This window comes from Salvelinus namaycush, chromosome 40 (assembly GCF_016432855.1).
Source record: "Salvelinus namaycush isolate Seneca chromosome 40, SaNama_1.0, whole genome shotgun sequence".
Lineage (NCBI taxonomy): Eukaryota > Metazoa > Chordata > Actinopteri > Salmoniformes > Salmonidae > Salvelinus > Salvelinus namaycush.
In genome coordinates, this window is record NC_052346.1 from 3,127,797 (window position 1) to 3,188,744 (window position 60,948).

At 43.3% G+C, this 60,948-nt stretch overlaps 1 protein-coding gene across 6 annotated transcripts; it reads left to right on the forward strand.

The window, feature by feature from the left end:
• The first annotated feature begins 18,441 nt into the window (after positions 1-18,441).
• Positions 18,442-59,530, forward strand: LOC120033379 (sodium- and chloride-dependent GABA transporter 2-like). 6 transcript variants are annotated; one of them, XM_038979700.1, is made up of 15 exons: positions 18,442-18,562; positions 21,903-22,150; positions 24,733-24,867; positions 30,355-30,495; positions 34,759-34,846; positions 35,199-35,331; positions 43,315-43,449; positions 50,082-50,185; positions 51,216-51,340; positions 53,521-53,633; positions 53,830-53,967; positions 54,675-54,777; positions 57,927-58,027; positions 58,292-58,462; positions 58,820-59,530. In XM_038979700.1, exons 2-15 carry the CDS (start codon positions 21,934-21,936, stop codon positions 58,946-58,948), a joined length of 1,833 nt encoding a protein of 610 aa, XP_038835628.1. In that variant the 5' UTR covers positions 18,442-18,562; positions 21,903-21,933; the 3' UTR covers positions 58,949-59,530. The 6 variants fall into 6 exon arrangements, 5 of the variants coding, with proteins under 5 accessions (XP_038835628.1, XP_038835626.1, XP_038835625.1 ...); XM_038979698.1 differs by lacking the exon at positions 18,442-18,562 and adding an exon at positions 19,159-19,267; XM_038979697.1 differs by lacking the exon at positions 18,442-18,562 and adding an exon at positions 19,496-19,608.
• Positions 59,531-60,948: the final 1,418 nt, after the last annotated feature.

Consider the following 60,948-nt stretch of genomic DNA (forward strand, 5'->3'; position numbering starts at 1 on the left):
AATTCAACATGTAAAGTGTTAGTCCAAATTTTTCATGAGCTGAAATAAAAGATCTCAGAAATGTTTTATAATTACAAAGAGCTTATGTCTCTCAAAGTTGTTTATTTAATTTATTTAACCTTTATTTAACTAGGCAAGTCAGTTAAGAACAAATTCATATTTACAATGACGGCCTACCAAAAGGCCTCCTGTAGGGACGGGGGCTGAGATTAAAGATTGAAATTTTGTTTTATGGATATTCTTCTACATTCATTTCAAATTTCCACAAACTTCAAAGTGTTTCCTTTCAAATGGTGTCAAGCATATGCATATCCTTGCTTCAGGTCCTGAGCTACAGGCAGTTAGATTTGGGTATGTCATTTTAGGCGAAAATTGAAAAAAAGGAGCAGATCCTTAAGATTAAGTAAATTCTAGCAATTACGTTTACTTAAGTATATTTAGAACCAAATACTTTTAGACTTTTTCTCAAATAGTATTTTACTGGGTGACTTCACTTTTACTTGAGTAACTTTCTATTAGTGGTATCGATACTTTTACTCAAGTATGATAATTGGGTACTTTTTCCACCACTGCCAGGCGGTGTCTGAGGAAGGCCCAAAAATTGTCAAAGACTCCAGCCACCCAAGACATGGACTGTTCGCCATGCTCCTGTCTGGCAGGCGGTACCGGTGCATCAAGGCTCAGACCAACAGACTCCTAAACAGCTTCCATCTCCTGGCCATAAGACTTTTAAATGGCTAACAACTACTGCTCCCCCTCACACCTACACTGTAAAACCAAGTGCTTAGGATCTGAACACATAACTAAACACTTTTCTGTAACACTTTTTAAATGTGTCAAGGCATTTCGAATTTCAATGGAAACGCGTCATAATGTATAGACTGTAAACAACAGAACATGTTTATTTGCTGTAACACTTTTTAAACATATGAACACGTTTATTCTGCACAAGGCGTTTAAGTTTTAAACACAACACTGGGGGTGTCATTTTAACACTGTAGGGTGTAAAGCCATATTTGCATATTTCCCAGCATGCCTTTTGAGTGAATGTAAGAGATACACACCCATGACTGTGTTTATTAGTGATAGAGACATGGTTGTTGCATTCAATAACTTCTATTACTGAAGCCTTAAGTATCAAAAGTAAAGTATAAATAATTTCAAATTCCTTATATAAAGCAAACTAGACGGCACCATTGTCTTGTTTTTAAAATGTACGGATAGCCGGGGGTACACTCCAACATACGTAATTTGCAAACAATGCATTTGTGTTCAGTAAGTCTGCCAGACCAGAGGCAGTAGGGATGAACACGTGTTCTCTTGATAAGTGTGTGAATTGGACCATATTCCTGTCCTGCTAAGCACTCAACATGTAACGAGTACTTTTGGGTGTCAGGGAAATTGTATGGAGTAAAAAGTACATTATTTTCTTTAGGAATGTAGTGAAGTAAAAGTCAAAATGTTTCAGCCTCCTGAAGGAGAAAAGGCACTGCTATGCCTTCTTCACGACTGTGCAGGTGGGAGAGGACCATGTTAAGCCCTCAGTGATGTGGACACCGAGGAACTTTGTGTGTGGGTGCATGTGTGTGGGTGCTTGCGTGCATACCTGTGTATGTGTACATGCTTGTGTGCATTCCTGTATGTAAATGCATACATGTGTATGTGTGTGCGGGCATATGTGTGTGTCGGTTCGTAGCCTGGTCTCGTGGTTACACCGTTTAGACCTAGGCTCCAGGATCAGTGAGCAGTAGGAATCTGTGTTTGTTTGGCTTGTCTGAATCCGTCTCTTCCCAGCTCGGATCACTGGAGCATGGAATGGGAATTTGACCACCAGGTGGGTCTGTGGTCTGCACATGTTGCCCCATCCATGGTCTTCCTGATCACTAGCGTTCCTGAGAATCCTATAGTATTCCATATAATGGGAACTGGGAATGCTGACTCTTGTCCTCCTCCATCTTGCTTGTGCAGTATGTCAACACAAAGTGTTGATTCAACACAAACACACGTATGTACACACAGACACATGTACACTAACACACAAACACATACACAAATACACACTACACTCGTGTACACAGACGTACACACACATGTACACAGACACACATGTACACACTAAAACAAACACAGACACATACCTCCATCATCCATGTTGATATTTCTGTGTATGGCACCATTGGCCCCATTGACTGTGTCAGTATTTGCACTGTGTAATGTATGGTCTTGCTGAAAGCTGTGGCATAGTGTGCTACAGAAGAATGTGGAAGAGATGTTGACAGGACTGTACTCCTTGAGAAGAACCACGGTCTTACTTTGACTCTTAGAAGAGACTGGAACCTAAGAGATCAACACCCGTAACTCCTAACTTGAGATCAACACCTGTAACTCCTAAATTGAGTCCGACACTCATAACTCAGACTGTAAATCATGCTTTTAAGTCAATGGAAGATTTGCATGGACATTTGAATAATGCACACAGATTATTTTTGAAGTTAACATCTGGTCCTCTCTCTGTCCCTACCCTATGTACTTCCATAGAGAGAGAGTGCATCATTATTTCCTACTCACATGTCTCCAGCCTATAGGCCAGCCTGCTTAGTCTGGCCTCATTAAACTAGCTCCTAACCCCAATTAGCCCTCTTGGATGGAGGATGGTGTGTGGGAGTGGGTTTGTCCACTCTAATTCAAGGAGAGAGAGAGAGACCATTGTTTCAGAGGAACTCCAGACTGGGAGTAGTAGTCAGTCCCCCTCCTTCTCAGCCCAGAGCACATAAAATCCCCAGGAAGGATTATTAGCATTAAAGCGCCATTCACAATAAATACACCATTAAATGGCCTCCCTCGATCGCCTCAGGGGAGCCCTGCCCAACGGCAAACTTTTAGGGCAAAATGCTGCAAGGGAATATTAGATTAGTGCTTTCCCCCTGGTGTGTTTGACATGTAGGGCAGGGGGGTTGAGGGTAAGCCGTACTGGCCACATTCGAGAAGGAGGAAATGTGTGAAGGGGTCGGAGACAGGGGAGCAGTGGTGAGGGGAAGAGCACAGGCCCTGTATCCACAAAGCATCTCAGAAAAGGTCTTCGGAATCCTGTTTTAAGACTATAAACACTCCCAGCTCAAGAGTACGTTTTAGGGTGATGTTAAGACACTACCCAGACAAACTCATAAAATCAACTCATAAAAGTTTATCTCAGCTGGTAATCACAACAGTTTGAGATACCGCAAAGGAAAGATAGTGATGACGCTCATTGACATTGTTGCAAATTGAGGATGAACCAGCTAGCATCGTCAGCTGTGAACCCTGTAGCACGCTTCAAACAACCGCGGTGAATGTGACTTTTTTTTTACAATAATCATCATTATTTAGACACACTCGTATCGCCCGTTTTAACAACTCTAAATCGCTTTGACACAGTAGGCATCAAGTCACTTGCAGATAATGTTGCATACAACCTTGCATACAATGTTTGAAAGGCATAGCCGCGGGAAGTATGGGTGCTGTAGCATCACTTGAACAATCTGGAAAAAAGAAAATATATTGAAATATTTTATTGTTTCACAAAAGTAGTGCACTGGGCCTTTATTAGTCCTGTATCAGCGGACCGATATCGTGCAAAAAAAGTTTTTCCTGCCCCCACCCTGTCGGTAAAGAAATCGCATCAGCCCCACCCCCAAACATCTTCCTGCAGCTATGTTGAAAGGTCTATAATTTGAACACAATCAAAGTTAACATAAGCCCTAGATGCCTTTTAGTTGTCCAATTTATAGGCATCCCCAATTTAGACATCGTTTTTAACGACGTGATGTCGCGCTCCAAATGGATAACTTTAAATAACATGATAATTAAATCATCAAAATAAAAATGTGTTTTATTTATTAGCCTAGTGGTCATAAGTATTCATGCATATCATGTGAAATGGGCCTAATGTGCTTTTGTGAAGTCAAAAGCGCAAGAGATACTTTTGCATGTAGGTCTAGATTATTTATGGATTGATCATAGGCCTATAGAAATATCAAAACATTATTTGAACAACTCCAAAGCAATTGAATGTGGCGCAGGAACCCCTGACTTTCTGCATTATCAGGACACCTGCTGGTAACTTAACTGGTTAGGACAGCTCCTGAGCATAGCCGCGTGAAGTAGGGTTGCTGAGGGTGCTGCAGCACCCGCTGAAAAATCTAAATCAAAACAAAAGTAGTGTACTGGGCCTTTTCTAGTCCTGTATCAGCGGACCGATATAGTCATCTGTAGCGCGGTCCAAAAGAAAATCAGCATCGGCCATGATAACTTCAAGTTTAAATGGTTGGCTAAAAATAACTATCAATCTAAAAATTGTTAGCTGACAGGGCTAATTTAGTCCTGTCAGTGACTGACATAACAAGAGGAAAATTGTTGAATAATGGACAACCAAATATCAAAATTGAGTATTCTAGTATTTTTACTGTCAATAGTAAGTTGAGACCGCGACTGAGTTCCCCCACCAAAAATTCTAATTATGTCGCTTATGCCTGGAGCCGGCCCAGCCTGGTACTCTGCTAATGTCAGTAGTGTCTGGGTAGATCTTAGACCACCAGTACAGTGCCTTCGGAAAGTATTCAGACCCCTTCACTTTTTCCACATTTTGTTACGTTACAGCCTTATTCTAAAATGGATTAAATTAAACATTTTCCTCAGCAATCTACAAACAATACCCCATGAAGACAATGTGAAAACAGGTTTTTAGAAATTTCTGAAAATTTATTAAAAATGAAAAACAGATACCTTATATACATATGTATTCAGACCCTTTGCTAAGAGACTCGAAATTGAGCACAGGTGCATCCTGTTTCCATTGATCATCCTTGCGATGTTTCAACAACTTGATTGGAGTCCACCTGTGGTAAATTCAATTTATTAGATATTATTTGGAAAGGCACACACTTGTCTATTTAAGGTCCCACAGTTGACAGTGCATGTCAGAGCAAAAACCAAGCCATGAGGTCGAAGGTATTGTCCGTAAAGCTCTGAGAAATGATTCTGTCGAGTCACAGATCTGGGGAAGGGTACCAAAACAGTTCTGCAGCATTGAAGGTCCCCAAGAACACAGTGGACTCCATCATTCTTAAATGGAAGTTTGCAACCACCAAAACTCTTCCTAGAACTGGCCGTCCAGCCAAACTGAGCAATCAAGGGAGAAGGGCCTAGGTCAAGGAGGTGACCAAGAACCCGAAGGTCACTCTGACAGAGCTCCAGAGTTCCTCTGTGAAGATGTGAGAACCTTCCAGAAAGACGACCATCTTTGCAGCACTCCACCAATCAGGCCTTAATGGTAAAGTGGCCAGACAGAAGCCACTTCTCAGTAAAATGCACAACAGCCCGATGAAACCAAGATTGAACTCTTTGGCCTGAATGCCAAGTGTCACGTCTGGAGGAAACCTGGCACCACCCCTACCGTAAAGCATGGTGGTGGCAGCATCATGCTGTGGGGATGTTTTTCAGTGGCAGGGACTGGGAGACTAGTCAGGATCGAGGGAAAGATCAACGGAGCAAAGTACGGAGAGATCCTTGATGAAAACCTGCTCCAGGGGGAAGGTTCACCTTCCAACAGGACAACGACCCTAAGCACACAGCCATGACAGCGCAGGAGTGGCTTCGGGACAAGTCTCTGAATGTCCTTGAGTGGCCCAGCCAAGCTCAGATTTGAACCCGGTCGAACATCTTTAGAGAGACCTGAAAATAGCTGTGCAGCAACGCTCCCCATCCAACCGTACAGAGCTTGAGACGATCTGCAGAGAAGAATGGAAGAAACTCCCCAAATACAGGTGTGCCAAGCTTGTAGCGTCATACCCAAGAAGACTCGAGGCTATAATCGCTGCCAAAGATGCTTCAATAAATTAGCAAAAAATATGTGTTTGCACCGTCATTATGGGATATTGTGTGTAGATTGACGAGGGGGGAAAAACTATTTAATACATTTTAGTATAAGGCTGTAACATAAAATGTGGAAAAAGTCAAGAGGTTCCGTACGCACTGTATGTAGCAAACGTAACTTAAGTAGATACAGTGCCTCAGTGGGTTGGACAGAACATAATGCTAGCATCACATGTTGAATCGATACCAACAAAGAGCAAATACACTATGTCCAGCTGTGACAAACTGTATTCAGTATTTCTGTTGTTGTTATTATACTTTGTTTGTTTGCTTGAGACTGCCTGGAGTACCAGATGGGCAGGCGTTTGCACTTTTGGGACTATTCCATTGGTTCAACTCATCCAAGCAAACTCAATCAAGCACCGCTACAGTTCTCGCAAAGATTTCAGATCCATTTTTTCAGGTCTAGTATTAACACGAAAATCCCTCATACAGCTACCCCTAACAACCCCAAAATACCGCAACACCCCAATGGCTAGACCTCTGTGGTGATAGGGCTGAATCCAGGCGAGTGGTGTATAAGTGAGTGATGCTGGGGGTCTAGTAGTGTCAACCTGGGGAATGTGTGAACCAGTGCCCTGCCTGCCAGACAATCCGTTAAAGGCACCATGAAGCATGCCACTGGACACCGACGTCAGTTCAACGTCTAGTTTTGATTTACATTTGGTTGAGTTGTCAACTACTGTGAATTCAACATAAAATGAACAAATAAATTCATCATGCCATTGGATTTAGATTAAAAGTGTGAAAAAAAAGAGAACATTCCTTTGTTGATGACTTTTTGCAAATCCAATTAGTTTTCCACGTTGATTCAACGTCATCACATTAAATATATTGGTTGAAATGACTTGTAAACAACGTTGATTCAACCAGTTTATGCCCAGTGGGATGCTAGTAGAGGCCTACGATTGGGCCTGGGCTGAATTCTGCCACTAATTTACAGGAACTCTAGGTCTGTTCTGCACAGAACAATGGCCACTGTGTGAAAAGACTCTTACGCTGGTATTTGGTTTGTCCCAAGTAGCTGAATGGAGTCTGGAGTTGGGTTTGGAATGTGGATATGAAATAGTGTGTGGGGTGAGGTCGGTGTGTGTTTGTTGGGATTTCTGTGGGATTTCTGTCAAACAAAAATGTTTAACAGGTACACAACTATTAACATACTAACGATACATACTAACGATACATACTCCCTTCTTTCACTCACCAACGGAGTCTGAAGAGGATCTTGAATTGCCAACCTGTGTGTATGTGTGTGTTGTTTTTTAGACTTCCTTACTCTTGACCCTTAATGACCAGCCCAGTGCAGACCAGCCTGTGTAGGTCAGTAGTTAGCTTTGCTCTGGATGAATGGCATTACCACTGAGTCGTGTTATGGTGGTACGTGTTGTTGTGATTTGCGGGTTGACTCACAACCTGCAGAGCGGGCAGGTTTAGGGTCATTAAATATTGTGGGGATGAAGGGCGGGTGGGTTGAATAAATAGAAAACAATACCTTACAAAATCTTGAAAATAAGAATTTGTTCTTAACTGACTTGCAAAGTTAAATAAAGGTTAAATAAAAATAAATAAATGTATAATTCTTGTACAATTTATATCTATAGGCTACATTGAGGTTTTTATTTCATTATTTTAAGCTATCTGGCATTAGTGCGTAAGTCTAAGCTTCAGGGCCTAACTGTACTTGCACCAAATACCCTACACGGCAATCGCCAAATGCTTTGGGGAACAGGCAGAAAAATGTATCCATGGAGGCAAAAAGGACACTGTCAGAGTTGAATTCAATAAGAGAAACGCTGAGAAATGGAGTAGAATATAGAGAGATGGGAGGGCCTGAAAAGTAATATTTGGGAAAGATTTGGTGAAGAGGTAATAGAGGATGATAACAGTGCCTAATATGTTAATTTAGTTTATTAGGATCCCCATTAGCTACTGCACATGCAGCAGCTACTCTTTCTGGGTTCCACATAAAACGTACAAATACATGACAAAGTACAGAACAGTAATAGATAAGAACAACATAAGATATAACATTACATTCAAAAGTTGTACGTATATGGGAAAAACACACCAAGACACAACAAAAATACTATTGACACACTATTCATATATACATATTCATATTCTTATATCCAGCACAGTTAAATTTGATCTTTAGAAAGAGGAGAGGTTCTGCGATACAAGATGTTTTTTAAAGCTGAACTTGCTTTTTGCCTGAGTAACCTCTGGTGGCAGAGCATTCCACCATGCCATGACTGTATAAATAACTGAGAGACGCATTAAATCTGTTTTTGGTTTGGGTACCCTGAAGAAACCCATAGTGGTGTGTCTGGTGGGGTATGTAATGTATGTTTGAAGTGTATGCGAATAGATTATACATGTGGTTAGGCATTTTTAACACACAAATGTTTCTTAAAAAGACTAGAAGAGAAGTAGTGAATTTTTCCTCAACCATGAAAGACTATCGTGCATGTTGTTGATGTTAGGTCTGTGTGTGCAGTTAACGGTAAGGTGTGCTGCTCTGTTTTGAGCCAGCTGCAGCTTTGCTAGGTCTTTATTTGCTGCACCTGACCATATTACCGGACAGTAATCAAGATGAGACCATATCAAAGCCTGAACATTTAGTACAGTTGATTATTGTGTCAAAAATGCAGAAGATCTTTTTATAACAGACATACCTCTCCCCATCTTCACAACAACTTTTTCAAAATGACTTGACCATGATAACTGACCATCCAATCATAATCCTAGGAGTTCAGTTTCTTCAACTCATTCAATGGTCACACCCTTTATGCAAAACTTCCGGTTGAGGTTTCGGTCTAAGAGAATGCTTTGAACCAAATACAATGCTTTTGGTTTTAGATGTATTTAAGACCAGTTTATTGTTAATTACCCATTCTGACACTGGTGGTAACTCTTTTCTAAGACTCGGTGGCTGTAGGTGCTGATGTGTAGAGTGTGCAATCATCAGCATACATAGTGATTTTAGCTTCTTGTAAGACAAGGTGCAAATCATTTGTAAAAATAGAGAAGAGTAACGGCCCGAGGCAACTGCCCTGAGGGATCCCGCAGTGTACATATCTGATGGTAGAGAAGCTTCCATTGAAGAATCCTCTCTGAGTTCTATTGGATAAGTAACTCTCCAACCATGTGATGGCAGGTGATGTAAAGTCATAACAAGTGAGGGTTTTTTCAATAACAAATTATGATCAATAACATCAAAGACTGCACTGAAAAAAAGCTGATATTATTTCAACCACAGAAAATACAGTAATGACGAGAGAAAAGCTGCATCTATCTAATTATAGACAAGTTGACAAGGCGACCAAAATGTTGGAAATTATAGGCTATGTTTCTGCTTATCTAAAGTATTCAGACCCCTTGACTTTTTCCACATTGTGTTACATTACAGCCTTATTCTAAAATATATTATATTGTTGTTTTTGTCTCATCAATTTACACACGATTCCCCATAATGACAAAGCAAAACCAGGTCTTTAGAAATTTGGACAAATGTATAAAAAAAATTAGAACTCAAATATCACATTTACATAAGTATTCAGACCCTTTACTCGGTACTTACAGCTTTGAGTCTTCTTGGGAATGACACTGCACGCTTGGCACACTGGTATTTGGGGATTTTCTCCCATTCTTCTCTGCAGATCCTCTCAAGCTCTGTCAGGTTGGATGGGGAACGTTGCTGCACAGCTATTTTCAGATCTCTCCAGAGATGATCAGGTTCAAGTCCGGCTCTGGCTTGGCCACTCAAGGACATTCAAAGACTTGTCCCGAAGTCACTCCTGCATTGTCTTGGCTGAGTGCTTAGGGTCATTGTCCTGTTGGAAGGTGAATCGTCACCCCAGTCTGAGGTCCTGAGTGCTCTGGAACAGGTTTTCATCAAGGATCTCTCTGTACTTTGCTCTGTTGATCTTTCCCTTGATATTGACTAGTCTCCCAGTCCCTGCCCCTGAAAAACATCCCTACAGCATGATGCTGGCACCACCATGCTTCACCGTAGGGATGGTGCCAGGTTTCCTCCAGACGTGACGCTTGACGTTCAGGCAAAGAGTTCAATCTTGCTTTCATCAGACCAGAGAATATTGTTTATCATGGTCTGAGAGTCCTTTAGGTGCCTTTTGGCAAACTCCAAGCGGGCTGTCATGTGCCTTTTACTGAGGAGTGGCTTCCATCTGGCCACTCTACCATAAAGGCCTGATTGGGGGAGTAATGCTGTCACGCCCTGACCTTAGATATCTCTGTTTTTCTATATATTTTGGTTAGGTCAGGGTGTGACTAGGGTGGGTACGCTAGGTTTGTATGTCTAGGGTTTTTGTATGTCTAGGGGTGTTGTATGTCTAGGGGTTTTGTATGTCTATGTTGGCCTGATATGGTTCTCAATCAGAGACAGCTGTTTATCGTTGTCTCTGATTGGGGATCATATTTAGGTAGCCATTTACCTCGTTTGTGTTGTGGGATCTTGTCTACATTGAGTTGCCTGAGTGCACACCTGTAGCTTCACGTTTCGTTTGGTTGTTTGTTGTTTTGTTAGGTGAGTTTCAGTTGCTAAAAATTATGTGGAACTCTACACTCTACACACTACCACGCTGCCTTGGTCTCATCTTTATGACGAACGTGACAGAAGATCCCACCAACAAAGGACCAAGCAGCGTGCCCAGGAGGAAGAAGTATCCTGGACTTGGGAAGAAATCCTGGATCGAGCAGGACCCTGGACAAGTGCTGGGGAGTATCGTCGTCCGAAGGAGGAAATAAAGGCAGCGAAAGAGGAACGGCGACGATACGAGGGGACACGGCTAGCACGGAAACCCGAGAGGCAGCTCCAAAGATTTTTTGGGGGGGAGCACACGGGGAGATTGGAGGAGGTAGGGTTTAGACCTGAGCCAACAGTTCGGCGACGTTTCACAGTCCGGAACCTCCGACGACGGGCCACAGTCCGGAGCCTCCAGCGACGGTCGGCGGTCCGGGGCCTCCAGCGACGGTCGGCGGTCCGGGGCCTCCAGCGACGGTCGGCGGTCCGGGGCCTCCAGCGACGGTCGGCGGTCCGGGGCCTCCAGCGACGGTCGGCGGTCCGGGGCCTCCAGCGACGGTCGGCGGTCCGGGGCCTCCAGCGACGGTCGGCGGTCCGGGGCCTCCAGCGACGGTCGGCGGTCCGGAGCCTCCAGCGACGGTCGGCGGTCCGGAGCCTCCAGCGACGGTCGGCGGTCCGGAGCCTCCAGCGACGGTCGGCGGTCCGGAGCCTCCAGCGACGGTCGGCGGTCCGGAGCCTCCAGCGACGGTCGGCGGTTCGGGGCCTCCAGAGACGACCCACGGTCCGGGGCTTCCGGCGACGATCCACAGTCCGGGGCCTCCAGAGTCGACCCACGGTCCGTAGTTTCCAGAGCTGCGTCCAGAACCAGAGGGTAGATGCCCACCGGACCCTCCCATATAGGTTCAGGTTTGCGGCCGGGAGTCAGCACCTTTGGGGAGGGGTACTGTCAAGCCCTGACCTTAGATATCTCTGTTTTTCTATATATTTTGTTTAGGTCAGGGTGTGACCTATGTCTAGGGGTGTTGTATGTCTATGTTGGCCTGATATGGTTGAGCTGTTTATCGTTGTCTCTGATTGGGGATCATATTTAGGTAGCTATTTTCCTTGTTTGTGTTGTGGGATCTTGTTTACATTGAGTTGCCTGAGTGCACACCTGTAGCTTCACGTTTCGTTTGGTTGTTTGTTGTTTTGTTAGGTGAGTTTCAGTTGCTAAAAATTATGTGGAACTCTACACTCTACACACTACCACGCTGCCTTGGTCTCATCTTTATGACGAACGTGACAGAAGATCCCACCAACAAAGGACCAAGCAGCGTGCCCAGGAGGAAGAAGTATCCTGGACTTGGGAAGAAATCCTGGATCGAGCAGGACCCTGGACAAGTGCTGGGGAGTATCGTCGTCCGAAGGAGGAAATAAAGGCAGCGAAAGAGGAACGGCGACGATACGAGGGGACACGGCTAGCACGGAAACCCGAGAGGCAGCTCCAAAGATTTTTTTGGGGGGAGCACACGGGGAGATTGGAGGAGGTAGGGTTTAGACCTGAGCCAACAGTTCGGCGACGTTTCACAGTCCGGAACCTCCGACGACGGGCCACAGTCCGGAGCCTCCGGCGACGGTCGGCGGTCCGGAGCCTCCGGCGACGGTCGGCGGTCCGGGGCCTCCGGCGACGGTCGGCGGTCCGGGGCCTCCGGCGACGGTCGGCGGTCCGGGGCCTCCGGCGACGGTCGGCGGTCCGGGGCCTCCGGCGACGGTCGGCGGTCCGGGGCCTCCGGCGACGGTCGGCGGTCCGGGGCTTCCGGCGACGATCCGCGGTCCGGGGCCTCCGGCGACGATCCGCGGTCCGGGGCCTCCGGCGACGATCCGCGGTCCGGGGCCTCCGGCGACGATCCGCGGTCCGGGGCCTCCGGCGACGATCCGCGGTCCGGGGCCTCCGGCGACGATCCACGGTCCGGGGCCTCCAGAGTCGACCCACGGTCCGTAGTTTCCAGAGCTGCGTCCAGAACCAGAGGGTAGATGCCCACCGGACCCTCCCATATAGGTTCAGGTTTGCGGCCGGGAGTCCGCACCTTTGGGGAGGGGTACTGTCAAGCCCTGACCTTAGATATCTCTGTTTTTCTATATATTGTGTTTAGGTCAGGGTGTGACCTATGTCTAGGGGTGTTGTATGTCTATGTTGGCCTGATATGGTTGAGCTGTTTATCGTTGTCTCTGATTGGGGATCATATTTAGGTAGCTATTTTCCTTGTTTGTGTTGTGGGATCTTGTTTACATTGAGTTGCCTGAGTGCACACCTGTAGCTTCACGTTTCGTTTGGTTGTTTGTTGTTTTGTTAGGTGAGTTTCAGTTGATTAAAATTATGTGGAACTCTACACACGCTGCGCCTTGGTCTCATCTTTACTACGAACGTGACAAATGCCTAGAAGGTAGTCATTTTAGAAGGTTCTCCCATCTCCACAGATGAACTCTGGAGCTCTGTCAGAGTGATCATCGGGTTGTTGGTCACCTCCCTGACCAAGGCCCTTCTCCCCTGATTGCTCAGTTTAGAGTCTTGGTGGTTCCAAACTTCTTCCATTTAAGAATGATGGAGGCCACTGTGTTCTTGGGGACCTTCAATGCTGCAGACATTTTTTGGTACACTTCCCCAGATCTGTGACTCGACAAAATCCTGTCTCTGAGCTCTACGGACAATTCCTTCGACCTCATGGCTTGGCTTTTGCTCTGACATGCACTGTCAGCTGTGGGACCTTATATAGGCAGGCGTGTGCCATTCCAAATCATGTCCACAATTTACCACAAGTGGACTCCAATCAAGTTGTAGAAACATCTCAAGGATGATCAATGGAAACAGCATGCACCTGAGCTCAATTTCGAGTCTCATAGCAAAGGGTCTGAATACTTTTGTAAATAAGGTATTTCTGTTTTATATTTTTTATAAATTTGCTAAAATCCTGTTTTTGCTTTGTCATTATGGGGTACTGTGTATAGATTTACGAGGAAAATGGTTAATATTTTAGTCCTTAACGATTACAAGTATACCCATAACATGACGCAGCCCCCACCATGCTTGAAAATATGAAGATTGCTACTCAGTGATGTGTTGTGTTAGATTTGCCACAAACATAACGCTTTGTATTCAGGAAATAAAGTTAATTTCTTTGCCACATTTTTTGCAGTTTTACTTTAGTGCCTTGCAAACAGGATGCATGTTTTGGAATATTTTTATTCTGTACAAGCTTCCTTCTTTTCACTCTGTCATTTAGGTTAGTATTGTGGAGTAACTACAATGTTGTTGATCCAGCCTCTGTTTTCGCCTATCACAGCCATCAAACTGTAACTGTTTAAAAGTCCCTATTGGTCTCATAATGAAATCCCTGAGTGGTTTCCTTCCTCTTTGGCAACTGAGTTGTAGTGACTGGGTGTATTGATACACCATCCAAAGTGTAATTGCTCAAAGGGATAGTCAATGTCTGCTTTTTTACCTATCTACAAATAGGTGCCCTACTTTGCAAGGCATTGGAAAACCTCCCTGGTCTTTGTGGTTGAATCGGTGTTTGTAATTCACTGCTCGACTTAAGGAACTTACAGATATTTGTGTGTGTGGGATACAGAGATGAGGTAGTTGTTCAAGAATCATGTTAAACACTATTATTGCACACAGAGTGAGTCCATGCAATTTTCTTATGTGACTGTTAAGCACATTTTTACTCCTGAGCTTATTTAGGCTTGCCATAACAAAGGGGTTGAATATTTATTGACTCAAGACATTTCAGCTTTTCATTTTGAATGAATTTGTAAAAAAAAAATTTTTTACATAATTCCACTTTGACAATATGGGGTATTGTGTGTAGGCCAGTGACACAATATTTCAATTGAATCCATTTTAAATTCAGGCTGTAACGCAACAACATTTTGAAAAGTCAAGGGGTGTGAATACTTTCTGAAGGCACTGTACCGTCTTTCTTAGAAAATAGTTGTTTTTTTTATCAGAAAGTGCCTTCAGAAAGTATTCACACCCCTTGACTTGTTCCACATTTTGTTGTGTCACAGCTTGAATTTAAATTGATTCAATTGAGATTGGTTGGTCACTGGCCTACACACAATACCCAATAACGTCAAAGTGGAATTATGGTTTTCTAATTTGTTTCTAATTTTAATAAAAAATGAAAAGTGGAAATGTCTTGAGTCAATGAGTATTCAACCCCTTAAAAATATTCCAAAACATGCATCCTGGTTGCAACTAGATACTAAAGTAACATTGCAAAAAATTGTCAAAGCAATTTACTTTTTGTCCTGAATACAAGGTGTTATGTTTGGGGCAAATCCAATACAACACATTACTGACTACCACTCTGCATATTTTTCAAACATCATGTTATGGACATGCTTGTAATCGTTAAGAACTGGGGAGTTTCTCGGGATAAAAAGAAACGGAATGAAGCTAAGCATGGGCAAAATTCTAGTGGAAAACCTATTTCAGTTTGCTTTCCAACAGACGTTGGGAGATAAATTCACCTTTCTGCAGGACAATAACCTTAAACACAAGGCCAAATATACACTAGAGTTGCTTACCAAGAAGACAGTGAATGTTCCTCAGTGGCCAAGTTATGGCAAGACCTGAAATTTGTAGTCTAGCAATGATCAAACACAAATTTGAAAGAGCTTGAATAAAAAAAATATATAATAATGGCCAATTGTTACACAATCCAGGTGTGGAAAGCTCTTACAGGCTTACCCAGAAAGACTCACAGCTGTAATCGCTGCCAAAGGTGCTTCTACAAAGTATTGACTCAGGTGTGTGAATACCTATGTAAATGAGATATTTCTGTATTTAATTTTCTATACATTTGCAAACATTTCTAAAAACATGTAATCACTTTTGAATTCAGGCTGTAACACAACAAAACGTGGAATAAGTCAAGGGGTATGAAGAATTTCTGAAGGCACTGTACATATACCCAGCCAAGGCAAAGAACCTTGATGCATAGCCATGGGAACTAGAGGTGTTGAGGGTGCTGCAGCACCCGCTGAAAAGGTCAAATATATTAATTTTTAAAAGTATGTATATTTTTTCTCACAAAATTAGTGCACTGGACCTTTACTGGTACTGTATTAGGGGAACGATGTAGCACTTCAGCACCGCCGCATAATTTGGGCCGAAAGGTGGCTGTTATAATTGCTATTATTACCTACGTAATTAGAACAGTAAACAATACATTTTGCGTCATACCCATGGTCTATTGTCTCGTATACCACGACTTTCAGCCAATCAGCATCCAGAGCTTGAATGCCCCGGTTATAAATAAGCAATAAGGTACGAGGGGGTGTGGTATATGGCCAATATACCATGGCTAAGGGTTGTTCTTAACCACGACGCAACGTGGAGTGCCTGGATACAGCCCTTAGCCGTGGTATATTGGCCATATACCACAAACCCCGAGGTGCATTATTGCTATTATAAACTGTTTAGCAATGCAATTAGAACAGTAAAAATATTTTTATTGTCATTCCCATGGTATACGGTCTGATATACCACGGCTTTCAGCCACTCAACATTCAGGGCTCGAACCACCCGGTTTATGACATTTTATAAACTGGGTAGGTTGAGCCCTGAATGCTGATTGGCTGAAAGCCGTGGCATATCAGATCGTATCACGGGTATGACAAAACACGTTTTACTGCTCTAGTTGCAAGCGATAGAACCCTGTCTGGTTCTACAAGGATTTTTTTCTAAGAATGTAGTGTAAACTAACCTGGCCCAGCTCAACCTCAAGAATGTAATTTTCTGAATGGAGACTTGGAGCAGATTACGGGCGGGAGTCTTGGTTTTACGGTGCCTATAAAAAGCAGGCTGAATGAGCACAGACAATGACACAGCTTGTTACCTTGTTGAGAAATGGCAAAGACGCCATTTATAGAACGTCAGGCTCCACAATAGCCAAAACTAAGCGCAGCTTATTAAGAATTTCTCAATTTATAGTTAGTTTATAGCTAGCTTTATCTTCACAGATGGATGACTCTTTATTCTCAACCCATCCGATTGGAGATGTTGTTCCTCGCTCATCAATTTGGCTTCTCTCCTGTCCTATTATTTTGCGTTTTAATCATTTAATTTAAATTTGGGGCTCCCGAGTGGCGTCGTCCAGGTTAGGGTTGGGTTGGGGTAGGCCGTCATTGTAAATAATAATTTGTTCTTAACTGACTTGCCCAGTTAAATAAAAATAAATCAATAAATAGGAATGGAGACAGTTTTAGCACTGAGGCAAGCAATTAGCATCCGAGGCAAACTGAAAACTTGGGATGGTGAGACGACAACAGCTCAGAATGTTGAGGGTCCCATATGACAGATCCCTGTTGTAAACACCCAATGATCTAACCGAGTATTAAAGAGTAGATGACAGACTTGTACCAAGAAGCCGATGACGGATCAGAGTAGTGATGTGTTAATGACAGAATGATGGCGTAACACATCAAGACCCCAGTGTCTTGTCTGTGTGTGCATGCGTGGTTTACAACCAAGTCTACCCTCACAGTACAAGCAAGTCCACAGGCCTGCGCTTTGTAAGAGCAGGCAGATGGAATTTATGAAGCTATGTGTGCTTTTCCAAAACAAAACCAACTGACATGGAAATAACAACTGCAGTCGAAAGTGGAAGTGCATTTTGGTACATTTGGTTCTCACTCTCTCTTATGTTCTTTCAGTCCCAGGAGGAAGGAGGCCAGTGTTGACATTGGGGATGGCGGTAGCAGGAGGCCGTGGCAGCTAGGCCGCTAAGGTCACCTGTATGTAGCTGTGGCATGTTATGCTAGGTGCACTAGGGATGGAATGTAAGATCACACTGAAGCTAGTATACTGAACACCAGACATGACTCAGCTTAGAATCATCATCAGCCAAAAGCCCTTGACAAATTCAGTAGAGAATGTAAGAATGTAAACTTGGAAAGGCAGATATTTATGTTGTTAAAAACAAAGTTGTTTGTTCTACTCAAATGGGTAATGGGTGTCTCGGTAAGTCTTACACACGACTGGGGACACCTGGAGGAATGCCGTTGACACTAAAAATGTCGACGCACTAGCTAACCTACAACACTATAGTCTAGTCAGAACCTTATGTTCATTTCCTGTGCAGGTGCCCAAAGTGGCAAAAACAGGATAAAGCTACAGGTGGCAGTGACCTCACTTCCTTTTAGCCTTAACACTTCGTTCAGCTGTTGCACAACCTACATCCATCCACCAACAATCTTGTACTTTTTTGATGGCTTTTGGGTGGGCGATGATTTATTCTGAATTATTAGAAAGGTTGTCATATACGGTTACTTTAATATTGAATAAACACACTAGATTACATGTGGACTTTGAGTCAAGAAAATAAGTATTCCATTTAAGGTCTTCATCTTGGATGAATAAAATGGGTAGGCTATGCACTGGTCAATACATTTTAGAGCCTGCAAGGCTATAAGCTTTGCATGCTTGGGCAATGAGGAGGGAGCGCAAATACAGAAATGTTTGAAAGGCTTAGAGTTGAATCCACTCAGTGCACAGTTCTTCAGGCCTTTTCACACTGCATTGTTCTTAGCCCCTGGCTTGCCTTAGCCCTTGGCTAAGACTGACCCTGGGCTAGCTTAGCATGTGTTCACATAAGCAGGGCTAACTGAAACCGACTGTCACTTTTCCGGAGTAGAATATTCAAATTAGGGGACTGTGATTGGCTCACCCTGGGCTAAGGTTGGCGCTATCCTACATTTAATATGTGCAAGTGTAATCAGTCGCTTAGCCCTGGGCTAAAAGCTCTCTTAGTCCAGGGCTAAGGAGGGCTAAGCGCAGTGTGAACACTATTGACAATTGCATGACAACTAGAAAAAAGGGGAAAAATTTGAAAATAATATTTGGTAAGAATTTTTTTTCATTTGATTACTGGCCGAATACTTTTAACCACTAGGCTACCTGCCTCTCCCCTGTATTTTTTTCTTAAGTTAGGAAAACAATACCCTATACAAGTCCCTTCTTTCACGGAACAATGCCTCATTTGGATTACGAAGAGGATCGTGAATTGCAAGTACATATTAGGGGACTTAGAGAAGGCTGGAGACGAGAAGGACATTAAAGACGAGGTAGAGTCCCAGTTCCAACAGGGGTTTGGTTTTAGGGGGTTCCGTTTTACCAAGAGTAGAGTGATCATAATCTACTCTTGGCATTACAGTGGCTTTAAACAGGTTCATGCTTAGTCTTGTATCTATTGGGGGTATTATTAATTGTGTGTGTTAATGTCTACAATAATAGTATCGGACTAGCTGTGTATTCACTTATGGTCCATAGAAGATCACCTGTGCTGTCTACTGCAGTACGTTTGCAAGTCAACTGTACTTCAACTGTGGTTATGTTGCAGTTAGACTGCAATAATACTCTAGTCATATTATGTTACTGTAACTTCATAGCTACAAGATTTTTTCTTTTAGGGGAGAATTTAAAATGTCTGCTGTGCACCGTCATCGGGAATACAGCAGGCAAAAGAACCCCCAGCAAGACGCATTTTCCCCTGTGTAACACTCATGCCTTTCGCCTTGAAGGATTTCTAGCATTGGCGACTGTTCTTTGTAAGTGCTGTAGGACCCGCTACTAGTGAACGCCTTTCGGCTTCTAATGCTGCGTTCAAGTGCTAGTCGGAAACCTGAAAACTCAGAAAAACCCCGAATTGTTACTGGTTGAACGCGGCACGCGTATAACTACAACCAGTTAGCTAGTCGGACATTTAAGTGTTTCCTAGTTCCGAATAGCACGTGAACGCGGCAAATGTACAGGCTACTCTTCGGAATTAGGTAGGCTAAAATAACCGCGGTTGTTTTACATGAACACTTGCCGAAGGGGACTTTACATCTGTCGTAATCCTTGTGAAATGCTAAATGTTGTCCACGAAAAACGCATTGTTTTTAGGCTATTTGTGTGGTTTCATTTGCGCTGTTGTATGGTGTATGAAAGTTTTCGCTTACCGTACCAAATGAAACCTGATTTATAAATGATTAACGCAGTAATTCTAAAGTTCACCGTTTACATATGCTCACATAACTATTTGTGTTGCCCGTGAGGTGTGTTATGAAAGGCACAAGGAAGGCATGTTGTGGAGATCCGTCTCTATATTCATTGTAGGCTATCATACCAGGTACAGGCACGTTTTTTTTCACTAACTACTTTTGCACTTGATAGGAAAGCTAAGCAAATGTCATCATTGTGTATCGTTAATGGCCAAATGCGAACTGTTACAGATAATAATAGTGTAGCAACAGCGGCCACACTAGTCCAAAATCATTGCAAACTACGCCTCTAGCCTAATAGTGTAGCAACAGCGGCCACACTAGTCCAAAATCATTGCAAACTACGCCTCTAACCTAATAGTGTAGCTACAGCGGCTACACTGTAGCCCAAAAATAATTGCAAGCTACGCCTCTATAAAGGATGCAAAAATGGGACCTTTGTCTTCTGACTAGGCTATTACATATCCGTTGTAAACGGTGAAATTCCTCCTAGTGTTGAAAATGTGTCTTTGCTCTCTCTGTCCCTCAATCTATATGAATCCTGGAAAGGTTATATCAGAGACCGTAAAAAGCAGGGTTATGTAGGAGCACTTGACTTACATCACTATCTCACGAGACACAGGTAAAACCAAAGACTGTGGTAACAACATAGTAGTCACATGACAGTTTGAGTAACCCAGCTGACAATAGAAAGCAATAGTAAGGGTGTCTTTCCTAGGCACTAAGTCTAGGCAGTGGATCGAATCCCCGAGCTGACAAGCATTGTTACCAACTCCTCAGTAAGGAAAGTAGCTATTGGCTGCCCTAAAAGTCTCTAGAAGTCGCTAAATTACGTCATCGCCTAATTTGCATAACTGGCCATGTGCATGTAATTGTGATGGACGCTGTAGGAGAGGAATAACGTCGTGGGAGAGACAAAAAGTGAGTAAAAAACACCCTAAATATGTTTAGAACTACAAATTAACTTTCTTCTGTCGATTCTTGTTTTTTATAATGTCACAATTCCAACCCTCCTCCTTTATCTGGGCTTGGGACTGGTAAAAGTGACCCAAAAGAGAGACTCTGGCGGAGTTACTTAGTATTTTATTTTTTTGTATTTTGTTTTTTATATTTACATCCCGGGATCAGCCAGCGGCGGCTTCCCGCATGCGCGATTCATTTGCAGTCTGGACGTGGAGGGGTGAACATCTCCTGCTCTGACTGCAGCTGGGAGGGTCTGGTGCGCAAGGACTGGGCCGCCTGTGAGTGCTTTGGGACGGGGGTGACCCAGGCGCCCCGACCCAGGCGCGAACCAGGGACCCTCTGCACACATCAACAACAATCACCCACGAAGCGTCGTTACCCATCGCTCCACAAAAGCCGCGGCCCTTGCAGAGCAAGGGGAAACCCTACTTCAAGTCTCAGAGCAAGTGACGTAACCGATTGAAACGCTATTAGCGCGTACCCGCTAACTAGCTAGCCATTTCACATCTGTTACACTCACCCCCCTTTCGACCTCCTCCTTTTCCGCAGCAACCAGTGATCCCGGTCAACAGCATCAATGTAACAGTATAACTTTAGACCGTCCCCTCGCCCCGACACGGGCGCGAACCAGGGGCCCTCTACACACATCAACAACAGTCACCCACGAAGCGTTGTTACCCATCGCTCCACAAAAGCCGCGGCCCTTGCAGAGCAAGGGGAAACCCTGCTTCAAGTCTCAGAGCAAGTGACGTAACCGATTGAAACGCTATTAGCGCGTACCCGCTAACTAGCTAGCCATTTCAGGAATGGAGTTGGAATGGAGTTGCTCACGTTTACATACAAACAGACTGCAGAATTGATCCGTGGCACAGGAGCATATGTGGTGCCAGTCTACGACTTGTACTTGTATTTAAATCACAATTTACAGTTAGTTGACAGCCCCCGAAACACCAAACGCACATATACAAACACACACCTTCTAGACCTTGGTCCCAACTGGTACCATATTTCCTACATAGTGAGCTACTTTTGAATAGGGTGCCATTTGGAACGTAAACCTTGTGTAGCCTGAGGAAGTCAGATAGCAGACACACACCCGACACAGGGCTGGCCATGAGAAGGGAGGCACAGATAAGTTACGCAGGCAGGCCAACCGTCAGAGAAGCACCCTACTAAGGTTGGTCACTCCATCGCAGGCGGCAGAGATGTAAGCACGCATGTAAACCCTCGCTCTCTCTCCCATTCTGTAGCCACATTTTGTATTTTTCCTTTGTTTATCCCACCTATGGCTCCTCAATGGTCATTCATCTTCGCTGTTACAGAGATGCAAGCTCCCTGCCATCTCTCTCTCTCTCTCTCTCTCTCTCTCTCTCTCTCTCACTATCTCACTAACTCTAGCCTAATTCATATTTTTCCCATATGGCTGTCTTATTCTCATCCATCCCCTCTCTTTCTGTAGGAGTGTGTGTGTATCTCTACCGGATCCCGTCATGTCGACCCAGCCTGCTCCGGAGCAGGGAGCTGTGTTGCTGAACAGTGGCCTGCACATGAAGAGCAAGAAGGGGCTGGAGGCCGGGAAAGTGGAAGGCCTGCAGGCCCGGGGCCAGTGGGCCAGCAAGGCAGAGTTCCTGCTGGCTGTGGCGGGACAGATCATAGGCCTGGGCAACGTGTGGAGATTCCCCTACCTGTGCTACAAGAATGGAGGAGGTGAGAAACTTAAGTTTGAAGGAAAGACGCTACCACAGATGTCAGAGCTAACTGTACTCTTTTAATCATAACGTCAATGGAACAATACAGAAAGTGGGCGCCATAAAATAACCCTACGGTCAACCACTGTAAGAATAACATCTCACGTGACTTCCTACTGTATAGACATAACACTATGTAGGCCTTATCCTGGAACCCAGAATTAAATGTTATGGTACGAGTCTGTCACGAGACTAAAGTAGGCCTACATGATAAGTATGATAAGTACAGTATTCACCCACCTTGGATTTTTTCACATTATGTTGCGTTACAAAGGGGGATGGAAATAGATTTAATTGTGATTTATTTTTTGCAATTGAGCTACACAAAATATTCCACAATGTTAGTGAAAATAAAATTCCATTGATTTTTACAAATGAATACTAATTTATTAACTAAAATATAGTTGTTGCCTAAGTATTCACCCTCTTTTGTTATAGGCAAGCCTTAATCAGTTCAGGAGTAGAATTTGGCTTAAGAAATCACATAAGTTACATGGACTCACTCTGTGTGAAATAATAGGTGTTGACATTATGTTTTTATAACTACCCCTTCCTCTTTCTCCCATGTATACAACACATGTAAGGTCCCTCAGTCAAGTATTGCATTTCAAGCACAGATTGAACTACAAAGAGCTGGGAGCTTTTTGAATGGTTTATAAAGAATGGTAGTGATTGGTAGATGGGTATCAATAACAAATCAGACATTTAATATCTCTTCAAGCATGGTCAAGTTAATAATAAGGCTGTGGATAATGTATGAAACCACACAGACGCAGGTGTCCTTCTGAGCTGCAGGACGGGAAAGAAAGAAAAAAGAAAGAAAGGAACTGCTCGGAGATGTCACCATGAGGCCATTGGTCATTTTAAAATAGCTACGGAGTTCAATGGCTGTGATGGGAGAAAAATGAGGGTGGATCAACAATATTGTAGTAACTTCACAATAATGACCTACACTTAGAAAAAAAGGTTATATCTACAACCCTAAAAGGATTATTCAGCTGTCCCCATAGAAGAACCCTTTGAAGAACCCTTTTTGGTTCCAGGTAGAACTCTTTTGGGTTCAATGTTAGAACCTTTTCCATAGAGGGTTCTACATGGAACCAAAAAGGGTTCTCCTATGGGGACAGCCAAATAACCCTTTTTTTCTAAGAGTGTAAATGGCGGCGTGAAAAGAACAATAACAATATATAGAATACAACGCACTAAAGTAATACAAAAAAAAACTGGGCAAAGGGATACACTTTTTGGCCTAAATGCAAAGCCTTATGCTTGGGGCAAATCCAACACAACACATCACTGAGTAACTGCCTCCTTATTTTCAAGCATGGTGGAGGCTGTATCATGGTATGGCAGGTTTTCTTCTGCATAGAAAAGTCTTGGGTGGGCCGCCTAAGTGTTTTTTTTTCGGGCCTCCTATATCCAAACAATCAAAAATACATTATTTGGGGAAATAGTGTAAAGTTAAACGACTTAAACTAGATATAAAGTTTGTAGAAAAGATAATGGACCTATATATTTTTTAAATAAGATCATCTTTGAGAACTATCAATCACCAAAATTAAAGCTAGACAGGCAGAGAGTATCTAAAATTCCAAAAATGATGCATTCAGGTGTAGTTTTGTCATTGTTATAATGTTTCAGTCTCTCCGATAACATAAGAAATGGAAAGATGTGTAGAATTGCAGAAAATTTGCTTTAGAGGACCTCTAAAATGTTCAGTCAGTGACTGTTCCATTGGCCATGGCCACGTCCATGGCCACACTCCCGCCACGCCTACCACCTAAGCCCCATTTTGATCCAGAAGAAACCTTGTAGGGTATGCTTGACATCGGCAAAGACTGGGTAGTTTTTCAGGATAAAAAGAAATGAGAAGTCCTGCTTCAGTCTGCTTTACACCAGACACTGGAAGAGGAATTCACCTTTCAGCAGGACAATAACCTACAACACAAGGCCAAATCTACACTGGGATTTGCTTACCAAGAAGACAGTAGAAGTTAGTTTTGACTTAAATCTGATTGAAAATCTATGGCAAGACTTGAAAATTGATGTCTAGCCATGATCCCCCAATACCTTGACAGAGCTTGAATGATTGGGGGCAAATATTGCACAATGACAATTAAATCCATTTTAAATCCCAGTTTGGAACAATAACATGGGAGGAAATCCAAGGGGGGTGAATACCCACTGTACATTGAGAAAGGACGCTGAGTTGATATAGGGGGTAGTAGATATTCAAATGCAATCTTTGTGTGTCTCTCTTTCTCTGTCTGTCAGTATGTCTACTTCTCTTTATCTCTTCCTCTCTTTCTCACTCTTTCTCTCTCCGTCTACCCTCAGCTCTAACACACCTGATTGTGGACAACAGATTCCTATAGCTTAAAGACAACTATAGTAGTATTATCCCCATGGGGGAAAAAAGTACATACATATGCATAGTTTCTGGGCTATAAATAAGAGACAAAGTCAAAGTGCTGAAGTGCTATATTGTACTTATGTCTCTTTCTCTCTTTATCTGTGTTCATCCCTCTCTCTCTCTCCCAGGTGTGTTCTTTGTGCCCTACCTGTTGTTTCTGGTTCTGTGTGGTGTTCCTCTCTTCCTGATGGAGACCTCTCTGGGTCAGTATACCAGCCTGGGAGGGGTCAGCGCCTGGAGGAGCATCTGCCCACTGTTCGGAGGTACACACGCACACACGCACACCACCCCAAAGTATACAGCCACGCACAAATAGGGCTGTTACGGTGAGCTGATGTTGCGCAAAATTTTATAGGCTTTGCAATTGCGTTAGAAAACAGAGTGATGGCCTCTATTAAAAAGACGAGGTTCCCATCAGCTTTCTAATGGCTAGGCCTACTATATTTATTTCTCAACTTTCCTAATATTAAGCACATTGCTTCTCTTCACAACAGGAGTACAGCCTACCTGGCTGGCATGAAAATGAACCATGGGAAACGCATCCTCCATTCGCTATTTAATTGCATAGATGACATGTATTTTTTCCCCCTGCCCCTGTTTCAAGACAGGTGCATGATAATGGTCCATTCTAAATAAAAAAACGTATATTATTTAGTATATGTAAAGACAAAATTAAATCAGGAATAGTCTGATGGGTGACAATATTAGCCTATCACTTGTGAATGATATACTGTATTATCACTTGTGAATGATGCCCAGCTTGTGTGCAGTAAGGCAACAAACAGCGCATTCCTTTTTTTGGTGACGTTTTGTTCATATCATAGTCACACACCTCATGTAGCCTATCCCATAAGCCTATATATTTTAATAAGGTTTGTATCACAACTAAAGTGGCCAAATAACTTCTTAAAATTTAAGCACATTAATGCGATTTACAAGGGGTGTAGAGCCTAACTGGCATGGATATGCAGCATGTGAGTTTCAAGTTTGGGGAAGATCATTTTTTTTACCATAAAAATACACCTTTTATAATAAAAGCATTACATGCATAATCACATTTGCGGTCACTTTTGAGAATGGTGTTTTCCAGCTAATTGATTGCATGTTGGAACATTCATGCTGATATCCTACTGCTGTGTGCGCATTGCTGTGCTTATAATGTGAAGAAATAGCCTAATAGTTTACCAACAATTTAAGCTAAACGTTCTGATATGTTACGTCAACCTCATTGCTTACAAAATGTTTTGCTGTTGTGTCAACCTCAATGCTTACAACTGTTTGTTTCTGGCACAGAATAGAATAGGTCAACATTTGTACTATGGGGGATAGTAGATTGACGTAGGCTAGTGCTTTTGCTGTTCGTTAGGCCTACTCATCTTGTTGGCTGACAAAAAGTAAATAAGCCCGATGTGTCCGTCTTCACTTGTAGCCTGTGAGAAAGATCATTGGCTAATCGTAGTTACCTTTCAGTGGCAATCACAGGCGGCCGGTGGCACTGTAATTGGGGAGGACTGGTTCATAGAACAAAGTAGATGGAATGGTATCGAATACATCAAACACATGGTTTCCATGTGTTTGATAACATTCTATTCACTTCATTTCAGTCATTGGAAGCTTTGCTCTTCTGTTCTAATCTATGTGGAATATTTTTGTTGTTGTTGCTAAATTTGCTCCTTGGTGGCTTTCCACGGAAACCTTTTTAACCAAAAAAACTGAAGTCAGACCCCTACTTAATGAGACTTGAATCATCCCAAATTTCATCAGGATCATTGTTTCAAAAGGCATTTTTTGATTTGTCAACACAGCTCCTTCCTGTTCACTTCCTAAGCACTGGGATGACACACATAACAAGTCATCAATTTACTCTGCTGAGTTTGTTTCAGCGGGAAAAAGCACACTAAAATCTTTGCAGAAATATCCACGTGTTTTTGCAAACGTTGAATTGTCTACATCTGGCTAACCAATTGAAGTAATCCAAAAATGATCAGATTGCGTTACTCATTTCAAGTAATCCAATGGATTATGTAACTCAAGTCAATCGCACGTATACACACACACGCACCTTTTATACATGCCGTACTTGATTAATGAAATTTGAATTGATTAGAATGCAGTGTCATGCTGACAACCTGTAATCCTTCCACACGCCCTGATTAGATCGATGTGTTACACACATTGACCATTCCCTGGAGTGGACACTCTTATCTTTCCCTTAATCCAGTGCTGATTTTAGCATGTAAATCTTGGTGGGGCAAAAATGTAATTATGTGAGATGCATGCCAGCAAAGCCACAACACTAAACAATACATTAATTTCTCTATACCACTGCTACACCTGGCTATCAGTGGAGCCTTGTCTGGCAGCGAAACAATTCAGTCATGCAAAACAGGCTCTACCCCAACTGCCCTGAATGAGGGGTCGCCACTGCCTTAATGACCTTACACACATGTTCAAAGACACTCTCACTCTTCTGTGGTGCCATGTGTTATTGTTTGTTTTGACAAAACAGTGAGAGGGTTTAAGTTATGTTTAGTTGGATTGGATTGGACAGACTGAAATGAATGAGTTAAAGCCTCAGACTTGATGATGATGATGGCTACATCTCTAGATTGAACTGTTCAGGTGGAGCACAGGTATAGGGAAGCTAAGCTACACTCAACCCTCTCGTTTGATCTTATTCTCAAATAGTCTCCTCGTCTCCCTTGGACGTTTTTAGAAGTAGATGAGTCTAGGAACTACTTTTCAGTCTCGCTGTATCCTACTACTCCCAACTGCATTGTCTAAACCATCGCGTGTCTCGCGAGACACATGCGTCTCTTGGCGACGTAATTGGTGACTCGCGGCAATAATCTGAAAGAATGTGTTTTCCTCAGTCAGCCGAGTACGCCGCTTAGTTCATAGAATCGTGGTATCAGTGGCAGTTTCTAGTGCCTCTGGCGCATCTCGAAGTAGTTTTTGTCCTACGAATTTGGCTCTAGATTTTCTAGATTCAGGATAACTGAGGGAGATGAATTGATTCTCCATAAACGAGCATACATAAGATTGTTTGATGACCATCCCTGATGTTTTCCTGAACATTACAATACCTTTCTGATGCATTTCAATCATTCCAAGGCCTGCTTCCTTCACACTGAAATGTGCCATTACCTGATATAACATATCTTGTGCTAGACAATATCATTGGGATGATGGCAATAAGGTCAAACTCTTAACGATTCATCACATTTGTTTCTGATATCCTCAAATGTCCGAAAGTAGAGAATCCGGTCATCAAATAGCTTGAAGGTCCGTGTTAATAAATGTAAGTATTATGTATCAATTCATTTAATATCATCGGTGAATCCATTTTAGTTTGTGACCGCCTCCAACCCCCGTTCTTCAATGGGTATGGCGGCTCACCAAGGGATTTTGTTTTACAGAAGTGGGTACCTCTGAAATATTAGTGACTAACACTGGTCTAGACGGTTCTACATGGGACATGTTCATGAGGGAACACCGTAGTGGAACATTTTACAACAGAAAACAAAAACACGCATATCTTATTAAGTTCAGATATTGCCTCGTTTTGTAACGTTTCGTAGCCTGGGTACCTGTCTGTTTGTGCCATCATGCCACACCTTGCCACTCCTTGTCATGCCAAACATGTTTGGCATGATAAGGAGTGGCATGATGGCTCAAATAGACTGGTACCCCGGCTCTGCCTGCTGGACACAACCTTGGTGTGGTACTTTCTACAGGTGCAGCCAGATGACTAGCTTCTTAGCAAAGCCACCCGGTCGACACATTGTAAACGTTGTCTATCTTGTAAACAAGCTGGTGTTAGAACTCTCTGCCTCTGGATAGCTTTCCGTTTCACGTAAACATGCCTATTCCTCCTCCTCCTCTCCCCCTCATACAGACAGCTGCTGTTCTCTGTCCGTATGGCCAACAGCTGCACAGACACACTTACATGCTCGTACACACACACACACACACACACACACACACATACAGTGCATTCGGAAAGTTTTCAGACCCCTTCCCTTTTCCCACATTTTGTTACTTTACAGCCTTATTCTAAAATGTATTAAATAAATAAAAATCCTCATCAATCTACACACAATACCTCATAATGACGAAGCGAAAACAGGTTTTTAGACATTTTTACTAATGTATAAAAAAAAAATAACAATAATACTTTATTTACAAAAGTATTCAGACCCTTTGCTATGAGACTCGAAATTGAGCCCAGGTGCATTCTGTTTCCATTGATCATCCTTGAGATGTTTCCACAACTTGATTGGAGTCCACCTGTGGTACATTTAGTTGAATGGACATGATTTGGAAAGGCACACACCTGTCTATATAAGGTCCCACAGTTGACAGTGCATGTCAGAGCAAAAACCAAGCCATGAGGTCGAAGCAACTGTCCGTAGAGCTCAGAGACAAGATTGTGTCAAGGAACAGATCTGGGGAAGGGTACCAAAACATTTCTGCAGCATTGAAGGTCCCCAAGAACACTGTGGCCTTCATCATTCTTATATGGAAGAAGTTTGGAACCACCAAGACTCTTCCTAGAGCTGGCCGCTTGGCCAAACTGAGCAATCGGGGGAGAAGGGCCTTGGTCAGGGAGGTGACCAAGAACCAGATGCTGTGCAGTGATGCTCTCCATCCAACCTGAACTCCCCAAATACAGGTGTGCCAAGCTTGTAGCGTCATACCCAAGAACACTCAAGGCTGTAATCGCTGCCAAAGGTGCTTCAACAAAGTACTGAGTAAAGGGTTGAAATACTTATGTAAATGTAATATATATATTTTGTATTATACATTTGCTAAAACCTGCTTTTGGGTATTGTGTGTAGATTAATGAGGGGAAAAAACAGTTGATCAAATTTTAGAAGAAGGCTGTAATGTAACAAAATGTGGAAAAAGTCAAAGGGTCTGAATACTTTCCGAATGCACTGTACACGCTCGCACAGACACACAGAGCCCAGATAAGACAGCAGGCGTGGAATGTTTACAGCGAGTTGTGTGATGGCCAACAGAGCCATGTGTTAGCAGAGGGACAAACACTGCTGCTGCATCTGTGTTTTGGTACATTTAGTACTAGTAGATTTTTAGATGTGTCTGCCTGTGCACGTGTGCATGCTCTTTAGTGTGTCCTAAGTTTTAAGGGTGAAATCTTTTCTTAAAAGCTATGCAAATGTGTGTGCACATTTACTGTACTGTTGTTAATCCATAATTTACATGGGGGGGTTAAAGTTTGTGTGTGGGTGTGTCTGTTTTAGCGTTTTTATCGAACGGTTAGTAACGACCACTCAAGATGATTGGTTAAAAGCCAAGTTGTGCGTTGTTCATGAAATCTCACAGGAAATGCACACTAACGGTTTAATTTGAATTATAGCTGTGTATCCATGAGAATGTATCTGTATTTTTTTCCCCTGTGCCTGCGTGTGTGTTGTCTGTGTGCCTCTGCCTGTGTTTGAGTGTGTGGGTTTTGTCTGTGTCTGTGTGGCTGTGTTTGTATGCATGTGTGCGCGTGTGTGTGTGGGTGTGTAACTAAAGTTATTCATGCAGTAAAGGTCTGACAAAGTTTTAGACACTTTTGGTACTTTTGTGTCCATGAGAGTCCATGTGACTTTAAAAAAAATGTTTTAGTCCTTGATTGTCATGTTTTATTAATTTATTTAACCAGGTTAGTTTCAAGAGAGACCTTGACCTGGAATGTGATTTGTAGATATAAATAAAGTATTTCGAATGTGTTTCCACAGGTCTGGGTTTTGCCAGTCAGGTGATGATCCTCCATGGGTGTGTGTATTACATTGTGGTCCTGGCTTGGGCTCTCTTCTACCTGGTCCACAGCTTCCAGTCAGAGCTGCCCTGGGCCCACTGCAACAACACCTGGAACACAGGTACACCATGTACTGATACCATTTTCACACTACTGAGTCAAACTGAGTCAAGCTGTACTTGGCTGGCCTGTTTATGCATCCAAAATATTTGCTGGAACCATACTGGAAGTTGGGGATGTTGATGGGTTATCTTATTTTCAAAGAGGAAATATCAAGTGCAGCTCAATTATCCGGTCCAAGTATTTGAAAGTATTTCACCTACAGGTGCCAATGTACCTATTTGTCCCAGGCTGTGAAATATTTCACATATTTCTCTTTATCTTCCAAAGGCAGTTTACTTGCGTTTTTCGGCAGTTGCTATTGCAGTTTTCCCCAATTGTTAACCCACGTTTGCTGAAACTACATCTAAGGTACTCGAAAGTCTAAACACAAAAAAAGTTTGCCAATTTCCCCAAAAACCACAGACATCTTGCAAAATGAAACGCAGTAATCAAAATCATGTACTCCGTGCTCAAAATGAAACTGTATACAAATGAGATACACATAAAATGAACCTAACAACCAAGATCACACTAATATGACATATTCAAAACACTACTATCAGAAACTATTTCAGTGTAAAGACTAAGATTTTGTTGATATACTGTGTATTGTTTGTGTGTACTCAAACAAGAAAGGAACACAAATGCAAAAATGTAAGTTTTATATTTTAACATGACTCAGTACATGTCAAACAGCATACTGTAAGCACACAGTAAAAATGCAAAAATACAGTAAGTATACAGTTGAAGTCGGAAGTTTACATACACCTTAGCCAAATACATTTAAATTCTGTTTTTCACAATTCCTGACATTTATTCCCAGTAAAAATTCCCTGTCTTAGGTCAGATAGGGTCACCACTTTATTTTAAGAATGTGAAATATCAGAGTAATAGTAGAGAGAATGATTTATTTCAGCTTTTATTTCTTTCATCACATTCCCAGTGGGTCAGAAGTTTACATACACTCAATTAGTATTTGGTAGCATTGCCTTTAAATTGTTTAACTTGGTCAAACGTTTCGGGTAGCCTTCCACAAGCTTCCCACAATAAGTTGGGTGAATTTTGGCCCATTCCTCCTGACAGAGCTTGTGTAACTGAGTCAGGTTTATAGGCCTCCTTGCTCGCACACGCTTTTTCAGTTCTGCCCACAAATTTCCTATGGGATTGAGGTCAGGGCTTTGTGATGGCCACTACAATGCCTTGACTTTGTTGTCCTTAAGCCATTTTGCCACAACTTTGGAAGTATGCTTGGGGTCATTGTCCATTTGGAAGACCCATTTGCGACCAAGCTTTAACTTCTTGACTGATGTCTTGAGATGAGGCTTCAATATATCCACATAATTTTCCTACCTCATGATGCCATCTATTTTGTGAAGTGCACCAGGCCCTCCTGCAGCAAAGCACCCCCACAACATGATGCTGCAAGCCTCCCCCTTTTTCTTCCAATCATAACGATGGTCATTATTGCCAAACAGTTCTATTTTTGTTTCATCAGACCAGAGGACATTTCTCCAAAAAGTTCGGTCTTTGTCCCCATGTGCAGTTGCCTACCGTAGTCTGGCTTTTTTATGGCGGAGCAGTGGCTTCTTCCTTGCTGAGTGGCCTTTCAGGTTATGTCGACATAGGACTTGTTTTACTGTGTATATAGATATTTTTGTACCTGCTTCCTCCAGCATCTTCACAAGGTCCTTTGCTGTTGTTCTGGGATTGATTTGCACTTTTCTCACCAAAGTACGTTCATGGTTCCATGGTGTTTATACTTGCGTACTATTGTTTGTACAGATGAACGTGGTACCTTCAGGCGTTTGATTCATCCTTGAGCGCAATTTCCAGACTTGTGGAGGTCAGATATTCTTTTTTTCTGCAATCTTGGCTGATTTCTTTTAATTTTCCCATGACGTCAAGCAAAGAGGCACTGAGTTTGAGGGTAGGCCTTGAAATACATCCACAGGTACACCTCCATTTGACTCAAATCATGTCAATTAGTCTATTAGAAGCTTCTAAAGCCATGAAGTAATTTCAGAAATGTTCCAAGCTGTTTAAAGGCAGTCAACTTAGTGTATAAACTTCTGACCCACTGGAATTGTGATACAGTGAATTATGATTGAAATAATCTCTCTGTAAACAATTGTTGGAAAAATTACTTGTCATGCACAAAGTAGATGTCCTAACCGACTTGTCAAAACTATAGTTTGTTAACAAGAAATTTGTGGAGTGGTTGAGAAACAAGCTTTAATGAGTCCAACCTAAGTGTATGTAAACTTCCGACTTCAACTGTATTTTGCATATGCAAAGGTAGAAAAATAGGCCTATACTGTATGTTAGATCAATTGTACGGAATAGATAAAGAATCTGTCGCAATACAGTAAAATCAAGAAACAAATACTCAATTGTGAAAACAAAATCTGTCATGTCTGTTGTTTTGGTCCAGCCACAGTTTTTCATTAACATCACAGGCAATATTCTCCTTGGTCAGACAGCGGGGTAAATATCTTCTGGCATGACGCTTCCACCCCTGACAGGACTCTGCTGGAATGTCACCACAGGCCGTTTCCCGGAGAAGGGCCATACGTTCATGGGGTTTGTGATCATACACCTTCCACCACTATGCTAAAAACAACTCCTCAATGGGGTTGAGAAATGGGGAATATGGTGGGAGATAGAGAACTATAAACCTGGGATGGTCATGGAGCCAATTGCGGAACTGAGCAGCCCGATGGAATGTCACGTTCTCCCAAATTAAAACATGCATTTGCTGCTCAGGATCACCTGGCCCTCTCTGCTCTGGCTGAAAATGATTGTCATGTAAAGGTGTTCAGGAAATGTAGGAGATGGGCAAATTTCTATGGGTGGCATGGCGGTGGAGGACCCCATTGTGGCTCATAGCTGCACATATGGTGGCATTTCCCCTGCCCTGGCCAGGTACATCATTCATGGCACGTTGACCAATGATGTTGGTCCTTCCTCTTCGTCTTCGCTAAATTGAATCCAGCCTCATATATGAGTTCCTAGGGGATGAGACTTGCATTCAACTCAATGCTTTTCTGATATGACAGTAAATAGTGTAATTGCTGTATAGCAAAGTTCACTGGCAACATCAATGAGTCTCTAATGTTTCAAGAGTGTAGTACTAGTACATTACCTACTTGCACATATCATGCCGTTTTATCCTTCAGTCTTTGGGAATTCCTTTCAAATGGGTCTCTGTAGATCTGCTTCATCAACAGTGTTTCTTAAGGGTGGTTGATAAGCTCACTCTGATGTTATGTTAAAATGGCAGTGTTTTCAATAATCTGTTGTTGGATTTTACAATGGTAGCCTCCTGTTCGTCTGTGAATAGACATGTTCTACCACCACGTGGCGGTCGTCTTTCAGTTCTACATAAACAAAATACCAAACAGTAAACGCTACAGTAATAGCTATTAGTAATACAGTATACAGCTACTAGTATACAAGATAAACATGTTACAAGTAGTATAGCTCCCAATTTCATACATACAGTAATACATGAAACATTGACTTTGTTTCCCCTTACAGTATGTTTTGGAATCTACAGTCTTTACTGTGCTTTATGTTGTACTACTGTGAATTAGTAAAAGTACTAGATAGGTCCAAGTACATACCTATTCTCATTTTGGAACGTCCGGATGATGGATGTTACGGTGAAGCGGCTCAGATTGGGCAGCACTCTCTGCACAGCCTCTCTCAAGGTCAAGGCATGGTTGACCACATGGTCCATCACAGTCGCCAGAATTTCAGAGAAAACTCTCCTTGTTCTTGGTCCTCCTCCACCTCCATCTCTTCCTCTACCTCTTCCTGCCACGTTTGCTTCCATTGTTCTCCAAACAAAGTACTCGCATGTAGCCTTTTTATCCATACCAAAAGTCTGATTGCAAAGTGAACATTTACTCAATTAGTGTTTGCACGTATGAAGAGTGAAAGTGATCAATTGGTAATTGAGCTTAGCTTTTTGAAGAGTGTTGCTTTTCATTTGCACACAATAGATTTTAGTTGTGAAGGTTGTGCCAAAGGTAGTGAATTGTGTGTTTGTTTTGCCAAATGGTTGTTATAGAACTGCAATCTGAGTGTAAAGCAAAACATGTGCCAGTAGCATTGCAGATTTGGTGTATGGTTCTGCTAAATTAGTTACATGTTTGGGTCATTGTTTTAGTTTTAGTGTGTAAACAACAAGTTTTTTTTTAAGAGAAAGAGGTATGGGATGTTATGGATTATGAGTTGAGCTAAGGTGATCATGTGTTGAAGTTCTGTCTATGTCTTGTAGATACCTGTGTGTTGTTTGACTGTCAGAACCTAACTTCTGGGACCAGCCTACCAGAGAACGCTACCTCACCTGTCATCGAGTTCTGGGAGTGAGTCTCACCCACATTCCTTACAACACTACTGCATTTTGTTTTCTTAGAAATTAAGGTAAAGGGGCATTCTATGCAGCTTTGGGCTGGCATTTTAAAATGTGAGGTATTAACGATGGTGTGTCCGTGAATTGCCAAAGTACGTATTAGGGGACATAGAGAAGACTGGAGAGAAGAAGGACATTGTAGACGAGGTAGGGTCACATTTCCAACAGGGGTTTTGGTTTTAGGGTGTTCAATTTTACCAAGAGTAGAGTGATCATAATCTAACTTTGGCATTACAGTGGCTTTAAACAGGTTCATGCTTAGTCTTGTATCTATTGGGGGTATTATTAATTGTCCGTCCGTCCAGGCGGGAGGTCCTGCAGCTGTCCAGTGGACCAGATGAGCTGGGGCCAGTCAGCTGGAGGCTGGCTCTGTGTCTGCTGCTAGTCTGGGTCGTCTGCTACTTCTGTGTGTGGAAGGGGGTCAAATCCACTGGCAAGGTGAGCACAAATACACATACATACAGTGGGGTCTGAAATTATTGACACCCTTGACAGAGATTAGCAAAACAATGATGTATAGAATAAATCATTCAAATACTGAGCTATATTGTATTACATTTTTGGGGGGGAAATTATAATATTTTATACTAATACAATTGCTCAGAGAAAACTATTTTGTTTAACAAGTAATATTTTTTTCCCACAAAAAGGTAGGGGTCAAAATTGACACCCCTGCTTTCAAAACCTTTCAATACCTCACCTGGTGAGGATAATGCCACTGGGCCTTTTTATAAAATGTTTTATGAGATTGGAGAACACATTGGGAGGGATCTGAGACCATTCCTTCATGCAGAATCTTTCCAGATCCTTGATGTCCTTTGTGTGCTCTTATTGACTGCCGTCTTCCATTGAAACCACAGGTATTCAATGGTGTTCAAGTCCGGAGACCATTGCAAAATGTTAATTTTGTGGTCAATTAACCATTTCTTTGTGGATTTTGATGTGTGCTTGATGTGTGCTTATATATACAGTACCAGTCAAACGTTTGGACACACCTACTCATTCAAGGGTTTTTCTTTATTTGTACTATTTTCTACATTGTAGAATAATAGTGAAGACATCAAAACTATGAAATAACATATGGACTCATGTAGTAACCCAAAAAGTGTTTTATTATATATTTGAGATTCTTCAAAGTAGCCACCCTTTGCCTTGATGACAGCTTTGCACACTTTTAGCATTCTCTCAAGCAGGAATGCTTTTCCAACAGTCTTGAAGGAGTTCCCACATATGCTGAGCACTTGTTGGCTGCTTTTCCTTCACTCTGCAGTCCAACTCATTCCTAAACATCTCAATTGGGTTGAGGTTGGGTGATTGTAAAGGCCAGGTCATCTGATGCAGCACTCCATCACTCTCCCTTCTTTATCAAATAGCTCTTACACAGCATGGAGGTGTGTTGGGTCATTGTCCTGTTGGAAAATAATGATAGTCCTACTAAGCTCAAACCAGATGGGATGGCGTATCGTTGCAGAATGCTGTGGTAGCTATGCTGGTTAAGTGTGCCTTGAATTCAAAATAAATGAATGACAGTGTCACCAACAAAGCACCATCGCACCTCCTCCATGCTTCACGGTGGGAACCACACATGCGGAGATCATCCGTTCACCTACTCTGCGACTCTCAAAGACACAGCGGTCGGAACCAAAAATCTAAATTTTGGACATATTTCCACCGGTCTAATGTCCATTGCTCGTGTTTCTTGGGCCAAGCAAGTCTCTTCTTTTTGCTGTCCTTTAGTAGTCGTTTCTTTGCAGCAATTCAACAATGAAGGCCTGATTCACGCAGTCTCCTCTGAACATTTGATGTTAAGATGTGTCTTACTTGAACTCTGTGAAGCATTTATTTGGGCTGCAATCTTCAGTTAACTCTAATGAACTTATCCTCTGCAGCAGAGGTAACTCTGGATCTTAATTTCCTGTGGCGGTCCTCATGAGAGCCAGCTTCATCATAGCGCTTGATGGTTTTTGTGACTGCACTTGAAGAAACTTTAAAAGTTCTTGAAATTTTCCAGATAGACTGTCGTTTCTCTTTTCTTATTTGAAGCTGTTCTTGCCATAATATGGATTTGGTCTTTTACCAAATGGGCCTATCGTCTGTATACCACCCCTACCTTGTCACAACACAACTTATTGGCTCAAACGCATTAAGAAGGAAAGAAATTCTACAAAATTAACTTTTAAGAAGGCACACCTGTTAATTGAAATGCATTCCAGGTGACTACTTCATAAAGCTGGTTGAGAGAGTGCCAAGCATGTGCAAAGCTGTAATCAAGGCACAGCAACCAAATCAAGAAAACACTCGCCAATGAGCTTGACCAAAAGCCATCACACACAACACCCATTCTGGCTAAATCCTATGGTTTTCATCCACTCCTTCTAATCAGGGACTGATTCAGACCTGGAACACCAGGTGAGTGCAATTAACTACCAGGTAGAAACCAAAATTAGAAGTGTTTCAGCCCTCCAGGACCGAAATTGAACAACCCTGCTATCGACCAACAGTAATCATACCTCCTTTGCTATGGGAGTACTGTACATGAAGAATTCCACTTAAACCTTCATGGCCAATGGATTGGAGATGGACAGTATAGATCCGGTTGATATAGAAAGTATCATAGATGTACAGTTGAACAGATGTGATTGATATAGAACAGTGGTTCCCAAACTTTTTATAGTCCCATACCCCTTCAAACATTCAACCTCCAGTTAAGTACCCTCTCTAGCACCAGGGTCAGCGCACTCTCAAATGTTGTGTTTTGTCATCATTTGAAGCCTGCCACACACACATTACACAATACATTCATTAAACATAAGAATGAGTGTGAGTTTGTCACAACTCGGCTCGTGGGAAGTGACGAAGCGCTCTTATAGGACCAGAGCACAAATAATAATATAGTAATAATCAATCATTTTCGTCTTGATTTAGCCATCTTACATATAAAACCGTATTTGTTCATAAAAAACTGTGAATAACTCACCACAGGCTAATGAGAAGGGTGTGCTTGAAAGGATGCACATAACTCTGCAACGTTGGGTTGTATTGGAGAGAGTCTCAGTCTTAAATCATTTTCCACACACAGTCTGTGCCTGTATTTAGTTTACATGCTAGTGAGGGCTGAGAATCCACTCTCACATAGGGCATCAGTGTCTTAACCACGTGATTTGCCAAGGCGAGAAACTCTTGAGTGCCGCCCTATCCAGAAATCTGGCAGTGGCTTTTGATTAAATTACATTTTCACAGAACCGCTTGTTGCAATTTGTATGAGGCTCTCTTGTTCAGATATCGGTAAGTGGACTGGAGGCAGGGCATGAACGGGATAAGGAATCCAGTTGTTTGTGTCGTCCGTTTCGGGAAAGTACCTGCGTAATTGCACACCCATCTCGCTCAGGTGCTTCGCTATATCACATTTGACATTGTCTGTAAGCTTGAGTTCATTTGCATGCAAAAAATCATACAATGATGGAAAGACCTGTGTGTTGTTTTTGTTAATGCAGACAGAGAAGAGCTCCAACTTCTTAATCATAGCCTCAATTTTGAATATAGTTGCGGAGAGACCCTGTAATTGTAACGGTTTTCTTCCAGGGGTGAAGGAGAGGACCAAAGTGCAGCGCGGCTAGTGTTAAACATGTTTAATAAAGAACAAGTAAAACACTACAAACAACAATACAAAATAACAAATGTGCAAAAACCGACACAGACCTATCTGGTGCAGACAATCAAAGAGACAGGAAACAAACACCCACAAAATCCCAACACAAAACAAGCCTCCTATATATGATTCTCAATCAGGGACAACGATTACCATCTGCCTCTGAGAACCATATTAGGCTGGACATAGAAACAGACAAACTAGACACACAACATAGAATTCCCACCCAGCTCACGTCCTGACCAACTAAACACATACAAAACAACAGAAAACAGGTCAGGAACGTGACAGAACCCCCCCCCCCCTCAAGGTGCGAACTCCGGGCGCACCCCTAAAACTCAAGGGGAGGGTCTGGGTGGGCATCTGTCCGCGGTGGCGGCTCCGGCGCAGGACGAGGACACCACTCCACCACTGTCTTTGTCCCCCTCCTTAGCGTCCTTTGAGTGGCGACCCTCGCCCACGACCTTGGCCTAAGAATCCTCCCCAAGGCCCCCACATGATTTAGGAGGTAGCTCAGGACAGAGAGGTAGCTCAGGACAGAGAGGTAGCTCAGGACAGAGAGGTAGCTCAGGACAGAGAGGTAGCTCAGGACAGAGAGGTAGCTCAGGACAGAGAGGTAGCTCAGGACAGAGAGGTAGCTCAGGACAGAGAGGTAGCTCAGGACAGAGAGGTAGCTCAGGACAGAGAGGTAGCTCAGGACAGAGAGGTAGCTCAGGACAGAGAGGTAGCTCAGGACAGAGAGGCAGCTCATGACTGGAGGGCAGCTCATGACTGGAGGGCAGCTCATGACTGGAGGGCAGCTCATGACTGGAGGGCAGCTCATGACTGGAGGGCAGCTCATGACTGGAGGGCAGCTCATGACTGGCTGGCGTCTCTGGCAGCTCCTGACTGGCTGGCGTCTCTGGCAGCTCCTGACTGGCTGGCGTCTCTGGCAGCTCCTGACTGGCTGGCGTCTCTGGCAGCTCCTGACTGGCTGGCGTCTCTGGCAGCTCCTGACTGGCTGGCGTCTCTGGCAGCTCCTGACTGACGGACGGCTCTAATGGCTCGGGACAGACGGACGGCTCTAATGGCTCGTGGCAGACGGACGACTCAGACGGCGCTGGGCAGACGGACGACTCAGACGGCGCTGGGCAGACGGACGACTCAGACGGCGCTGGGCAGACGGACGACTCAGACGGCGCTGGGCAGACGGACGACTCAGACGGCGCTGGGCAGACGGACGGCTCAGACGGCGCTGGGCAGACGGACGGCTCAGACGGCGCTGGGCAGACGGATGGCTCAGACGGCGCTGGGCAGACGGATGGCTCAGACGGCGCTGGGCAGACGGATGGCTCAGACGGCGCTGGGCAGACGGATGACTCTGGCCGGCTGAGACGCACAATAGGCCTGATGCGTGGTGCCGGAACTGGAGGTACCGGGCTGAGGGCACGCACCTCAGGGCGAGTGCGGGGAGGAGGAACAGGGCTCTGGAGATGCACTGGAAGCCTGGTGCGTGGTGTAGGCACTGGTGGTACTGGGCTGGGGCGGGAAGGTGGCGCCGGATATACCGGACCGTGAAGGAGGACACGCGCTCTTGAGCACCGAGCCTCTCCAACCTTACCAGGTTGAATGGTCCCCGTAGCCCTTACCATCTGCCTCTGATTGAGAACCATATTAGGCTGGACATAGAAACAGACAAACTAGACACACAACATAGAATTCCCACCCAGCTCACGTCCTGACCAACTAAACACATACAAAACAACAGAAAACAGGTCAGGAACGTGACAGTAATCCTAGATTCAGATCATTCAGGCGAGAAAAAATATCACCCAGATAGGCCAGTCATGTGAGAAATTCGTCATCATGCAAGAGGTCAGACAAGTGAAAATTAGGGTCAGTAAAGAAAACTTTAAGCTCGTCTCTCAATTCAAAAAAAACGTGTCAATACTTTGCCCCTTGATAACCAGCGCACTTCTTTATGTTGTAAAAGCGTTACATGGTCGCTGCCCATATCATTGCATAATGCAGAAAATACACGAGAGTTCAGGGGCCTGGCTTTAACAAAGTTAGCCATTTTCACTGTAGTGTCCAAAACGTCTTTCAAGCTATCAGGCATTCCCTTGGCAGCAAGAGCCTCTCGGTGGATGCTGCAGTGTACCCAAGTGGCGTTGGGAGCAACTGCTTGCATGCTCATTACCACTCCACTATGTCTCCCTGTCATGGCTTTTGCGCCATCAGTACAGATACCAACATATCTTGACCACCAAAGTCCATTTGATGTCACAAAGCTGTCCAGTACTTAGAAATATCCTCTAATGTTGTCCTGGTTTCCAGTGGTTTGCAGAAGAGGATGTCTTCCTTAATTGACCCCCCATAAACGTAACGGACATATACCAGGAGCTGTGCCAGGCCCGCCACGTCTGTTGACTCATACTGCTGTAATGCATATAATTCACTGGCTTGTATGCGAAGCAATAATTGTTTCAAAACATCTCCTGCCATGTTACTGATGCGTTGTGAAAAAGTGTTGTTTGATGAAGTCATTGTCTTTATAATTTTTTGGGCCTTTTCCTCCAGCATTGTCCCAGCCATATCCGCAGCAGCAGGAAGAATTAAGTCCTCCACAACAGGGCTTGCCTGTCCTAGCCACTCGTTAGCTCAACATATAAGACTCTTCTAGCCCCTTCTTATTAATGGTATCTGTTGCTTTTATACATGTCTTACTACTCGAAAGTCGTCTTTATTCTCGCTCAAAAAACTCCCGTGTCTTATTTTTAAAATTGTCATGTTTCATTTCTAAATGTCTTCGCAAGAGTGAAGGTTTCCCTTGAGAGAGTAATGTGATTAGATGTTAATTATTTGACTAGGCTACCTGTCTGTAGGCTATCTGTATTTGACATTGTGTTGTTATTTCACTGAACACTAGATGGTTTAATTTCATATTTGGCAGTGCAACGAGGCTACTCAGGCGAGGAAGAAATCCTCACCCAAATGTATAGCCCCGTTAGAAGAAATGTACTGTTTGAAAATGTGAATCACATTTTTATTTGGCGTACCCCCGATGGCATTGCGCGTGCCCCTGGGGGTACCCCAGTTTGGGAATACCTGATATAGAATATGAACTCAGCAAAAAAAGAAACGTCCTCTCACTGTCAACTGCATTTATTTTCAGCAAACTTAACATGTGTTAATATTTGTAAGAACATAACAAGATTCAACAACTGAGACATAAACTGAACAAGTTCCACAGACATGGGACTAACAGAAATTGAATAATGTGTCCCTGAACAAAGGGGGGGTCAAAAGTAACCGTCAGTTTCTGGTTTGGCCACCAGCTGCATTAAGTACTGCAGTGCATCTCCTCATGGACTGCACCAGATTTACCAGTTCTTGCTGTGAGATGTTACCCCACTCTTCCACCAAGGCACCTGCAAGTTCCCGGACATTTCTGGGGGGAATGGCCCTATCCCTCACCCTCCGATCCAACAGGTCCCAGATGTGCTCAATGGGATTGAGATCCGGGCTCTTCACTGGCCATGGCAGAACACTGACATTCCTGTCGTGCAGGAAATCGCGCACAGAACGAGCAGTATGGCTGGTGACATTGTCATGCTGGAGGGTCATGTCAGGATGAGCCTGCAGGAAGGGTACCACATGAGGGAGGAGGATGTCTCCTTGTAACGCACAGCGTTGAGATTGCCTGCAATAACAACAAGCTCAGTCCGATAATGCTGTGACACACCGCCCCAGACCATGACGGACCCTCCTCCTCCAAATCGATCCCGGTCCAGAGTACAGGCCTCGGTGTAACCTTCATTCCTTCGACGATGAACGCGAATCCTGCCATCACCCCTGAGACAAAACCGCCACTCATCAGTGAAGAGCACTTTTTGCCAGTCCTGTCTGGTCCAGCGACGGTGGGTTTGTGCCCGTAGGCAATGTTGTTGCCGGTGATGTCTGGTGAGAACCTGCCTTACAACAGGCCTACAAGCCCTCAGTCCAGCCTCTCTCAGCCTATTGCGGACAGTCTGAGCACTGATGGAGGGATTGTGCGTTCCTGGTGTAACTCGGGCAGTTGTTGTTGCAATCCTGTACCTGTCCCGGTGGTGTGATGTTCGGATGTACTGATCCTGTGCAGGTGTTGATACACGTGGTCTGCCACTGCGAGGATGATCAGCTGTCCGTCCTGTCTCCCTGTAGCGCAATCTTAGGTGTCTCACTGTACAGACAATACAATTTATTGCCCTGGCCACATCTGCAGTCCTCATGCCTCCTTGCAGCATGCCTAAGGCACGTTCACACAGATGAGCAGGGACCCTGGGCGTCTTTCTTTTGGTGTTTTTCAGAGTCAGTAGAAAGGCCTCTTTAGTGTCCTAAGTTTTCATAACTGTGACCTTAATTGCCTACCGTCTGTAAGCTGTTAGTGTCTTAACGACCGTTCCACAGGTGCATGTTCATTAATTGTTTATGGTTCATTGAACAAGCATGGGAAATAGTGTTTAAACCCTTTACAATGAAAATCTTTGAAGGTATTTGGATTTTTACGAATTATCTTTGAAAGACAGGGTCCTGAAAAGGGGACATTTATTTTTTTGCTGAGTTTAGAAGGTATTATAGCATTTTCGAATGGAATTGAAATGTACAGTATAGATGTGGTTGACATAAGGTATCATAGATGTACAGTTACATATATGTGATTGATATAGAATCTAGATTCTAAAACTTATCATGCCATTTTCGGTTGGATTTTAGATATTATTAATCTAGAAGCTATCCTACTGTTGTTCCAGGTGGTCTACCTTACCACCACGTTCCCCTACTTGATGCTGGCCATCCTGCTGGTACGTGGCATCACCCTGCCTGGAGCTGCCCAGGGCATCATCTACTATCTCAATCCCAACATCACCCGCCTGGCAGACCCACAGGTACCTGCGACCCACCCTCATACCCGCCCACTACCCACGCCCATACCCGCCAACATACTGGGTCTTTTTTGATTAGGCACAAAACTGAAGAAAACTGACAAACAGGGAGAGACTACCAGAACTTGTCCCATAAGAAAAGCTTACATTGTGAAACCTTTTAGAACGTTTTTCAATGTGTGCACTAATAAACACGACCCTGGTCATTTCTGAGAGAATACTGATTGGACTGGCTGCTTTTTAGCGAGTCCCAAGCGCCCCTCTATTGGAGTAGGTCTAGTCTGAATCAGTCTATGTAGGGTGTCAACCCACTCGACCCAGAGTGGTTGAAAACCACTTTGGTGTTGACATTTCTCTTCCTTATTCGGCTTGGGCGACATAACATATAATACCAGTGGCGGTCGGTGCCGTTTAAGATTAGGGAGGACGATTTAGTTTTCTTTGAGCATGGCCTTATTTCTATTACAGCATATTGGATGACTGATATTCCATTTACCCAGCTCAATGTAACATAGGTTTAGGCTACTACATGATACTTAAATTTGCGCTATACCCATCATGAGGTTGCTACAACCTAGCCTACAAGTGAAAGTTTATAACGTAGGTGCACAGGTTGAGAGTAATTGGAGTAATCAAGGTGACAGACAGTGACACATTCAATACCCTCTTGCCTGCATCTAGCTGATCTGGTGTGTAATCATTCGTCCAAACAGTTGCAAAACCTTCCGTTTTGCAACTAAAACAAATTCAGCTCGGTTCATCCCTGTTTCATTGCGTTTGCTTCCATTTAGGAAACATTTTGCAACAGAATCTGCGGAATAAGTATAACCCGCGCAAACAGTTCACTTTCTTAGCAGCCATATACAGCATCATCACTTTCCACAGTGTATAAATCCTTCTCGCATCTATGCGCTCTCCTCCTCTCACTTTTTCCCTTTGCTAGTGGACTTCAGTGCACAACACAACAGCTGTCTGTGACCAAGTGAAAAAACCTCTCCAAGCCAAACCTTCATACCATAACCATTAACCACTACACTGCCTACATCGTTGTCACCATATTATCTAACGTCATAGTCAACATAGCTACTAGAACTGACTCATTAGTAAACCCACAATCCAATCCATATGTACAATCACACAGTACAGTGTACAGCAAGCTGTTTAGCAGTTACACCGGCCAGCCCCGTTGGCAATAAATGAATATGACTAAAAGCTTACTTTCACTTGGAAGAGTTGCAGTGTTGGATAGCCAGCTAGCTAACATAAATTGCATTCGTCTCACTGTTTGTTTCAGGTTGTTGAGTATGCTAAATTAGCTGCATTAGCTAGCTAAGTAAGTGAAAGGTAAACTAAAGAGAAAACGATACAACAAAATATAGCTAGCTCTCCCTCTGCTGCTTCTTCTTTAAATTTTGAAAAAATGTTATTTGTTCAAAACTGTAAAACTATTGTCTTTGAGTCAACTACTCACCACACACTATGTACGGCAGTGCTAGCTAGCTGTAGTTTATGCTTTCGGTACTAGATTCATTCTCTGATCCTTTGAGTGAATGGACAACATGTCAGTTCATGCTGCAAGAGCTCTGATAAGTTGAAGGACGTCCTCTGGAAGTCGTCATAATTAGGGCTGTGGCGGTCACGAAATTTCGTCAGCCGGTGAATGTCAAGAAGCGAATTGTCGGGTCTCACGGTAATTGACCGTTTAATTAACATCAACACATTTAGCATCTCCTGGCTTCCACTACAAGCCACTGATGCATACCTTTGGAACATCTACATTTTAATAACTCTAATAGATCCATGTAAAATAGCCTACACCTTCACAATAAATCCATTATTTATTTTTAGACAGGTCTAAAGAAACATGATATGAAGAAAATGTTGTCTATTTCAGAAGAAAAGAATAGCACACTTAGCACACTCATTTATGTTAGGTCCTGATTATTATTTTTTGATTTAACTACGCAAGTCAATTAAGAACAAATTCTTATTTACAATGTTGGCCAAGGAACAGTGGGTTAACTGTCGTGTTCAGGGGCAGAACAACAGATTTTTACCTTGTCAGCTTGCGGATTCAATCTTGCAACCTTTCGGTTACCGGCCCAACACTCTAACCACTAGGTTACCTTCCGCAACCCTGATCGGGTTATGCCATATGGCTGTGGGCTACACTAGTTCATTTAGCAGACAAGATTTGGTTAGAATGCCATTATTTTATGGTATGAAGAATACAATTGAACTAAGCTGAATAAAATAGAAAGGATATTTTCTCCAAAGGATTTGAGGGAGTGCGCACATGCGGCTATGCTGTGTTGTGTGGTTAGCAAAGAAATAGGTACTCCTATATGCTTAATTTAAGTTATTAATGTAACTTTAGTTGTTCTTCAAACATTGGGCTCTATGTTTGGATTTTTAATACATTGTAAGGCTACATGAAGTGTCTCTAATGATGATTTGAAAAAAGTAGCTTGAAGGCATGAGCTCTGCTTTGTTTTTTGCGCAGGCTGTACACACTTCATCTGTCTCTTATTTTCAATTTGACAAGCACATAATAATGCCTCGAATTTCCCGGCGGCATCCCCTTTGTGTGGCCGTAATGCACCCTAAAAAATAAATATCTATCTTACCTCTATTGTTTTTTGTCCTGCGGTTTCGAGAACAAAGATGACGAGTTTAACAGCAAAGTGAGCCTGTCAGTTAGTCTTCATTCTCGCACAGCATCCAAACATCTATTTTCTAATTGAAATTTTCCATAGGGGACAATAAAGTATATATAATATATCCAGCCTACCTATATCCAGCCTATTTCTCGAGAATAGAAAGGTTCAGAACTTTTGTGAAACATCACAGCACAGTTGAAAAATATATGGCAAGTGGAAAACTGGATTGTGTTAAGAGATAGATGGGAGGGGTTGAGGGTAGCTGAAGGATGAGATTAAACCAAATAACTATTGTAAAATACATTGTGTCCGTAAAATTCATATAGTATGTAGAATCATAAGTGTTGTTGTCCTTATTTTACTCCAATTAGGGAAGGGTTAGGGGAATATAATAAAGGAAAATATATATATTTTTTTAAATATATATATATACACACAGTACCAGTCAAGAGTTTGGACACACCTACTCATTCAAGACTTTTCTTTATTTGTATTATTTTCTACATTGTAGAATAATAGTGAAGACATACACTACCATTCAAAAGTTTGGGGTCACTTAGAAATGTCCTTGTTTTCCATGAAAACATACATGAAATTAGTTGCAAAATGAATAGGAAATATAGTCGTTGACAAGGTTATAAATAATGATTTTTAATTGAAATAATAATTGTGTCCTTCAAACTTTGCTTTCGTCAAATAATCCTCCATTTGCAGCAATTACAGCCTTGCAGACTTTAGGCATTCTAGTTGTCAATTTGTTGAGGTAATCTGAAGAGATTTCACCCCATGCTTCCTTAAGCACCTCCCACAAGGTGGGAGGTGGGGCTTGATGGAGCCACTCCTTAGTTGCCCTGGCTGTGTGTTTCGGGTCGTTGTCATGCTGGAAGACCCAGCCACGACCCATCTTCAATGCTCTTACTGAGGGAAGGAGGTTGTTGGCCAAGATCTCGCGATACATGGCCCCATCCATCCTCCCCTCAATACGGTGCAGTCGTCTTGTCCCCTTTGCAGAACAGCATCCCCAAAGAATGATGTTTCCACCTCCATGCTTCACGGTTGGGATGGTGTTCTTGGGGTTGTACTCATCCTTCTTCTTCCTCCAAACACGGCGAGTGGAGTTTAGACCAAAAAGCTCTATTTTTGTCTCATCAGACCACATGACCTTCTCCCATTCCTCCTCTGGATCATCCAGATGGTCATTGGCAAACTTCAGACGGGCCTGGACATGCGCTGGCTTGAGCAGGGGACCTTGTGTGGGCTGCAGGATTTTAATCCATGACGGCATAGTGTGTTACTAATGGTTTTCTTTGAGACTGTGGTCCCAGCTCTCTTCAGGTCATTTACCAGGTCCTGCCGTGTAGTTCTGGGCTGATCCCTCACCTTCGTCATGATCATTGATGCCCCACGAGGTGAGATCTTGCATGGAGCCCCAGACCGAGGGTGATTGACCGTCATCTTGAACTTCTTCCATTTTCTAATAATTGCGCCAACAGTTGTTGCCTTCTCACCAAGCTGCTTGCCTATTGTCCTGTAGCCCATCCCAGCCTTGTGCAGGTCTACAATTTTAGCCCTGATGTCCTTACACAGCTCTCTGGTCTTGGCCATTGTGGAGAGGTTGGAGTCTGTTTGATTGAGTGTGTGGACAGGTGTCTTTTATACAGGTAACGAGTTCAAACAGGTGTAGTTAATACAGGTAATGAGTGGAGAACAGGAGGGCTTCTTAAAGAAAAACTAACAGGTCTGTGAGAGCCGGAATTCTTACTGGTTGGTAGGTGATCAAATACTTATTTCATGCAATAAAATGCAAATTATTTACTTAAAAATCATACAATGTGATTTTCTGGATTTTTGTTTTAGATTCCGCCTCTCACAGTTGAAGTGTACCTATGATAAAAATTACAGACCTCTACATGCTTTGTAAGTAGGAAAACCTGCAAAATCGGCAGTGTATCAAATACTTGTTCTCCCCACTGTATATACATACATACACTGCTCAAAAAAATAAATAAAGGGAACACTAAAATAACACATCCTAGATCTGAATGAATGAAATATTCTTATTAAATACTTTTTTCTTTACATAGTTGAATGTGCTGACAACAAAATCACACAAAAATGATCAATGGAAATCAAATTTATCAACCCATGGAGGTCTGGATTTGGAGTCACACTCAAAATTAAAGTGGAAAACCACACTACAGGCTGATCCAACTTTGATGTAATGTCCTTTAAAACAAGTCAAAATGAGGCTCAGTAGTGTGTGTGGCCTCCACGTGCCTGTATGACCTCCCTACAACGCCTGGGCATGCTCCTGATGAGGTGGCGGATGGTCTCCTGAGGTATCTCCTCCCAGACCTGTACTAAAGCATCTGCCAACTCCTGGACAGTCTGTGGTGCAACGTGGCGTTGGTGGATGGAGCGAGACATGATGTCCCAGATGTGCTCAATTGGATTCAGGTCTGGGGAACGGGCGGGCCAGTCCATAGCATCAATGCCTTCCTCTTGCAGGAACTGCTGACACACTCCAGCCACATGAGGTCTAGCATTGTCTTGCATTAGGAGGAATCCAGGGCCAACCGCACCAGCTTATGGTCTCACAAGGGGTCTGAGGATCTCATCTCGGTACCTAATGGCAGTCAGGCTACCTCTGGCGAGCACATGGAGGGCTGTGCGGCCCCCCAAAGAAATGCCACCCCACACCATGACTGACCCACCGCCAAACCGGTCATGCTGGAGGATGTTGCAGGCAGCAGAACGTTCTCCACGGCGTCTCCAGACTCTGTCACGTCTGTCACATGTGCTCATGTGCTCAGTGTTAACCTGCTTTCATCTGTGAAGAGCACAGGGCGCCAGTGGCGAATTTGCCAATCTTGGTGTTCTCTGGCAAATGCCAAACGTCCTGCACGGTGTTGGGCTGTAAGCACAACCCCCACCTGTGGACGTCGGGCCCTCATACCACCCTCATGGAGCCTGTTTCTGACCGTTTGAGCAGACACATGCACATTTGTGGCCTGCTGGAGGTCATTTTGCAGGGCTCTGGCAGTGCTCCACCTGCTCCTCCTTGCACAAAGGCGGAGGTAGCGGTCCTGCTGCTGGGTTGTTGCCCTCCTACGGCCTCCTCCACGTCTCCTGATGTACTGGCCTGTCTCCTGGTAGCACCTCCATGCTCTGGACACTATGCTGACAGACACAGCAAACCTTCTTGCCACAGCTCGCATTGATGTGCCATCCTGGATGAGCTGCACTACCTGAGCCACTTGTGTGGGTTGTAGACTCCGTCTCTTGCTACCACTAGAGTGAAAGCACCGCCAGCATTCAAAAGTGACCAAAACATCAGCCAGGAAGCATAGGAACTGAGAAGTGGTCTGTGGTCACCACCTGCAGAACCACTCCTTTATTGGGGGTGTCTTGCTAATTGCCTATAATTTCCACCTTTTGTCTATTCCATTTGCACAACAGCATGTGAAATTTATTGTCAATCAGTGTTGCTTCCTAAGTGGAAAGTTTGATTTCACAGAAGTGTGATTGACTTGGAGTTACATTGCGTTGTTTAAGTGTTTCCTTTATTTTTTTGAGCAGTGTACATACATACATACATACATACATTCATTCATTCATTCATTCATTCATACCATATGTGTGTGTTTACAAAAAGTATATATGGGGGATTGGAAATGATGCAGACAATTACATTTATGGAAGCTACAATCTATCTGCAATATTAAAGTTGATCTTCCCCCTAAATAAAGAAATACCCATTGGTAAAAATAGGCATTTTTGATTCGACACCCTAGTCTATGCATATATCTATGCAGCCATGCGCTCTCTATCTCTGTTTGTCTTTCTTTCTCTCTCTTTTTGTCGTGCGCTCTCTCTCTCTCTCTCTCTCTCTCTCTCTACTTTTACCCTTTCTCATTTGTATTTTTTCTCTCTCCATCCTTCCTTCCGTCCCTCTATCTGTCCATCTCTGTTTAGGTATGGATGGATGCGGGGACTCAGATATTCTTCTCTTATGGCATCTGTCTGGGGAGCCTTACCGCCCTGGGCAGCTACAACAAATACAACAACGACTGCTATAAGTGAGCCTCACACACACGCACATGCACACACACAGTAGATGATAGAAACCAAATACACACAAAGTGGTACTAATTTCATCAACTTAGCTCACCAAGACAAATAAAGCAAAGGGATAATTTCACCTTTCAGTTTTCATCATGAATTGGCAGATTTATCCGTAGAACTTTTGCTTTCTTAAGGTACTCCCTGCCTTTGTTCCAAATGGCACCCAATTCCCTATGTAGTGCACTACTTTTGACCCGGGGAATAGGTAATAGGGATTCATTTAGGATGCATCCCCCAACTCCCAGTCCCCAGATATTTTACAAAAAGAATGCCTGGAATGACAGGGAAAACACTGACACCGTACTCCACCTAGAACAAAATCCCACACTGTCTGTTTCCCACACTGACATGCAGGTCCTGGCAATTACAAACCCGGGGTTGTGTTCATTCGGGAACATAATGGAAAACGTTTTAAAGCACTTTGCAACGGAAAAACAAAAATGTGCGTTTCTTATTGGACAGGTCCAGGTAGTCCCTCCCTGTTTGTCTTTTTTGGGGGGGGGGGGGGGGGGGGGGGGGGGGGGGGTTGGTACACAATATACATGACCCAGGCTTCTTTTGTAGCTGGACAGCTCTTTGAAAGTTGAAGCTGGCGCCGGACCATAAAGATAACTGATTACTCTTTTGAACATGATCCCTTCTTTTTATGCCACTATGGAATGATTCATGTCTTGTTTTGATTGATTGGGTTGATCAATTGTATGGGGCTGTATAGTATTGTTTGAAAGACTAATTTATTCAGATGTATTGACTGACTGACAGTCTTCTTGCCATTGTGTGCTTTTTAACATTCTCGTTAATCAATTTATCGATTATTTAGCAGATCAGATATTTGATTCATTGATTAACTGACTGATTGTGTTTTCATTTATTTATTGATTATTGTTCTTTTTTTATACTTACTTTAAAGTCGTGATTGATTGAGATTGTCTGTTCTCTATATTTACTCAGTGATTGATTGTGATTGTCTGTGTGGTTTGCCAGGGACTGTTTTTCCCTGTGCCTGCTGAATAGTGGCACCAGCTTCCTGGCAGGCTTTGCCATCTTCTCTGTGCTAGGCTTCATGGCTCAGGAGCAGGGTGTGGACATCGCAGATGTGGCCCAGTCAGGTATTACGGGGGGGGTGCCGATATATGTGTTTGACTATTTAAACGCATCTGTATTTGTGTCTATGTCGCTGACTGTGTGTAACGTGTACAGTTGTACACATAGCGGCTTCAGAAAGTATTCACCTCTTTACTTTTTCCACATTTTGTTGTTACAGCCTGAATTTAAAATTGATTAAATTAAGATTATTTTGCCACTGATTTACACACAATACCCCATAACGTCAGTGGAATTTAGATTTTTTTTTTTTTACAAATTAATTAAAAATGAAAAGCTAAGAGATCTTGAGTCAATACGTATTCAACCCTTTTGTTATGCAAGCTTAAATAAGTTCAGGTGTAAAAATGTGCTTAACGAATCACATAAGTTGCATGGACTCATTCTGTGTTCAATAATAGTTAACATGATTTTTAATGACTGCCCCATCTCTGTACCTCAATCGAGTAATGAATTTCAAGCACAGATTCAACCATAAAGACCAGGGAGGTTTTCCAATGCGTTGCAAAGAAGGGCATCGATTGGTAGATGTGTAAAAAAATATATATATATATAAAAAAAAGCAAATGCTGAATATCCCTTTGAGCATGGTGAAGTTATTAATTACACTTTGGATGGTGTATCAATAAACCCAGTCACTACAGATACAGGCGTCTTTCCTGACTCAGTTGCCGGAGAGGAAGGAAACCGCTCTGGGATTTCACCATGAGGTCAATGGCGAAAACAGTTTCCGAGTTTAATGGTTTTGATTAGGGCTGTGGCGGTCACGAAATTTCGTCAGCCGGTGATTGTCAAGCAAATAACTGTCGGTCTCACGGTAATTGACCATTAATTGACATAAACACATTTAGCATCTCTTTGCTTCCATTTTAAAACATCTAATAAATCCATGTAATATAGCCCACACCTTCACAATAAATCCATTATTTATTTTACACAGGTCTAAAATAACATGATAGGAAGAAACTTGAGTCTATTTCAGAAGAACAGAATAGCATACTCAGAGTTGTCCTTATGTAAGGCCCTGATCTGGCTGTGCCATATGGCTGTGGACTACACTAGTTCATTTAGCAGAAATATTTGATTAGAATTCTGTGACATTATTTTGATTATAGTATGAAGAATACAATTGAACAAAGCTGAATAAAATAGAAAGGATATTTTCTCCAAATGATTTGAGGGAGTGCGCACATGCGGCTATTCTGTGTTGAGCGGTTAACAAAGAAATAGGTACTCCTATATGCTTAATTTAGAGTTATTAATGTAAGTTTAGACAGTGTGGATGAAGGAAGCCTGTACAGAATAACAAATATTCCAAAGCATGCATCGTGTTTTCAATAAGGCACTTAAGTAATACTGCAAAAAATGTGGCAAAGAAATGTACTTTTTGTCCTGAATACAAAGCATTATGTTTGGGGAAAATTCAACACAACACATCACTGAGTACCACTCTTCAAATTTTCAAGCATGGTGGTGGCTGCATCATGTTATGGGTATGCATGTCATGAGCGAGGACTAAAGTTTTTTAGGATAAAAAAGAAATGGAGTACAGCTAAGCACAGGCAAAATCCTATAGGAAACCCTGTTTCTGTCTGATTTCCAACAGACACTGGGAGATTAATTGACGTTACAGCAGGAGAATAACCTAAATCACAAGACCAAATCTTCACTGGAGTTGCTAACCAAGATGACATTGAATGTTCCTGAGTGGCCGAGTTACAGTTTTGACTTAAATCGGCTTGAAAATATTTTGCAAGACTTGAAAGTGGCTGTTTAGCAATGATCAACAACCAACTTGACAGAGCTTGAAGAATTCTAATAAGAATAATGGGCAAATATTGTACAATCCAGGTGTGCAAAGCTCTTAGAGACTTACCCAAAAAGACTCACAGCTGTAATTGCTGCCAAAGGTGTTTCTAACATGTATTGACTCAGGGGGTTGAATACTTATATAATAAAGATATAGTTGTGTTTTATTGTTTATAATTTTTTAATACTTTCTTTTTTTTAATTCTTCCACTTTGACATTAGAGTATTTTTGTGACAAAAATACAATTAAATCCATTTTAATCCCACTTTGTAACAGAACAAAATGTGGGAAAAGTCGAGGGGTTTGAATACTTTCTATATGTGTCTGACTCGGTGTTGTATGGCTGTGTTTGTCTGACTGTGTGTTTCTCTCCAGGCCCTGGGCTGGCCTTTATAGCGTACCCTCGGGCTGTAGCCATGATGCCTCTCCCTCAGCTGTGGGCTGTGTGCTTCTTCCTCATGATCATCATGCTGGGGCTGGACACACAGGTGTGGCACACACACACAAACACACAGGGTCTCTTCCACACATGCATCCAGTGTGTAACAAATAAGAATTACAATGTAACAAGCATCGTATCCACATGCACCCACACAGTATGCAACAGACAAGCATTGCAATGTAACAGCCGTCTTACCCACGCCAACCTACCCCGTTCCCCTCCCCCTTCCACCCCCTGTCCAGTTTGTGAGCCTGGAGGCCCTGATGACCTCTGTGACTGACCTCTACCCTACGGTGATCCGGCGGGGTTATCGACGAGAGCTGCTGCTGCTGATGGTGTGTGTCGTCTGCTTCCTGGTTGGCCTGGTCATGGTCACCCCGGTGAGTCTGGTTGGATGGATGCATGGGTAGATGATTTCTTGGCTACCCAGACTCCTTGCTCCGGCCAAGTGCTACCCCACGCCCTTGGACTTTCTTCTCTGGAAGTCTGAATCTTGAGTGCCTCCCCAACCCTTCACCAAATGCGAACACATTCAGGGCCGTCTGATTGGTCAAGAAACTGATGGATTGGGCCACAGCCAAAGCACACGTGGGTAAAGCGGCAGTTTGAAAATTCATCTTTGGCTTTGATTCTCCGATTGGTTAGAGACGATCCAATCGCTGATTACTTTGTTTTATAAAATGCCCCTTGTGCCCCTAAAGTCTGTAGCGAATGACAGAGCAGCAGAAGAATTTAGTGTGAGTTGTCAGGCTAGGTGGATGGATGGATGGTTGTCTGTTTTACTGGCCACATGACTGGTTGGTTAGCTTGGGTGGCTGTCTACGTGACTGGCTACATGGCTGGCTAGCTGACTGTCTGTCTCAGTCTGCTTGCCTGTCTGTCTACATGATTGGTTGTCTGTCTGTCTTTTTGAAATAATGCCCGACTAGTTGACATATCCACTTACTGCTAGACACTCTGTTACAATTAGTACATTATCCAAATGTCTTCTCCCAATTAAATGATCTCCCTCTGTCTTTTCAATTGTGTAGATCTATGATGTGGTGATAAATCTGTGATGTAAAGTTCTCTCAATCTCTTTGGATAGGGTGGTCTCTATGTGTTCCAGATCTATGACCACTACTCCTGTAGTGGGGCCAGTCTGCTGCTCCTGTCCATCTTCCAGTCGGTGACCGTGGGCTGGGTTTACGGTGAGTCCAGAGGTTGTGCACAATAAATACCTTATCACAACCTTGACACAACATCTTTCAACCTCATGTAGACTTGACACTGTACACACCCTCTGACGTGTGCCTCGAAACACCGTACTTTCTTTCTGTTATCTATATATCTTGCTATGGCGATCCTCTCAATTGTGCAAATACATACAAAGTGAGCTAACAGTGGTGTTTAACTATGCACAAATCTTGTATGTCCTCTCACCTTACCTTCCACATTCCTATTCAGGTCAACAGTATATGAATCTGGAGTAGTCTATTGCGGGCAGAAGACATTCAGTGTGAGCTGTAGTGTAGTGGAGGCCGAGCCAGCGCCAGATCTATTCATGAGTCGCTGTCTCCCCAGACCCTAAATCTTCCCGCTGAATGTGTCGCCACACAGTCTCAGCCATGGGGCCCTGGGGAGCCCACAGTAGCTGCCTCAGATACTAACACACAAAAAGCATAGGCAAAGAAAAGCTCAGGCATGAATCTCCCTTAGATGATAACATGCTAACGCTAAGTCGCTAACACAGAAAAACTCCGGTGATAGAAAAACCTGAGCATAAATCTTCTTCTAACGCTAACATCCCAAAAGTTCCAGACACAGAGAAGCCTGGGCATAGATCTACCTCAAATGCTAACACTAAGTCTCTAACATAGACAAGCTCAGACACAGAAAAGCCTGGGTGAAAATCTGCAGAGAGTCTACAGTGGAACTGTAGAGGGATTTTGGGTGATCTACTTTAATTTGTTTCCATGTAAGTTGAGAGTGTAAGAGAGGATTGTTGTTTTACGGTAAGAGCCCTAGCCAGAAGGTAGAGACACGGGCTGTAGATAGGAATGATGATGGGGACTGGAGCAGTCTGTGTGAGGTGGGAACCTCTCTGCTCTGGTGGATTCCTAAAAAGTGGGAAGTGTGTGTGCGCGCGTTTAACTTCATACATGCGTGCCTACAGTGCATTCGGAAAGTATTCAGACCCCTTCACTATTTTTGTTACGTTAAAGCCTTATTCTAAAATGGATTCAAATTTGTTTTCCCCACATCTATCTCCACACAGTACCACATAGTTGCGAAGTAAAAACAGGTTTTTAGAACATTTTGCTAATGTATAAAACATGTTAAACTGAAATATTACATTTAAGTATTCAGACCCTTTACTCAGTACTTTTGTTTGGCAGCGATTACAGCCTTGAGTCTTCTTGGGTATGACGCTACAAGCTTGGCACACCTATATTTGGGGAGTTTCTCCTATTCTTCTCTGCAGATCCTCTCAAACTCTGTCAGGTTGGATGGAGAGCGTCGCTGCACCGCTATTTTCAGGTCTTTTTATTTTATTTTTATTTAACCTTTATTTAAGTAGGCAAGTCAGTTAAGAACAAATTCTTACATACAATGACGGCCTACCCCGGCCAAACCCTGACGACGCTGGGCCAATTGTGCGGCACCCTATGGGACTCCCAATCACGGCCTGATGTGATACAGCCCAGGATCGAACCAGGGTCTGTAGTGACGCCTCTAGCACTGAAATGCAGTGCGTTAGACCGCTGCGACACTCAGGGAGCCCGGTCTCTCCAGAGGTGTTCGATGGGGTTCAAGTCCGGGCTCTGGCTGGGCCACTCAAGGACATTCAGAGATTTGTCCCCGAAGCCGCTCCTGAGTTGTCTTGGCTGTGTGCTTAGGGTCCTTGTCCTGTTGGAAGGTGAACCTTCGCCCCAGACTGTGGTCCTGAGTGCTCTGGAGCAGGTTTTCATCAAGGACCTCTCTCTACTTTGCTCCGTTCATCTTTCCCTTGATCCTGACTAGTCTCCCAGTCCTTGCCGCTGAAAAACATCCCCACAGCATGGTGCTGCCACCACCTTGCTTCACCGTAGGGATGGTGCCAGGTTTCCTCCAGACATGACGCTTGGCATTCAGGCCAAAGAGTTCAATCTTGGCTTCATCAGACCAGAGAATCTTGTTTCTCATGGTCTGAGAGTCCTTTAGGTGCCTTTTTGCAAACTCCAAGCGGGCTGTCGTGCCTTTTACTGAGGTGTGGCTTCCATCTGGCCACTCTACCATAAAGGCCTGATTGGTGGAGTGCTGCAGAGATGGCTGTCCTTCTAGAAGGTTCTCCCATCTCTACAGACAAACTCTGGAGCTCTGTCAGAGTGACCATCGGGTTGTTGGTCACCTCCCTGACCAAAGCCCTTCTCCCCCAATTGCTCAGTTTGGCTGGGCGGCCAGCTCTAGGAAGAGTCTTGGTGGTTCCAAGCTTCTTCCATTTAAGAATGATGGAGGCAAATGTGTTCTTGGGGACCTTCAATGCTACAGACATTTTTTGGTACCCTTCTCCAGATCTGTGCCTCGACACAATCCTGTCTGAGCTCTACGGACATTTCCTTCGACCTCATGGCTTGGTTTTTGCTCTGACATGCACTGTCAACTGTAGGACCTTATATAGACAGGTGTCTGCCTTTCCAAATCATGTCCAATCAATTGAATTTACCAAAGGTGGACTCCAATCAAGTTGTAGAAACATCTCAAGGATGATCAATGGAAACAGGATGCGACTGAGCTCAATTTCGAGTCTCATAGCAAAGGATCTGAATACTTGTGTAAATTTACAAAAATTTCTAAGAACCTGTTTTTGCTTTGTCGTTATGGTGTAATGTGTGTAGATTGATGAGGAACAAAGTTAATTTAATCAATTTTAGAATTAGGCTGTAACGTAACAAAATGTGGAAAAAGGGAAGGTGTCTGAATACTTTCCGAATACACTTGGGAGAGTTGAGGTAGCCATGCTTTACTACTTTCTGAGCATCCCCGTGGAGAGCTGTGGAAATGGTATTTGTCCATGGTCAGGTCTCCAGTAGTTCCTCTATGGTCATTACGACAGTGGTATTTAAATTTGGTCTATTCAGGACCTTAGACACTATCCTGTACTATAGTTCTACCATCTTATATGGGTCTCCAATTTAAGTGGTTTGGGACCTTTAGGACCATTTTCTAGTTTTCAATTACTGGTCTTTACGATTGTGCCTGGACTTCAGATTGACCTTGTTTGGTCCTTACAATTCAGAACCATGGTTAAACCACTGTTGTGGTCAGAACCCAGCCTTGACCACAGAACCATGTAATAACCCCTCGCCCTGTTCCTTAGGGCCTGACAGGTTCAATGACAACATTAAGCACATGATTGGCTACAGCCCGCTGCCCTTCTTCAAGCTGTGCTGGCGCTACCTGACGCCAGCCTTGTGCACGGTGAGTGACCTTTAACCCTTGACCCCTGTGTGTGGGAAGAGTCCTGTGAACTTCATATATACAATTGGGATATATGTGTACACATTTGAGTAATTGTGTGAATTATTTTGGTTACCTTTTTTGCAGAATCTAGTTGTTGTGACTTTTCTCTGTACATTTCTTACCCTACAAATGGATCAGACTGACCCAATGGCTTCATCTTGGACCAGTGTGTCATATTCAGACAAGCAATGTGTGTGTGCAACTCTCTTTCTCTCTCACCAGGCGACGTTTGTGTTCTCCTTGGTGTGCTGGTCCCCTCTGTCCCTGGGGAAGGGCATAGTAGCCCCGGGGTGGGCCACAGCTCTGGGATGGCTCCTCACCCTCTCCTCTGTCTCCCTGCTGCCCCTCTGTGCACTTTACGCCCTTGCCACCACCCCCGGCAGCCTAACACAGGTCAGTCACACAGTAACATTTTTACACCAACAGCCAACTGCTACACTTGGCCCTGCCATAACCCAGACTCCCACATTAACTGTTACTCTTGCCCCTACCGTCCAACACTGCACTATGTGGACTGACTCTACACTTAATTACCTCCATCTCCCCTGTGACTTACCCTCATGATTACACAAGACATTCGTTAGTGTGTCTTGAAAATAACTTGTACCTTCCCATCATGCTATAGTGAATAGGTTGGCCAATAATTCAGGGCACAAGACTGTACTAAGCGTATGAGACATACTGTACAGTGCATTAAGGCATATGTTGTGTGTGACTAACATCTCGTCCATCTCTCCTGTTGACCTGTAGCGTTTCCGCCGGCTGTGTCGTCCTGCCCCCGACTCCAATTTGGCCATGGACCACCGGACCACCTCTCTCACCTTTGAACCCTGTCTGGCTCTCACTGCCGGAAATCCAATGAGCCAATCGCAGACTTGATCTAGGTACGACCACCCTGGGTTTAGCCAATACGGTTTCTGCGCACCAATGGGACAGATCAGAATCAGGGGTCATGGGATGTTTCTATGGAGATGGGAAGGCCTCTGCCCCTCTGTTGTGTTCTCACTGGTAAATGGAGACAGGATGGTGGTTGAAACTGTGATGGAATCCAGCCTGTATGCTGTTGGGCCTGGGATATGTGGACCGGGCTTAGTGACATGCCGCTAACTGTGTGTATTTTTGTGAATGAAGGAGGGGGGGAGGGGGGAAAGAGAGGGAAATTACCTCGTCATAATTTCAGTCAGACTAGCCAATGGTTTCTGACTGGACTATTTTGATCAGGTCTGAAATGGTACCCTATTCCCTCCCTATATAGTACACTATTACTTTTAACCAGGGCCGCTAGGGCTCTGGTCAAAAGTAGTGCACTATGTAGGAAATATGGTGCCATTTCAGAGTCTGTAATTGGCTAATTGAGTTAAGGCATTAAGTGAAACTGTTTACAGAAAATGAGAAATCTGGACTGGAAGTAGTGAAAAAAATCATACCTTAAAAGATCTTTTCTCCTTTTTGCTATTTATTGTGTTGAACAATGAAATAATGAATCAAGTGAAATGAATGCAATAGTACCATGTTGAAAACATAAGTAATAATCAGAGAGACATACTATACACTGAGTGTACAAAACTTCAGGAACATCTGCTCTTTCCATGACAGACTATCCAGGTGAATCGAGGTGAACGCTATGATGACTTATCGATGTCACTTGTTAAGTCATAGTACCTAAACTGTTTGTGTATACGCAGGGCCCAGCTGTAAAAGAGACCTCGGTCTCAGTCTGTGTTCAAAAGGTAGAATACCAGTAAGTCCACGTCAATCAGTGTAGATGAAGGAGAGGAGGCAGGTTAAAGAAGGATTTTTAAGCATTGAGACATGGATTGTGTATTTGTGCCATTCAGAAGGTGAATGGGCAAAACAAAATATTTTAAGTGCCTTTGTACTGGGTAGGGTAGTAGTAGGTGCCAGGCACACCGGTTTGAGTCTCAAGAACTGCAACGCTGCTGGGTTTGTCACGCTCAATAGTTTCTCGAGTGTATCAAGAATGGTCCACCACCCAAAGGACATCCAGCCGACTTGACACAACTATGGGAAGCATTTGCGTCAACATAGGCCAGCATCCATGTGCAACGCTTTCGACACCTCGTAGAGTTCATGCCCTGACGAATTGAGACTGTTCTAAAGGGCAAAAGGGGGTGCAACTCAATATTAGGAAGGTGTTTTGTACTCTCAGTGTATAGTAGGAACTCCGACATACGAACATGTCAGGAATGGAGGTCCTTCAGAACACTGAAATGTCCGTAGCTTTGCAATTCACTTTAAAAACTCATCAAACCTTTATAGAATATATTGATTTAATATATTTTTATATAAATTATTTGTTATAGAAAATATATACGTGTATATATATTTGTTTTACATGTGTTTTCTAATCATTTATCTAGATACTGTAATAATATCTGATTTTGTTTTTTAGACCATGTAAACAACATTTACATTTTACAGAAGTTCTCAGTTTCATATTGCCCGTTCGGTTGACTGGTCAATCCGTATCTCTGAGGCTCGTATCTTTGAGGTTCTACTTTATGTAATCTAATGGCATAATGTAAGGTCTTCAATCATGTGAAAATCCCTGTAACTATTTTCTTGTTCTACAAGTATGTGACAACTGTGGCTAGTCATGACCCAATGTGTTTTATTTTACTTCTCAAAGCTGCTGGAAACATACACTGTCATCTCGGTGTACAAATTGGGAGCCATGGATATGACACTTTATATTTCAGTAACGTGTTTCTTTGATTTACTTTCTCATTGAAATCATGATAAAAAAACAAACATGCTTGTGTTGTATTAAACAAGTGTGTGCATACGTGTGTGCCTGTCTGCGTGTGTGCCTGTCTGCGTGTGTGCCTGTCTGCGTGTGTGCCTGTCTGCGTGTGTGC

Excerpts from the sequence above, each read along its gene's own strand:
- LOC120033379 (XM_038979697.1), top strand. The coding sequence starts at position 19,562 with ATGTTGTGGAGATCCGTCTCTATATTCATTGTAGGCTATCATACCAG. Across the intron at positions 30,496-34,758 it reads CAACAACACCTGGAACACAG|ATACCTGTGTGTTGTTTGAC; the intron begins GTACACCATGTA and ends TATGTCTTGTAG. Across the intron at positions 58,028-58,291 it reads TGACGCCAGCCTTGTGCACG|GCGACGTTTGTGTTCTCCTT; the intron begins GTGAGTGACCTT and ends CTCTCTCACCAG.